The sequence below is a fragment of the Alosa pseudoharengus genome, unplaced genomic scaffold, assembly GCF_046254945.1.
Source record: "Alosa pseudoharengus isolate Yale_2024_CS ecotype anadromous, Long Island Sound unplaced genomic scaffold, YU_APseudo_1.1 YU_APseudo_1.1_scf_11, whole genome shotgun sequence".
Taxonomy (NCBI): domain Eukaryota; kingdom Metazoa; phylum Chordata; class Actinopteri; order Clupeiformes; family Clupeidae; genus Alosa; species Alosa pseudoharengus.
Window position 1 is genome coordinate 6,296,304 of NW_027468576.1, and position 72,089 is coordinate 6,368,392.

At 42.4% G+C, this 72,089-nt stretch overlaps 3 protein-coding genes across 7 annotated transcripts in view; 1 reads left to right on the plus strand and 2 right to left on the minus strand.

Annotated features, from left to right (window-relative positions):
• Positions 1-8,710, plus strand: part of tspan1 (tetraspanin 1) — a 10,322-nt gene extending 1,612 nt beyond the window's left edge. The window contains exons 3-8 of the mRNA XM_076276053.1: positions 3,569-3,775; positions 4,305-4,379; positions 6,981-7,079; positions 7,343-7,489; positions 7,857-7,940; positions 8,260-8,710. Coding sequence (XP_076132168.1) covers positions 3,569-3,775; positions 4,305-4,379; positions 6,981-7,079; positions 7,343-7,489; positions 7,857-7,940; positions 8,260-8,319 — 672 coding nt within the window. The 3' untranslated portion in view covers positions 8,320-8,710. The remainder of the gene's footprint in view (positions 1-3,568; positions 3,776-4,304; positions 4,380-6,980; positions 7,080-7,342; positions 7,490-7,856; positions 7,941-8,259) is intronic.
• Positions 8,711-18,294: 9,584 nt separating this feature from the next.
• Positions 18,295-38,041, minus strand: pomgnt1 (protein O-linked mannose N-acetylglucosaminyltransferase 1 (beta 1,2-)). The gene is made up of 22 exons (XM_076277834.1): positions 37,682-38,041; positions 37,168-37,377; positions 36,868-36,970; positions 34,010-34,125; positions 28,580-28,645; positions 27,930-28,043; positions 27,604-27,721; positions 27,222-27,320; positions 26,872-26,999; positions 26,655-26,725; positions 26,376-26,451; positions 26,044-26,127; positions 25,794-25,835; positions 25,381-25,439; positions 24,287-24,359; positions 23,068-23,196; positions 22,135-22,260; positions 21,809-21,873; positions 21,542-21,586; positions 20,935-21,070; positions 20,354-20,463; positions 18,295-20,083 (listed from the first exon to the last, which is right to left on the minus strand). Exons 2-22 carry the CDS (start codon positions 37,285-37,287, stop codon positions 20,002-20,004), a joined length of 1,962 nt encoding a protein of 653 aa, XP_076133949.1. The 5' UTR covers positions 37,288-37,377; positions 37,682-38,041; the 3' UTR covers positions 18,295-20,001.
• An 18,220-nt stretch (positions 38,042-56,261) lies between these two features.
• The window catches only part of kank4 (KN motif and ankyrin repeat domains 4), a 49,809-nt gene continuing 33,981 nt past the window's right edge, over positions 56,262-72,089 (minus strand). For all 5 annotated transcript variants that reach the window (XM_076277835.1, XM_076277836.1, XM_076277838.1 and 2 more), the window contains 9 exons: positions 71,689-71,758; positions 68,584-71,265; positions 66,161-66,254; positions 63,850-64,104; positions 63,046-63,130; positions 62,614-62,833; positions 62,094-62,236; positions 59,359-59,559; positions 56,262-58,866 (listed from right to left, as the gene is read on the minus strand). In XM_076277835.1, coding sequence (XP_076133950.1) covers positions 58,756-58,866; positions 59,359-59,559; positions 62,094-62,236; positions 62,614-62,833; positions 63,046-63,130; positions 63,850-64,104; positions 66,161-66,254; positions 68,584-71,265; positions 71,689-71,707 — 3,810 coding nt within the window. In that variant the 5' untranslated portion in view covers positions 71,708-71,758 and the 3' untranslated portion in view covers positions 56,262-58,755. The remainder of the gene's footprint in view (positions 58,867-59,358; positions 59,560-62,093; positions 62,237-62,613; positions 62,834-63,045; positions 63,131-63,849; positions 64,105-66,160; positions 66,255-68,583; positions 71,266-71,688; positions 71,759-72,089) is intronic.

Here is a 72,089-nt window from a genome sequence, read left to right on the forward strand (position 1 = left end):
AGGCTCTTGAACTCTTCAAAAGTTTTTCATTATTATTTTAATGTCCCAACCACAGCTGTTGTGTTGTTGTGTTGTTTGTATGTGTTGTTTCCTTACGCATTCCCATGTCTCTGTCTCAGTCGCAGTGGGGTCCCTCTCCACCCATGTATCTCTGTTGTCTCTAAGTAGGACTCAGGGAACAGGTAGCGCTCCTTTGCATTCTTGCTAGCAGTCGGCTTCTTTCCACTAGTTTAATGGACTCCATTTCCCTCCTCTGCTGCGAGCCGTTTCATTTCCTGTTCTTGGTCCCCCTGACATAACCTGATTTACATGTAATCTGTGCCAGTTGTATCTTCCTTTGACACGACATCCGACACACGTGGCATTTCATCAAAGGATTACCCGCCTAAAAAAAACGAATGCCACGAGTAATTATGGGATGTTGCGGAGAAATGTTGGTTGACAAGGAGTAAGGGGTAATATGTTGTATCGTATTTGCCAAGAGGGGTAGCGATTGAGCATAGGCAGAAGCCAGGGGCGGGGGTGGGGCAGGGTGTGGTTGGGGGTGAGATGGAGGAGGGTTCGAGAGACGGGACCCAAGGAAGAATGTGTTCCCAAAACCAGATGGAAGGAGAAAAAGAAGATTATTCTCATGTGGAAGCCATCAGGCCTGATGTGGGGGAGACAGGCACAGGCAGAGGCAGGCTGCCTTTCATGTAAGCGCAGACAGCTGCCAGAGTGTCTTTCTGAGTGGCGGTGACAGGCCAGATTGGCTGTGACAGGAAATATCAGGTTCAGGACCGCTCGCTTACCCGCTCGGCTCCCACCGGCACCACAAGCGCTTTGAGGTGCAAAAGCCAAAAAAGTGCTTGTCACGAGAGAGCAAGGGAACACTGGCACATGTGTGGGAAGATGCATTGTGAAACTTGCTTGCAAATACATAGATTCGACTAAAGGGCACAGGCTGTTTCTGCATCTGTGCTGTTATTACAAAGAACACGTGGTGTCATTCATCATATCTCCTTGCTGAAGCCATGTTTTATTGGCTTTAATGCACATTAGTGTGTCCTGATAAGAGTGAGGAAGGAATGTCATCTGATCAGTAATGTAAGCCTTCCTTTTATTCTGAAATGGAGCTCTACAAGAGCCACAATAGAAATTTGAAAGTGAGTTGACCATAGTTACTACCAATTACATTTATCAGAAAATGTGTAGATTGGGTTTTGAGAGAGCCAATCATAGGGTTGTTCATGGACTTATATTACCCTTTTAGATGAAAAAAAAACAGTCTTCAACCATATGACATTCCATTAAATTAAATGTCACACATTCCTGGCAACTCTGGAAGGAGTGTTGGAAATGCTTGGCTCCAGGTGCTGTAAGGGGCCGAAGTATTTCATAAAGTAATATATAATATCTACCACATAATGACTTGTATTACACTTCACTTACTTCACTATAAATTATATGAGATGTAATGGCTCGGCTAAGAGGGAGTCTTAATGAGGTGTTGGCCAGTGGAGTAATTATGGCGCTGCAGTGAGTGACTCTGGTGTTTATTATGGAGGAATCTGACATTGGGGGGAGCAAAATGGTTTTAGCCCACTGCCCCAACTAGCAGCACAGCAGCAGGGAGGCCTGAGATTTAGAATCGCAGCAATTTCATCAGAGGAAAGCACGCGGAACACATGTACTGCATGAAAAGACAGCTTGTTGTGTTTCCCATAACACATCCACACCATAATCCAATGGCTTCCCACTGCAGGAGAGTGCGGGAGGGCCTACGGCAGTGCTCTTCCAGCAGGAGGCTCGTCATTAGAGGACTTTCAGTGTGGAGTGAGCGATGCAGACCCAGGCAAAAGAGGGTCATGGGAATAGGGCAGGATTTTCTTTGGGATGTTAAAAAAGGGGTCAAATCCTGGCTCGCAGATATCAAGTGCAGGGCCCCAGGCACCCATGTCATTGTTTAAGCCAGACAAAAAGAGGTGTGAAGAAAACCCCCCTGCCCCTGCCTCAGCTGATCTGCTGGGGGAAAGGAAACCTCACTGTGTACACACATTCTTTGCTCAAGTAGTACAGATACCCGTGTAAAAAGGTCTAAACTGATTCAACTTCTTTATTTAAGTAAAAGGAAAAAAGTACAGGCTTGGAAATGTTTCTTTGCCAAGCTTACTGAAGCTCATAACATATTAATATAATGCTAAGACAATTAAACCATTCTAGCTTAAACTAAAATAAAACACAATATAGGGCTTACTGAATATAATGAACATTCATTTCGCTCCAATGTACAAAACAATTTTCAGTGTTAGCAACAGACCTTGAAATATTATTAGCAGGAGCACACACTTCAGGTTTAATTAAGCCAAGTGTAATGAAGCTCATGGTTTTCAGGTTTGACACACAGCACAATGCATTCGTCAAGAATCATTTTTAGAGCTGACAACGTCAAAAATTGTCTTAAATAACACCATGGATGTTGAATGTCTTGCTGCTCTGAATCTGCTCTGTCAGCAGTGCTGTCAGGTTCACTTTCATCTATGGTGATACTAGGCCTACTTCTGGACCTAATTCTTACGGTCACGGGCATCACCTTCTGCTTTTCTCCAAGGTCGAGCCTCCCTTTCTTATCTCTTCTGTCTTTTATGCTGCTTTCATCTTGTTATGTCTGCCATGCGTGATATGCACTGATGGATAGTCTGAGGGGTCGTTGTTTCTATGTTATTGTCCCATCAATTTTCATTGAAAGCAGTCTTGATATTGGGAAGAAACTCAGTGATGGGGAGTACATGCAAGTAGGCAGGTAGATAGGTAGACAGCGAATGGGTCCATCCACCCAGAGCACTGATGATTGCTTCATATTAAAAGCAAGCAGTGGGATAAATATGAAGTATTACTATTCAATCTATCCAATATTACTGACTCTAAGCGCTTTACATATGGTCAAGGGGCATTAGAGAGTGTAGAGCGTGATCTGTGCTATTCATTTTTGTTTGTTGTTATCTCTCTGAGGAATTAATTGATCAAATTTGACTATTTCAAAAATTGATAATAAAAAAAGGTATTTTGACAACCCCAATTCACTGCCTTAACTAAAGTAATGAGTATGTTCTCCTCACCAAAGAATGCTGTACATTATATACACAGTACACTGTTGCAGCCTACCTCAAGGTTAGATTGTTGAATTGTATGAATCTGTTGACTTTTTTTAAATTGAAAACAGCATCATCATGTATTATGAATGTATTGTATTATTTTTCTGTTCACATTAACACTTCCTTTAGTTTGATTGTTTCGGTAATGTGACCATGAGCTGCTTCGATAGTATGTTAGGTTTAGGTTTTGACCTTACTGTTGTGAGGTTCCCAAAGGTTCGGCACAAAACCCTTAAAAGTGCCATGTACAATTCTAAAGGATTCTTCAGCTGGCTAATGAACCTTGAAGGATTCAAGACAGCACATCACAGGAAGATTTGTTATGCTTGTGTTGACAACCATATCCCTAACCCCTCAGCTGGATTTAACACTGTCTACAGATATGGGATTCTGCTGCCCAGTAGATAACCCTCCACACCTTTTGTCCTCTGCAGCTGGCTGGACTCACCCTCATGGGCGTGGGCATCTGGGTGAGTGTGGACGGCAGCTCCTTCCTGAAGGTCCTGGGCCCGTTCTCGGGCAACGCCATGCAGTTTGTCAATGTAGGCTTCTTCTGCATTGCCATCGGGGCGGTACTGGTGCTGCTGGGCTTCATGGGCTGCTACGGGGCTCACAAGGAGAGCAGGTGTCTCCTCATCATGGTAGGTGTCTCACCCCAGCACTGCCTGAGGAAGGCTATAGGGTGGGGACTGCTATCACCTATCACGGCCATATTTACTGCACTGTAGGTCAGGGAGGACTTTCCAAGGAAACACAAAGTTTCAGGTTGCTGCTTCATGGGATCTGTCTGTCACAACTGTTGAACTGTTTTACCAAGGCTCTTTTTATGCCCACCACCCACTGGCTTGCCACTTAGGGAGTTCATTAGCTGTGTGCTTGGATTTAAATGTCAGGGAGCGTTTCATCGTCACTCACTGTTTGCCAGAATGGTAATGACATGTTGTCATGCATTCTTTTGTTTGAGCTTCTGCTGGCTTTTGTTGACTTTTTTGTCACTAAAATCCCAAGCGCAAAATAACAGCCAAATTCATTTTTATCGCCTCTTCAATATTAGTCCTATCACAACCTGTATTACAGTGACACTGAATGGGGAAATGACATTATTGTTCATTTCAATATCATTGGTTTCTTGACAATGCTGATTCCTCCTTTGTCTCCTTGCCTTTGCAGTTCTTCGCCATCATCCTGATCATTTTCATCGCCGAGGTGGCAGCTGGAGTGGTGGCCCTGGCGTACTCGTCGTTTGTAAGTCTCCGCTCACCTCCCTCCTGCTCCCTTTGTGTTTTATATCCATGTAAATTCCCATCATATTTTCCGATCCGTCATTAAATTACAGGGGTTTGTGCCTGCCTCACTACATTTGCCCCCTTAATGACTCCCGGATTGCCTCAGGCAGTGTGCGATGGCTCTCACTTTTAGCAATTTATTATGCCGGAATATTGAAGTTAAAGCATTTTATATGCAAAGCAGGCGATTTACATATATAGGTTCCCCCCGTTTAGTGAAATGTATAATAATTACAACAATTTGAGATGAGTTATGCATAGGGAAGGAAAAAGAAGAATGCATCTCTACAGACAAATAAAAATAAAAACTACATTTTTATAATTAAAGAATCCATCAAGAGTCCATGGAAAGCAATGGTGCCTCATGCAAAATCCATTGGCATTTCCAAAGGGGAAAAGTGCTTGCCTCTGAGACCAGCGTTTCACAGTTGTTTGTTGTTTTACGCTGTGTGCCTCAGAGAGGCTGGACTCCCAGGTGTCCCAATGGCTCTCCTTGTTCCAATATCCAGCACCGCTGCCCAAACTCTCTGCAGACCCCACATCAAACAGCAGCCCGGGCGCAAGGTGATTGCAGCTGTCGTCCTTTGAGGACCCATTGCGAAATCATCCTGCAGCTATTTTGTGAGAGAATAAATCAGCTCGCCTGTCGACATTCCCACCGCAGTGCCCAGTGGGAGGATGGCATCCCATCAAGCACCTGGGCCATCACTCTGTTGATGCATGCGTGTACCATGGTGGTGGGGGAGGGGGGGGGGTTGGCTGAGGTGGTGGGTGCCAGTGAAAGTCACGCGTCTGAATTATACATGCCATGTTTGTTGCTTAGGGGACGTTAGCTATGCACATCACCATTTAAAGTGCTGTTTGTTAACATCACAGTCATTCAGTCATTCATTTATTCATTAGCATGACAAGGGAAAATGTAGTTTTAATAATGTATATGACAGCCTGTGAGTATCTGCCTATACCTGTTTTTAGATAGAGATAGAGAGAACACAAAGCAAAGCAATAACATGACAAAATGCATTTGAATAATGCGCCCATTTAGGGGAATACATCAGAGCTTAGATAAGAAAACACTGAGCTAAATTACATATGAAATGTATAGTTGTTTTTTTCCACTCCCTTTCTCACTTTGCGTTTAATATTTTCTGTTGGGTGCATACTTTGTATTTCCCTCTAAACCATTATGGCAGTTTTTCTACCTCACAGGAAATGCAATATCCTCAGATAGCCAACCCTCAATATAACCAATTTGGCCATGCATTAGGCGTTGCCATATTTCATTACGGTCTAGTGGCCCGACTGTGGAAAGCAAAGCGTGGCAGCTTGGTTTAGGTCAGAATTTTGCATTTCAGATGTAATCTCAGACTAAATATATAGCCTACACATAGCATGTTGGGAGAGCTATGTTCCACATGCAATAAGCTGAGAAGGTCAAGGGATTGATGTTGTGAGTTACTTCTGTTTTTTTTTATTCTTTCTTTGTGCTAGCTGGGTTTGGTTGAAGCCATGGGTATTGTTGAAGGTATTACTGAATATTAGTGTGGAAGAAGCCATGGTCTACTGGTGAGCTGATTATAGATTTGATGAAAAGTGGGGATGGGAACCTTGGGTTGCTGGATCAGCACAGGAGGGGAAAGTTATTGGTGGTGCGCTTTGTCCTGTCAGTGGTGTGAGGGAATGCCCTGAGACAGTGATGGATTAGCCTGAATGTAATAACCCAGCTGATCTGCGCCTCTCTCCGCGCTTCACGGGGGACACTTTTAATTGTGGCTTGTCTCTGCTGCAGCCCCACGGGCACAGCCTAACACCCCCCTTACACACACACACACACACACAGGCACAGGCAGACGCACACACACACTTGCACACAGATAGACGTACAATTTGACCCCACCCCCACCTCCCATCTTTAAACAAGTCTTTGTGTATGGAAAGTCATGTAGGTTTATTAATCAAACCTCAACAAATATTGCGAGAGTGAGAGAGGAGAGAGAGAGAGACTCGGGAAAAAGAAAGCAAAGAATGACAGGGGAAACGTAAAGATAGAAAGAAAGAAAGTCCAAAAGCCTCCTATGTGTTGCTATTCTGCTTTGTTGAACAAAGGCAATTGCTGCATGAGTGCATCTTCTGGATGTTTGTGATCGTCAATAACTTGGATGAAAACTATTTAGAAATAATGAAATAAAGTACAAAAAGGATTAACACAAATGTAAATAGGATACGTTTGAAAAGGATAAATTCCCTGGTGTTCAGTGTAATTGCTTTGAGAGAGGCTCTGGTTGGGATCAATCCCATTACTGATGCTTAGAGGCTCTAGATCACTCTCAACAACCACAAAAGCTGAGGACCATTGATGTGGAGTGAATGGCATGTCTCAGAAGTTAAAGAGCGTTGTGTGTGTGCCGTGTATTTGAAATTAACTTTAGTGATCTTTTTTTGCCTTTTATTCATCAGTGCCTATCACTATGCATCCTGTGTGTGTTTGTGTGTGTGTGTCTGTGCATGTGAGTGTGTGTGTGTGTGTGTGTTTGTGTGTGTGTGGTTGTCTTTTTTCCAGGCGGAGGGCATTCTCAAAGCCTGGGCAACCACAGCCTTAAAAGAAGAGTACGGCAAAGTGGAAGTTGTCACAAAGATATGGAACACCACCATGACTGAAGTAAGTCTCAAACATAAATGGACTTTAGTGTGTCACCACTCACCAGCTGTTAAAAACTAGCATCACATCCATGTTTCATTGTTTTCTGTCCGATTCTACATATCAAATAATTTTCACAGTTATGTATCATTGATATACTTCCAATAAAAAAAACATTCAGTCTAACCACACGTATAATGTACCAAGAAGAAGAATTTGTGTGAAGTCCAAAAATCAGCTGTTTCTCATTATATAAAATGTTTTTTATCTTTTCATTGTTCAAGCTTAAATGCTGTGGTTTTACCAACTATACGGACTTCCATGACTCCTACTACTATAACCACAACGCCCAGAACTACCCACCAGCCTGCTGCACCATCTCCAGCTCCAACCCCTGCAGCAACACAACTGCGAAATACAGTGAAATTCAGGTGAGACAGAAAGCTCTTACTTTACACAGTACAAAAATAGCGTTTTTGTGCTGCCCTGTCTACGTGATAAACAATCTGTCAAAATACCCGTTGTGTGGACACAATAGCCCAACAGGCAAAACACTGGCATCAGTGTTGTGCATGTTGCTTGAGATGAAAGCATCTGGTAAATGTGAATGTAGATCGATGTATGTGAGCGTGGTGAACGAGCGCTATTAAATTAAATGGGTATGTGCTTATGTGCTTGCTTCGAAAGCTTTCGAGTTTGTCTCTAAGCCTTTTCACACTTCAGGAGTCAGCAGTGTGTGTGTGTGTATTTATGTTGTGCTCAGCATCTTGGAGTACAGTGATTGTGTTCTCCTCTCAGGGCTGCTTTGAACAACTGCTGACGATCCTTAAGAAGAATGCCAATATTGTTGGAGGAATTGCCGCGGGTATCTGTGGAGTGGAGGTAAAAGCCTTTATTTTTCCTCCCTTGCTTTCTTCCTTTCTTGTCTTTTCCTTTGATTTATTTTTCATCTTTCTTTTTGTCATCCAAATCTCATTTGCTATTATAGAGAACTGTTTTGCATGTCGAACGATCCGTGACGAGAAGCACATAAGTGTTTATGGCTTTTTGTACATTATCTGATTTGTCCAAAGGAAATGGGAGGATGGTTCTGGAAAACAAAATGTCCCATGGCCTCCATTAGGATATGTAAACAGAGAAGCAGCCGCAGTTAAAAACAGACATGATTCACCCAGTCACTGAAATGTCTTTTCTCTTTCAGGTGGCTGCTATGGTTGTGTCCATGTACTTATACTGCTACCTGGACAAACATGCCAGATGAACGACTTGTGGCCTGTATTTCATGAACTATAAAGTATGACTGTGTCTATGTGTGTGTGTGTGTGTGTGAGCGCGCATGCACACAAACATGAGTTTCTACTGGCTGGTCTACATAAAACAGTATAACAGAGACATTTGTAAGGAGATATTAACATTATGTAAATAGTTATACTAATAATAGTTATATATAAAATAGTTATAATATAATAATAGTTATATATAAAAGTAATAAATTGATCAACATTACGTTGGAAACAGCAAAAAGGAATGAAATGCTACCTATAAGTAATTTCATTCTATTTTCTTACATTTCCTCCTAAACTGTATTATATTGAAAATGAAATTTGCTTAATCACTTTTTATAACATGTATACCTTGGGGGTAATTTCATGTATAACCAACAAATATTATTTCAGTAAATTAGACAATAAAAAATATTGCTACATCATATAAGTCTTAATATGATATTGTCTGTTGTTCTTTATAATGCTGTGTTGATCATTTCCCATGACATCTAGTGTTCCTTTTAACTGTGAACACACTCATGCATAGTGCATTCAGCTGCTGCTTATGAATGCAATATGCATGCCTACATGGCAACTATGAGAAATACAAATCATGTATAGGGTAACCCAGGATTACCCTGTAGTTGTTTTCCACTGATGACCTACACAACAGCAAGAAGACAATCAGACGCTCCTCATATTCTCCTGCTTTGATCTCCAGCCTAATACCGTACATTCACGCTCATGTTTGACTATCATATGACACCAGTGCACGTGTTGTCTGAATGGGGGTTACCAAAGAGAAATTCACTGTACGCGCAGATATGGTATCTGCTGTGCCCAGCCTCAGCGAGCTAGATGAAAGCTTTCTGGAGAGGCTCATGCAAACAGCACGCTACGTCTCACTGCATCTATTTGTCATAGTCTCCCAGATTTCTGTGGGTGGGTGGCAGTGCTGCATGGCAAATATTGATGCAACCAAAAGGCTTTGTGTGGATGTGCGGTGTGTCATGGAGGATATGTTTGTTATTGTTTCCTCAGACGCTCCCCATTCTTTGCTCACCTCAATTAAATGAATCATAGAGCAGATGTGTACTATATGTGTGCATATAAAAACATTTCTGAAGGACAATTCCAATTGTTGTCAGTTAGATGATAAATTGTGAGTTGCAACTAAGTGAGCTTACCAATTTACGTTCGTTTTACTGCAAGGCATTCTATATAAGGATTTGCCTCCATATTTCACCTGCTGTTAAACCAATACATCAATTGACATACCAGAGTTAAGGTTGTTAATCAAGTCAGTTGTCATTGTTGGCCATCTCCTTCAGACTAAGAATTGGTAATAACTTCTTCAAACAATAAGTATCTGTTTAAGTTATGAATTATGTGATTAGGACAGCAGACAAAAGTTAGAATTAGCCTTCATAAATTGTCATGTATACTTACAGTATGTGAGTTGTTGTAGATCTCATGCAGGACTCTGTCTGAAACATCTCAACCGCGATTTCAGTGGGTTTGGGGAAAAGACACTGCAGCGGTGGTGCACTATACTGTATGTAGAAATGGCATTTGCAGCATGTGCACCACTTAAGTCACTTTCTCAGTCCAGTGGTTTGGGGAGCAGAGCACTCTGTTGGGCGAAGAGAGGAGCTCAGTGGTAATGGCACAGAGACGTGCTGTCACATGCTGGGAAGAAAAGCGGCTTTTAACTGCCTGAGTGTCCATGTGCAAGGAGCCGGAAGCAATGTCACCCCCAGCACATGCTCACTGCATACTGACTTCATGGGGGGAAAGAAAATGGACCCTAAGAGTATTGAAGAATATACACACAAGGAGCACTCACAACGACCAGCAGAGTTGAATGCGCGTGCACACGCACGCACGCACACACACGCACGCAATATTCCCAGCTCCTAAATCAGATCATGCGCCACAACATGGAGACACACAAAACACACTTCACCACAAAAATATTGCAGCACACAATGGGCTGTTCCCTCCCCAATCTAGAGCAGTAGTGTTCTGTAATGGCTGAGCGCCTGAGAGGGTTGAAGATAACCCCAGACCCCTAAGGGGCCAGGCAGATTGTTTTCCCTGTTCGGTCACATTTACCAGGCAAATTGTGTAGGTCGCATTTGCATAGATTTCAATAGCCACCCTATTTCCCCTCTCCGCAGTCATTTACCTGGCACAAGGCTTACCCTGCACGCCCAGTGGACAAAGGAATCAAATCAGAAATTACCCAAGGGTCCACTAACGCAGTTTATGCCTTCACCCAACTGCAATAAAACACATTCTGTGAGAGCCTGCTTATTAGCCACCGTGTGGGTAGAAGATACACTGAATACACCACCAGATACTTCTTGTTCAAACAACAAGGCTACTGGGCTGACAAAGGACAAAGTTATTAAGGTATTTATTTAAGGTAGGGGCATAAAGACGGCGACCGGTTTCAGCCCTCTTGCAGGGTATCTGCACATTGGTTGTGCTTACTGGCTGAGGCTGACTGTTCTTCACCTGTGTCTGTAGTAGCCTAGGCTACTTGCCAAAGACATGTGCACTGGACTGGATTCCCTTCAATATTTTAGAAAAGTTAGACTAAGCTATTTAAATATTTTAATAGGCCTACTTTATATAATTTACTATGTGCATCTATTTTCCCATATGCAGCACAGCAAATTAAAGTTAATCCACTACTTTACATTTTGCATACCAGTTGTATCTAAACCAACCAAAGCTTGACTGAAACATCGTAAAACCATTGACTTGTTTTAAATTAATTAAGAGACAGGTCCTCCTCGCATGATCCTTCTGAAAACTGCTGGTTTCATCTCAAGCACGCACGTATTATGAACGCATGTTTTTTTTTTTATGTAGCCAGTAGCCGACATTCAAAAAAATATGCAGTTATATTTCACAACTTTTGCGAAGTAGGCCTACTGGGAAACGCTGGCAAGCAAGCTGCTGACAGATATTACAGGTATTATAACTTAGACAGATATTTTCTTCCCTAGGCTAGGCCAGCAACACACGCTGGAAAGATGCAAACAGATCAACTTAAAGGAGAATTCCGGTGTGATATTGACCTAAAGTGTGTTTAAAACATGATACTGAGTGTGAACGTATGTCTCATAGCCCATCTCGGCTTGTCCCCTGCACTCCAAAATCTGGCGGTAGTTAGCCGCTGCTACCAACAGCTTTTTCAATGGTGGTGCTTTGGCATCGGGCTAGCCATGCAAATAAATCACTGTTTTACACCATTTACAAGGCTCAATGTATCTCCACACTTCATTGGTAGACTTCCGAGGGCCCTGACATTTAAAACGAGACATTGAGAACTTTGAAAAAGCACTGGTAGTTTACTTACAAGACGATTTATGCAGACAGTATCTTCACTAAGTTTAGCGTTTGCAGCCATCTTGAATTTAGTCACGATAAGTCGAGCGACGACAGTGGAAATGCATGGATTTCTTAGCAGCAACTGGAATCCATGCATTTCCACGGAATTATTTTTGGAATCTGATCCCTTATCACAGGGATTCCCAAACTGTGGAGCTGCCACTAGGGGGTACGCGAGATGAAAATGGCAATGGCGGAAAGGAGTTAAAAATGATTAATTAATTAATAATACATAATTTCGAATCGGGTTATAATGATATGGAAACGTGAAATTAAAGGAAATCATTTGTAAACTCTATAATAGGGTATGTTTTCATTAAAAAATAAGCTACACACAATAGGCTACACGTGATTTCCTACAGGCAGCCAGAATATCTGGCGCGTTAGTTTCGTTGAAGTATAGGCTAGGTAGAAGGCTGCGTAAACATGGAAAACAGGGACACTGTCCAAAAGGCCTAATTAAAGCGATCGAAGAGGAGAAGCGAGAGAAACAGAGCAGGACACAGGTAACGATGGAATGGGATGGGGGGCAGACTAATGAAGGTGGAGATGGAGCGCAGGGGGATAAAAGAAAGAACGAGACAGAAAAGACTGCGCGAAGAAAACGAAAGTATGATGAGGCATATAGCCCTAGGCTTCACGTGGATTGGGAGACAGACTGCCCAAAGCCACAGTGCGTGGTCTGCAGTGAGATGCTACCTAACCATTCTAATGTGGTTCTCCACACTGTTTTTTTTTTAACGTGAGAGCTCATAGACCAGTTGCACATTTTGATTATGTTATCATGTAGGGCGGCTAATTAAACAACGATGCCTGGAATGCGTCAATAGAATTAGTTACTTTTTTATGTGTTGGATGGTGGGGGTACGCGAGCCGAGTCAGGATGTAGAAGGTGGTCCGCGGGGAAAAAAGTTTGGGAACCGCTGCCTTATCATACCTGTTCATTCTTACTCTTCACTTGACTTATCGTGACTAAATTCAAGATGGCTGCAAACGCTAAACTTCGTGAAGATACTGTCTGTATAAATCGTCTTGTAAGTAAACTACCAGTGCTTTTTCAAAGTTCTCAATGTCTCGTTTTAAATGTCAGAGCCCTCGGAAGTCTATCAATGAAGTGTGGAGATACATTGAGCCTCTTAAATGGTGTAAAACAGTGATTTATTTGCATGGCTAGCCCGATGCCGAAGCACCACCATCGAAAAAGCTGTTGGTAGCATCGACTAACTAGCGCCAGATTTTGGAGTGCAGGGGACAAGCCGAGACGGGCTATGAGACATACGCAGACATCTCAAGTCTCCCGGAAGTTCCGGGAGTCTCCCGCATATTGATAGCGGCTCCCTGACGCCCGCAAATTAGATAAAATCTCCCGGAATCTAGAGCGAGAGATCAAGAGCGCGCACGCGAGAGGGAGACATAAAATCGCGTGTGCATCTGAGTGTAGCGCGCACATGACAGGGCGAGAGAGAGGGGTGGTGCGTGTGTGTCTGAGCGCATCCAAGACAGAGAGCATCCTGATTGGCCTGTTTCGCTAAATCGACCAATCAGTTTTCAGTGTGTAGGCGGGCTTTTTATCTCTTTTCTCCCGAACTAAATCAGTTCAGTGTAGGCTATCTAAACAGGAGAGTCACGGCATAGTCAGTGCCCCTCAAAAAAGAAAATGTAAGACCCATTTCAAAGAGTACCCTTGTTTATAAGAGTAAAAAAATAATGATAGGCCTAGTCTTGCACGCTGCACTGTTTGTAACAGTGACTTTAGCATTGCCCATGGCTGGTTAAATGATTGCAAAAAACATGTTGAGGTGAGTTTAACTAGTGTCAATTCATGTGCATATTATTCAGGCCTATACTAGATGGCTAGTTGCCAAGGCTACATGAAAAGACCAACATATTTCTACATATTTTTTTTTGGGGGGGGGGGCTTCGTGATACCTCCCTGAAATGACTTTTTGCAGGTTGGGATGTCTGCATACGTTCACACTCGGTATCATGTTTCAACACACTTTAGGTCAATATCACACCCTTTAACATGTACAGTATTTCCTCCTGATTGCGAAAACGTTTGTTTTCTTTTTCTGTCAGTCGTGGTTCCTTCATAAATTCCGCAGCAAATTATCAGACGAGTGACAGAAGCACTGCACATAATTTGACCAGCAGTCTTTGCATCCATAGTTTGTGAAACGATTCTGCGTCCGAGCAAAGATTCTAGATGCCCAGCGCAACTCCAAAAAGGAGGACAAATGCGCGTCCGGCTTGAGGCTGCGCCGGACGCCGGACAGGGCTTTTAAAATCCATATTATGTCTGGCCTAAATTCGAACGTATGGCCAACCTATTGTTAACTGGCTTACCAACTCTTTCTCCCGCTCACGTAGGCTACCTGCGTATCTCAGGCCTCGGCTACACCACGAAAACGTCAGGCATATTTGTACATTCTGTATTATTACCGTTTTCACATCTTTAACCACACCCGTGAAAAATATCTTCACTCTGCAACCACTACACTTCCTCCCGTAGCCTGTCACTTACAATTGCGTTTTAAATACACGAAACGGGATGGAGACATTTCACTCGCTGGCGCCTGGCGGTCCCATACGCAAATGTAATACTTCCCTTTCGAAAATTCAAGACATCCCAGACAATGTAAGACTTTTTTAGGCCTTAAAACCTGAAAGTTGTATTTAAGACTTAAGACTTTTTAAGGATCCGCGGGAACCTTGTCTTGGCCTTCCTCAGTGTGGCTTGTCAGTTCTTCCTCTTTGTACTTCAAATCTTGTTCAAATCGGTTTCCTCGTCCATAAACACATCGGGAGACACGGGTGAAGTTCCTGGACAGGTCCTCTGTAGTCCACTTCAGCATTGTGCCCTTGTGGAGGACAGCGTCACTGTGTCTGCTGTGCGGACAACAGATCTTCAGGGCAGAGCCACCTTGTGTCCCTCTAGTGGGGGGCCTTAAGCACATAAATAGGTCGTTTCGCGCAATTTCTTCTAAAAGCGCCAAATTTGGCACAGATGTAGCTCAAGTTATACTGAAATGATTTAGCTAGGGCGCCGGAGCCACAGACCCTCGGAGCCAAGATGGCAGCCAATCCAATATGGCCGCTGCCCGAAAAGGGTTTCGACTAGCTTTTAACCACAAGCTACAAATACAAACTTGATGTCTTTTTCAACTTAATTGATCATGGGAAACACATAGGAATGTTTATATTTATGACCCAGTATATCTGGACAGCTTAATCCTCCAATTCCAATATGGCCCCTGTCCAAAAAAGCAGTTTTGACTGTAGTTATACCCCATTGTTTGCGCCAATTTATCTACAAGCACCAAATTTGGCACAGATGTAGCTCAGGTCATACTGAAATGATTTAGCTAGGGTTCCGCAGCCAGCGACCTTTGGGGCCAAGATGGCAGCCAAATCCAATATGGCCGCTGCCCGAAAAGGGTTCCGACTATAACTTTTGAACCACATGAGCTGCAAATACAAACTTGATGTCTTTTTCAGCTTAATTGATCATGGGAAACACATATAAATGTTTATATTTATGACCCAGTATATCTGGACCCCTTAATCCTCCAATTCCAATATGGCCTTACACCCCATTGTTTTCGGCAATTTATCTACAAGCACAAAATTTGGCATGGATGCAGCTGAGGGCATACTGAAATGATTTAGCGAGGATGCCGGAGCCAGTGGCCCCTGGGACCAAGATGGCTGCCAAATCCAATATGGCCGCCACCTGAAAAGGGATTACTGTAGGCTGCATATTTTGAACCAGATGAGATACAAATGTAAAATTAATAAATATTTCACCTTTTCTGGCTATGGGAAACACAAAATATATATTTATGATTGGATATATCTGGACTCTCAAAGTCCCCAAATGCAATCTGGTGACTGTCCGAAAAAGGGTTTTGACTACAACTTTTGAACCGAATAAGCTACAGATGAAAACTATTTTTTTTTTACCATGACCACACATTAAATTACCTAAGCTTTCTCAAAAAATAGAGTCTGCTCTGACCCTTCTTTGGGGCAGCCGTGGCCTACTGGTTAGCGCTTCAGACTTGTAACCGGAGGGTTGCCGGTTCAAACACCGACCAGTAGGAACAACTGAAGTGCCCTTGAGCAAGGCACCTAACCCCTCACTGCTCCCCGAGTGCTGCTGTAGCAGGCAGCTCACTGTGTTGGGACACCTGCGCTTCTGTGCTTCACCTCACTGTGTGTTCACTTTGTGCTGAGTGTGTTTCACTAATTCACGGATTGGGCTAAATGCAGAGTCAAATTTCCCTCACAGGATCAAAAGAGTATATATATACCTCCAATCCAGTTTATTGTCTATAAGAACCCGCACATATTTGTAGTTCTCAACAACTTCCTCACCCAGTATTGAAATGGTATTTAGCTCAGGCCTGGCCCTACGAAAGTCCACCACCATTTCCCTTGTCTTAGCCACATTCAAGACAAGGTGGTTGTTTCTGCACCATGTCACAAAGTGGTCCACCAGTTGCCTGTATTCCGTCTCCTCACCATCACTGACACACCCCACAACTGCAGTCTGTGAACTGTCTGAGAACTTCTGCAGGTGACATGACTCAGAGTTGTACTGGAAGTCTGAGGTGTACAGTGTGAAAAGAAAAGGAGACAACACAGTCCCTTGTGGTGCTCCTATGCGACTGACTACCTGTTCAGACACACACCCTTTCATTCTCACAACCTGTGGTCTGTCAGTCAGGTAATCAGTAATCCATGAAGTTGTGGAGGTGTCTACTTGCATCCTTCAAAGCTTGTCACATAGCAGCATAGGCTGTATGGTGTTAAAAGCACTTGAGAAATCAAAGAACATGATCCTCACAATACTGCCAGCCCCTGTCAAGGTGAGAGTGTGTTCTATGAAGCAGGTAGATTAAGGCATCCTCCACAACCACCTCTGGATGGTATGCAAATTGTAATGGGTCCATGTAGTGGTCACCTGTGGTCTCAGAAGATGACCAACAACAGTGTTTAGCCAACTACTTCCTTTCCTACCAACTTCCTTCCTAACCAGGTGTACTTTTTTCTATAAGTGTATTGTGTGCACATCCCACCTTCTGGCAGGTGCAGGACAAATTAAAACTTACTCAATTGAAAAAATATAATGTCCACAACACTGCTTTTGACTCCCATATATTTAATGCACATCAGGCAACGTTTCAACCTTGCTGGGTCTTCTTCAGGCAAATATTCATGAGAGCGACCATGAGAATTCACTGTTGTTATTTTTATGTTATTGCTGTTTTTTTGATATGCTAAGCAAACCTTTGAAGAGTTTTGGACAAATTGACTATATTATTCTTTTAACAATTTGACATACTATAAATATTGCCTTGCAATAATAATTATGTCTTTTTCTTTCTTATATGATTACATTTCGAAATGTATTCACCTGTGGTACACTGAAAGCATTCCACTTTTATAAGGAAATTAATCCACCTTGAGAATAACCTTCAAAGTTGTGGTAAAAAAAGATTTTCAAACAAAGTCTTGAAAAGAATACAAGTTCCAGACTTACACAAGCATATATATAAATATGCCAATGGACTTGCAGCCATATTGAATTTAGGGAATTTGGGGGGTCCTGATATACCCAATCATAAATGTAAGTATTCCTATGGGTTTCCCATCATCAAAAAAGGTAAAATAGACATCAAGTTTGTAGTTGTATCTCATCAGGCTCCAAAGCTATAGCCGACAACCATTTTGGATTTGGCTGCCATGTTGGTCTCAGGGACCATTGGCTCGGGCGGCCTGGCTAAATCATTTCATTATGCCCTCAGCTGCATCCGTGCCAAATTTAGTGCTTGTAGATTAATTTGCACAAACAATGGGGTGTAAGGCCCCATACTACAGCCAAAACTACTTTTTTGGACAGCGGCCATATTAGAATTGGAGGAATAAGGGGTCCAGATGCACCGGGTCATAAATATTAACATTCCTATGTATTCCCCATGATCAATTAAGCTGAAAAAGATATCAAGTTTGTATTTGTAACTCATGTAGTTCAAAAGTTATAGCCGGAACCCTTTTCGCGCAGCGGCCATATTGGATTTGGCCGCCATCTTGGCCCCAAGGGCCGCTGACTCCGGCGCCCTAGCTAAATCATTTCAGTATGACCTAAGCTACATCTGTGCCAAATTTGGCGCTTTTAGATGAATTTGCGCGAAAATGTGCTTAAGGCCCCCCACTACTCCAGAACACCTCAATATCAACACACGCAAGGAGAGAGGAAGGACAGATCAGACACAACGTCCCCTTGGAATTATGGTTCTATCCACGTTCTGAGATATTGAGCTTCGAAGTTTTAGGATTCCATAGTTATACTGATAAGCGGAACAAACCTCTTTAGATATAATGTCCAACAAGGCATACAACTACAAGAATCACCTCACCTTCTTAAATCATCAAAGAATAAGAATTGGTCAATAACTCAATTTTGACAAAAATGTCAGATAAGGCATTTGTATAATTAGTTTTATTCTAAGGGGATGACAAGGCCAACCGTAATGAGAAGAAAAAACACGAAGGCAAGGTTTATTATAAACAATATCATTTATTCAGTGAATACTTTCAAAAGGAGATCAACAAAAAAGGTATTACAAAGAAGAACCCAGTATCTGAAAAAGACAAAAGGTGTCCTCCAGACGTCACATCCCCAGGTGTTCCTAAAAACAAGTCAACAACTGAATTGTACCCTGCTGGGTGACCAAGACCAGCAGGAGTTGTGTCCACACTATGTTTTAGTGATTTCACCAACATGTGATATCACAGTTGTATAAGCGGCATACATCAATTGATGTAAAATGCAGTTCTTGCCTTTGCAAAGAAAAGCACATTGTACTGCAACATTAAAGGAAATTCATAATAGGTGTCCACATATAGGAGACTATATAACAATCTCATCAACAGTCATTCAAATGATCTTTCCCACACTGCTAACACTGAACATTATCCACAGTGCAGAAGGCCAAGGTACCTTGTGACTATTCAGCGATGCCTTAGAATTACTACTGACAACAATAGGAAGATTGTTCATCATTTAGGACCATTCTCTGTTGCGTGCTTAAAAACCCACAACACAGCAAAGTCAAAACTAAGCACTGCAGAGCACATGACTTCAAATGCATCCCACCATCTGGTGCCACAGGTAATAAAAATAAAAAGAGTGAATGAAAAAGACCCTACGGGAGTAGCGGGGAGTCTGATTCTGCCGGAACATTCTAAAAATCAAATCACACAGCAATACTTTCATGGATCAAACTTTAGAGTTATATGCAATAAAAAAAACAAACAATAATAAAACATGATTTTCAAGTGTTAGTTTGTTTGGCTGCCCTCAAGTGAAACATTGACAGAACTAAAGAATTCCTTATTAAGGGCTTACAGATTTCAGATACAGTGCACTATTGCTTAATAGTGTGCAGCAGGAATAGTGATATGACATTGAACTCTTGTACTTATCATTGCTTCCTAATCCCTTCATTTGATTGGAATTAGGATTTTAAAGTGTGACACAGCCATCATCTCAATGATTTTCATCTGAGGATTGCAATACAGTTCAGGTACCTTACACACGGTTTTCAGTTAATGTTGTAAAATAATGCACTCACTTTTTTACCTCCAAAAATATATGTATGTACTTTAAGCAATGTTAGGCTTTTCTTCTCTTTTCTGTATAAAAGTGGATTAAATAAAATAAACCACTGCTTAGTCCAGTACTGGCAAAATAAATAGACTTAAGTTAAAATGCATTTACAGGATGAAAAGCTCTCAGTAGTGTTTTCAGCCAGTCCCTTAGATGCCTATGTTTGAGAGGAATCAGCACACACACAGACATACGCACACAGACACACAGCAGACCATTCCATTGTACCTCAACACACACACACACACACACACACACACACACACAGACAGACAGACACAAACACACACACACACACAGACACACACAGTGTCTGTGTGAGAGTTGAAGATAGCTGTGCCCACAGTGCAGTCACATGTCCCACAGTATCCCAGTCCACCTAACACCGGCCTCCTCCTTGGGGCCATTATGTCAGGTGCTCGTTCAGTCCAGTGTCCCCGCAAGCAGGCATGGTGGAGACTGACCTCCCATTCCCTGGTCACCCCTCCCCAACAGCTGCCTGGCCTCCTCAGATGAGGCTTACCGGGCAGTTAGTGGGGGTCGTGGGTGGTGGTGGTGCTGTAAGGCCGGACGGAGTGTGTTAAGGCAGCGGGGCCGGGGGCTACATCTGCTCCACGGGGGCCCCCTCCTCTTTGGGTGGAGGCTCTAGGTGGATGGGAGTGATCTGGGGGGGCTTCTTGGACCTGGAGCAAAGGAGCAGAGGGATCAGGCACATGGAGGCACACCAAACCAACTGGACCCTGGCACACAGGGCAGGGCACATGGAGGCACACCAAACCGACTGGACCCTGGCACACAGGGCAGGGCACATGGAGGCACACCAAACCGACTGGACCCTGGCACACAGGGCAGGGCACATGGAGGCACACCAAACCGACTGGACCCTGGCACACAGGGCAGGGCACATGGTGAATGGCGCGCTGAGCTCTTCCTATTGGGAAGTGAATACTCACGAGTAAGGGGAGAAGGGAGCGGCCACCATCAGCACCTGGTTCTTCTTCCTGAAGTGGCGCCACAGGCCTCTGTGATTGCCCCGCATGTCCAGGTCCCACACATGTAGACACTACATGAGGACACACACACACACACACACACACACACACACACACACACACACACACACACACACACACACACACACACACACACACACACACACACACACACACACACACACACACACACACACACACACACACACACACACACACACACACACACACACACACACACACACACACACACACACACACACACACACACACAAAAGTTTTACAGTCCAGTGGTAGCATCTGCACTAACCATAAAACCATGCTAACCGCAAAGGGTGTTAATGGGGTGTATTTTATGACATCCCAATATTTCTGTGGATCTTCAGAGTCATTATCCTGTCCTACAGCTTTTGAAAAGCAAATATTTGGCTGTCAATATCAATAACTGATTCTGTCTCAACTTCCATATTTTCTGCTACATGTGTTCCACACATTCTGGCTCTCCATACATGCACAACAGAAATACGTCCTCGTGCTCACACCTTTGCCAACTCAGTCCAAGTGTTGGTGTCGCTCTCCTGTTCCATCTTGATAAACATGACATACGTCTTCCCCTCAGTATCGGGGATGAAGGAGTCCTCACAGGGGTTCTTAGAGTGGTCCAGAATCTCAGCATCCCTAAAGGTCAACACACACACACACACACAGATTCACACACACAAACATGAGCCTTATGCATTACATACTGTATACTTTATCTCCTAAACTGACAAGAGACCGGCCCTGGTGCATTCCATGGAGTCCTTTTCTGTGCCTCCAGCTGCTCAACTGAATACAGTTTCATTGGGCGTCCACTGAGCTCAGCACAGAGCTCAGCTGACCTCAAAAGCTCCCTGTTTACCCACTGCAGAGTTTTACATGCCTATAAAGCATACAGTGGAACTTACTGGGCCTGTGTCCACTCCCTGCTACCCCTGCGTCTTAGCAAGTCTCCTGTCCACTTCCATATTCACAGCGACGCCATTGTTTTATTACTCTTCACTTCCACCTGCTCTTGTTTTTATCAATCCTTGTTTTGCATATATCCTTTCACTGGGCTCACAGGAGTATTTCCTTTACAGAGTGCTCTTAAACTTTCAAATTGCTTACCGTAACAGGTTTTGAATCTCCAGCTCATAGGCATCCTTCTTCAGGCTGGGGGACATTAAACACACACTTTTATAGCAAATGATATTATCGGAGTGGAAATTATTTTCATGAGTGCATGAGAACACTGGATCAGACTTCCACACAATGATTACATTGTCACTGTTGACAGTTCTGTTGTATGTCTGGCTTTAGTGTTGAACTTAAATTAGCAACAAGGTTGACTAGAGTTGTGTGGACTAGTAGAACAGAAATGGAATTGGTACAAACCCATCCACATTCTTCAGCTGGACATTTGGCACAGTGTTGAACTTGTGCTTCTTAAAATACACTTCCTACACAAAAGATGAAAACAGCCGTGTTAGTCATTTGAAGAAAAAGTTTGTTTGTTCTGGTGGTTATTTTAAAATATATATTTACTGTTTTCAGTGCCTACTACATACATACGGTAGATATTAATCAATGTCCTTCAAGCTGGTTTTACAAAAAAATAAACCAGCATGAAAACTAGAAGCACAGCTATGGAGATTAGGTTGTCTCTTACATTCTACATACTACATGAAATGTGAATGTTTTGGGGAGAGAGCTGTACTGACATGGAAGTATCCATTCATGTTGAGGCCAATGATGCCAAAGTGGTAAGAGCGCGACACATCTGGAATCACACACTCTCTCCCCTTCCTCTGCTCTGGCATACGCATCCACATGTCCCAGTCCCACAGCTGCAACACACACACACACACACACACACACCATCAGCAATGCAGAAACACACATATCCATAAAAATAAGCATACACATATATATGCATAATACATACAAACATATAAACACGGATGTGCAGACAGACACTCTCTTAAAACAAATGTGTTGAAAACAACACAACTTGCGTTGTTTTTAACACATCTCTGTGTCCAAATAGGGACAACACAGTTTGTGCTGTTTCCAACACATTGCTTTTGTTATATGTTACACAGTATGTGTTGAAAATAACCTAACTTGCGTTGAAAGCAACACAACTTGTGTTATTTTTAACACATCTTTGTCCAGATAGGGACAAGACATTAGTTTTAAGAGTGCACATACTGTACAAAAGCAAGTATCTTTCGTTGACAAGGAAACGTAAGCAAAACTGTATTACTCTCCAAGTAAACATACCAAATACTATTACACATTACCACCAGAAACAGCTTAAACAGGGTGTGGTGCTGATGCGGCTTCTCACCAAGACAAATTGTCCTAATTTATCAAACCCTGGCATTTTTGTCATACTTTAATTAACAATTCTCATTTTGACAAATTAACACTACTCCAATAACTCAAAGTTTAGACTCTGATGTGATATATAATGAAAACAATATCAAGCAAAATGACAGCGCTAAATGCAATGAATGTGTAAGCAATTTGCATGTTTAATGTGCAATGTATGACATTTGGTTAGATTGTCTGTGCTTAAATACAAACTGTGATGGTCAGAGGAAAGAGAGACTATAAATCCTCTAAGGGACGGTTGAGGCTTGTTGCAGTACCTTTTCTGGTGTTGGCCATTTGGGCTCCAGCTCATCCTTGTAGAGGCTCTTCTTCAGCACCCAGCCCAGGCCAGGCATGCTCTCTACACGGTACAGCAGCGCCGGGTCCTCTGACGTGTGCTCATAGCCCTGCAGGCGGTCAGAGATACTTTACTGTCACACAATCCCCCCCAAACACACACCACACGGACACACAGTCACACTGCCCTAAGTGCAACACTCTCCAGTGACAAACAGATCATCATATATGTTCTGGACATAAAGAGAAGACAAAAGTCGCATATAGTTTCTAAATACTGATTCATTTTTGTTAAAGCACTTGCCTTAAATTGTGGACTACCTTATTATATAATCTAACTATTACATATTTCATTTCCCGTTTCATTGCATTTTTACTGTGTGCTAAAAACATGTTACAGAATGCTACAAAAGTGTGGTCATATCCATAAGAGGGCATGGATCCTTGCCTGCCACACCCAATCCCCTCATGGACATGACACTGATGACACTGATGGCCAGTAAGTCCATCCTGACAGCGCCATGACAGACCCTTTCTGTTGGGTCCTCTCTGGCCAGGTTGACACCAAACCTCTCCTCACACACCCAACATGGCCTTATGCAATTGTGCCACAGGTGAGGTAGCTCAGGTGGACGGAGCAAGCTTATAAACACAGGCACTACAGCAGCCGCTTTCACTTAGGAATTCTGCCTTGCTGCCCACAAAGTCACAAATCACAAACGTCAACACGATTAACAATTTCAAGCAAATCAATTGAATTATGTATGTTCACTATTGTTTCTCATAGCAAACTTGTGGAGTGTTAAATCAATACAACCTTTTGAAATACTTCAAACGAATACTCAAGGCCGAGCCCAGAGGCTGCAGCTGGTTTAACAAATCAAAACACAAACAGAGAGAGAGGGTTGTGGTTGCCATTTCTTTTCCTCAGTCAGACCACACAGAAGGGAGCATGTGGATTCCTATTGTGCTCAACTGCTAGCTAGGATACTAACCAGAAGTTCCATCTTACCCACTTACAGATGCTTTGAGCTGTATAACATGACTATACTGTGATAACGCACGTCTACATTACTGGAAAATACCGGTGTAATACAATACTGGTGTAATACAATACTGGTGTAATACTGGAAAATCCAAAAACCAGTTGCCATTTGTGTAAACCACTGAAGCAGTGCTTTGCCACCGCGGCAGACTGACCTGGTCGTTCCAGGCGGAGATGCAATAGACACTGTCATCCTCTCTCAGCAGATGAATGGTCTGGCTGAGGAAGCTGGAGAAGGAGAAGAGAAGGAGAGGGGAGAAATAGAATATCACACACACAAGAACAATATTCTGCACTTAATGCCTGAGGGAGATTACATATAGGCTATTTATTTATTCTTTGTTCCTGACACTCATTTGAAGAAATGTAAATTCTAGATTCCAGATATTTAGTGAATAAAGTATATCAAATCCGTCTGTCTGTTTCATTTTTATCCAGGTTTGAGAAATTACAAATTTCCATCTTTTTCATGAATCCATGATCACTGTCACTGCTGTCTTATATTTACTATTACAAATTAAGATATTACATTGCATTATAATATACTAAGTACTACTAACTATTGATATCAAAATTACCATCACTACTTTTTTATTTTTCATTTGTGATAAGATTAATAATTTCAATTGAGATTTAATGCTCATGTCTGAATGGTGTAATTGATGTAATTTCTGTGGTTTTCTCTATATACCAATATGATACTCTCTCAACTGAATATGATTTCCCAAAGAGGCCTTGATGAGGCGAGCTTAAAATGCCACCATTACAGTGTAATTTGGGGTAAAGATAATGACTATTGCTGCACAGTTCACATAAAGTGCCTGCTAAGACTTAGCTAGAAGAAGAAGTTACAGCCATGAAAAATGCAGGACCTTCACCACAGAGTTTGACAAGATAGGCAAAGGCTTAAGCAAAACCAGGAACATTTGTTCAATTCCCAGAAAGAAAGTTTTTTTTTAAAGACTGGCAGTTTGTGTGTCTACACAGCGTACTAACTTTTATTTCACACTTATGTAACCAGGGGAAATCTATTTTAGAATTGCATAAAAAGGCAGGGAACAGCTTAACCCTGCAGGGAGAAGTCCAGGCGTTGCAGTTTGCTCTCCAGGGACTGACTTCTGGTTAAAAGTTAAACACCATGAGCAGTGGGCAAACCACCAGTCCGGTGTGTGTACATTTAATGAGCTGGAGGGTTTCCAATCACACTGCATCAAAAGGTCTTACTGCCCCCTAGTGACTGATTCCTTACCTGAAGAAATCTATTGAAATGTCCAGATCCTCTTCCAGCACAATGGCAAATTCAGCATCCTAAAATCACAAATTAACATTAAAGTGAGTCTTACAGACTCTCTACAAGCAGATAGACAAACATTTCTACAGTGATAATTTGAGGTATACTTCTTTTAGATGACTTTACACTTGAAAATATTTGCCATTGATGAAGCTCTTCCAAGAACCTCCCTGATCTAATTACTAGAAATATGATGCAGTTAGAAGCACTCAGAAAAACACTCAAAATAACCAATGTTGCCAATGTTCTGCTTTTATAAGTGGTTGAATAAACTTCAATTTTCAATGACTGAAGAGAGTTTTGTGGTTAGAGGGGGTGAGACAGCATAAGGAATTCTTTTAGCTACATAGATGTGGACCAAAGGCACTCACAGGGTGCAGGTTGAACGTAGCAGTCAGGCTGGCCTTGTAGTGCTGCACAACAGAAAAGACGGGCATGAAATTCAACCCTCAATATACAGGAGTACATATGCAAGAATGTCTAGAAAAAATAACTAAAAACAGGGTTGATGAATATATTTCAGCTTGTAATGCAAAAAAAACCCCAAAGTAAGCTAATTGTTACATAGGAAAAGTGAATTCGAGAAGCAGCATTCCTTTCCATTGGTTGCGTTGACCTTACCTGTGACACCCGTGCATTTTTGATGCTAATAGGTGTGTGTTGGACCCCTTTCAAGCCAAACAGCTCCACCACATCCATGGGCTCCTATACAGTAGAAACACACGTCAGGTAGGCTATATCATCTTTTCAAACATTAGTCTTATAACCGGGAATAACCGGGGTATAACAGCTATTAGGACTGGATATTTTTCAACTATGTCAATTAGGGAGTCAACCTGCCAGCATTGGTAAAAAATCATCCTAAAAGCACACTGGCCACAGAGGGAGCTGTAAGGCGGGTTACACAGTATACTTGCTCAGTAGTAAATGCTGACTGAAGAGCACACTGATACCTCATAGTAGCCATCTATGAAGACCGTGATCATCTGAGGGTTGACCCCATGGGAAGAGAGCAGTGAACGGAGCATCCTGAAAAAAAAATGAGAATGCTACAAGTTGACAGCAGATACAGTATGTATGCCTAACTCACAAATACCGAAGCAGATCTTTTTTTTTTTTTTTAATCTCAGAACAGAAACAAAGCAGAAAAACAATCACCACCTTTGACCCAATGACCACAGGAGGCTAAAGTTAAAGAGGCTGCCATTTCATTCAGCAAAATAACAACTAACCTGTAAAGATAGTTTGGCCTGTTTCCTGCTATCACTGCCAGTGGGACATTGTGGACATTATTGACGGGCAACTGAGAAGGCAAAAAAAATAAAGAAAATACATGAATGTTATCCTGTAATCACACAATTAACCAATCAGCTTTGATGCGTTGTGGTCTGCTGTATGTTCCACTACATAGCACATAGGACATGCTGTGGCTGCGCACTGCTGGCTTACTGGATCAGGGTTGAACTCGATGGGCGCCGGGTCCTTGCAGCTGCAGATGCTCCCATAGCCCTCCACCTTACTGCAGAAGAGCTTCCGTCTCCGGTTGAGCTCCGTGTCTGCCCAGTGGCACTCGGCCTCTGACAGGGACAGAGAATTTTAAAGAAAGGTTTCACCATTTTCAGAACTGACCACTGCGAGACAGAAATAACAATCATTTTTTTAACAATGCTGTGATATAATAGAAAGGCAGAGGAAACAGCAGTCCATAACAGGTACCAGAGTCCTACTGGATCAAGGCCAGATCTATCCCACACATATGTGGGATGTAGGTGATGTGGGTAGAGAGCAGCTTATTGTACCTTCTGACGCAGTGAGTTGCACCTCTGTCTTCAGCAGCACAGGGTCACCCCAGGTGGAGAGGGCTGGGGATTTGGAGTGTTTCTCTCCGTACACCTGACCTGAGGACAAACAGGTCAACAAGACACTTCAACTTTAAAAAAGCTTAAAACACACCAACTGTACCAAGTCCCTTCAACTACTTGTCAGGGGTTTGTCCACCTTCAGGTCTTATTTATAAAAGCTTAACCGTAACTCAATTCACATGTTAACATTAGGTTCAAATCTAAAATGCATCTTCATTGTTATTTTGCACCAGTAACTGACTTGACACATTTTGACTGTACATGTTTGAGAGTGTGTGCTTGTCTGCATGTGTAAATGAGTATGTCTTTCCCCGTTTACCTCCTTTCTTGACCACCAGGGTCCACATGTCCCTCCAGCTGAGGCCAATGCCCACCTGGCTGCCCAGGCTTTTCAGCAGGTTTTTCGCTGACTCCTTCAGGTGGAACGTTCCTTCGTCCTACAGAAAAAACAACATTGTAAAAACATCACAAAACAATACTTCACTCAAAACTATTCTGTGCTTGCTCAACCAGAATAACAATACAGGACACATTCCAAGACACAGAATTTGTCTTGTCGGGGGTATGTACTTCATGGAGTACCATTCTAGTTTAGGGACACTAGAATCACAATTTGAGACTAAAGCAAGAAGTCTGATCTCAAACCTTAATGGTGAAAATGAGCACCCTGCCACGCGCCACCATGTTAAGGAAGAGGACCATGGCTTCATCCTCATGCGGAGAGTATGTGTCAAACACCCGCTTGGCCATGACGTGGCCCTGCAAGGAAACAAAATTACAGAATGGAACTAACTTAATTTGTTTGCCAACATACACCACTGCTTTACAACACACACATAAGCACTCTTACACACTAATGCAGTAATTCCCTTCCTTCAGTCTTTTCCATTACCAAAAGTAGCATAATTTGTATACATTCACAAATCTGAAACATATACTGCACATAGAACATAGAAAATTTGTTTCCAAACAATTACCAGACATAAAAAGATAACAAATTAAGAGTATAGAGTAGTAATAGGCGTTGAATCCAGCCATTCTTTAGCACATTTTGACAATGGAGTTCTGTCCAGCAGATTAAGCTAGGGGATAAAGATTAGTCTAAAGAGCTAACTTTATCCTTCAACACAGATTAATGAGGTTTAGACAGCACAGTAAGTTAGCAGTGGCCAATATTGTTTTTGATGAACAATGCTTTCAAAACAATCACCATTATTTTAGGTCAAGTCTAAGAAAGAGATATGAAACAATGTTTGAGATGCTGTGTCCAAGTGAGCCATTTGAGAAATCCTTACCGTGGCTTGGTTAAGGACGATCACATGGATGCCTCTGCCCTGCTCTCGCATCTCATCTTCAAGAACCTTAAACAGGAACAGAGACAGGATGAAGATCTAAACAGTACAGTTGACTATATAACAGAGGTGGGACAAAGTCACTATTTGGCAAGTCACAAGTAAGTCTCAAGTCTTAACACTGAAGTCCAAGTCAAGTCCCAAGTCAAGACAGAGATGTTGCAAGCAAGTCCAAGTCAAGTATTACCAAGGCCAAGTCGAGTCCAAGTTTAAGTTCTTATTTTTTTCGAGTCTTAAACAAGTCACTATCATATTACCACATATTAATATGTCATCAATCATGCTTTCTATATATCATTCTTATCAATATATCATACTTGACATATTGAAGTGTTTTAAAACACTTATAAGCACAAGCCCAAAGACAAACAAAGTATCCTTTGTTCTCTTACTGAGGAAAAGTAAGAGTGAAGACAGGATTTTTGATTCTAATGAGTTCACTAACTATACTATGTCCCGACTTTCATGCTAATGAAGCAACTTTAAAGGAACACGCGCACTTTTTGGGACTTTAGCTCATTCACCGTGTTTGCCAGAGTTCGATAAGTCGAACGCCTTTCTCATCTCTGTGCGTGTAGTTAGGCTACTCGGTCTGACGCACCCACCGCTAGTCTAGCTTATCACAAGTGCCCCGAAGTGGCTGGCTTCATTAGCCTACACCTCCCAATAGTGACAAAAGAATTCCAACATTTCCTATTTACATGCTGTGATTTGTATTTACAATGTGTACAAATAACAATATCGCCAGAATGTGAACATAGTAGCCTACCAAGTAGGTAGCATGCATTGTCTTAGTCTGAATGAATATGAACGCAAGTGTAAATCATCCCGTAGCTTGTTTAGATGAGCCACAAGCTTGCTCTCGTGTTCTAGGCAAGCGCCAAGCATTACTGAGACAGCTGCTGCCCTGGTGGCGTCCATGTTCTTTCCCACAAAGATGAACTGGAATGCTGAAGTGCTACAGGCAATTACATCACGTTTGCGCATAACTCGGGCAGTGCAAGCCAAATGGATAGCAGCATAACACAAGAGCTTTTCAGGTGTTTCAAATAGCTGCTTCGCCGGAATGTGAACATAGTACCAAGTATGTGGTATGGAATTGGGTTAGCCTATTCACCGTCTCCCCTAGAGTTAGATAAGTGAGCAAAAGCATTTTTGTCTCCTTACATGCATTGTCTTAGCTTAGCGAATGGAATCTCTCGTCGCTGGATAGCATTGTTAGTAAAAGTAAGCCAATGAAAAAAATCCCTAATTACTTGTGGCCTGGTATTCACAACGAATACAAATGGCAATACAGATTAAGACGAGGCGATTTAGGCAGATATATTGACTTGAGACTACAGCATATTGGGGCGAAGCACTGCTACTTGGGATGCATCACACAACACATGAGTCTCACAGCACAGACAATCTCTGGGTCATTCCACGTCAATTCAACCAGGGCCCACGCACTTAGGTCTCCGTACCAGGTGTACCTATGTTACCCAGGAGACACACTGTAAAATTACTCTTATGTAAGATCAATACTTTCCAAGATACAGCCAGTTTAGTGTCGATTTTGTTCGGGCTCTTTTTTTTTTTGCAAAGTTCACAAGCCCACAGCGCAAGAACTAAACCATGTCGGAGGCTCAAATTTTACATGCTGGTACATAAATAGGAATAGTATGTAGCAAAATAGTCACGTTTGGTCTGGATAATCCTGCATGGTCATAGCTGTCCCTCAAAATTGATACAAATTGTATTGGAGTTTTTGGCTGGGCTCTGTTTAAGCCTTCAGAAGACATATTTGTACTCAACATAGGCTCTTGATTTATTTTCCTTAGTCAAGTCAAGTCAAGTCGGCTTTTATTGTCAATTTCTTTACATGCACTGGTCATACAAAGAATTGAAATTTCGTTTCTTACTTTCCCATGCAGACATAGACATACTTTAAATACAGACATAGACATACTTTAGACATAGACATAGCCATAGACAATAAACATTAAATTAAAGTGCGAGACTGAAATATAGGACATATATAAAAAAAATAGAGGTAGTTGTGTTGTATATTTACATAGTCTTAACAGTTACATGAAGTTTAAACTTGTGCTTGTGTGACCTGTATATTTACATTGATATGCAGTAATTTCAAGTATATCAGGCTTGATGTGAAGCAGCAACACGTTAGGCTGCGCAGTCACAGTGCAGTTCCACAGGGCGGTGTTGGGGGGGGGGGGGGTTAGGGTAGACAGGATCCTAGGTTCCTAGGTTCCTGGCTGGCTGGTGGGTGGGTGGGGGGGGGCTGTCAGTGATGGGAGAGTGGGTAGAGTGTTCAGCATCCTGATTGCTTGGTGAGATAAGTAGGAACACTCTCACAAAAAACAATGAACAGAAAATAAATTCCTTCAGGGTCTGAACAGCAGACCTTAGAAGTCTAAAAAAGTTCTCATTTTCAGAGCACCTAAACACCTTGTGGGAATATACAAAGATTTTTTATATATTTTTTTCTTTATTCTCCATGATCTTTTCTTTTTAAAAACATCAATTTGACTTGTCTTATGCAAATCTTTCTTTTTCACTTTCCACCCTGAACATGGGTAAAATGCACCATTGACATCAATATGTTTTGTATAGAGCTACCACAGGTTACTCTATACAACCACAGGTGGCAGTGTGGTGACTCTATATAAAACATATTGATGTCAATGGGGCATTTTGCCCATGTTCAGGGTGGAAAATAAAAAAGAAAGGTGTTTTCAAAAAGAAGGGATCATGGAGAATAAGGAAAAACATATTTAAAAAATCTTTGTATATTCCCACAAGGTGTTTGGGTGCTCTGAAAATGATAACCAAAATGATTTTTCAGACTTGTGAGGTCTGCTGTTCACACCCTGAAGGGATTTATTTTCTGTTCATTGCTTTTTGTGAGAGTGTTTCTACTTATCTCAGTAAGGAAAATAAATCAAGAGCCCATGTTGAGTACAAATATGTCTTCTGAAGGCTTAAACAGAGCCCAGCCAAAAACTCCAATAAGATTTGTATCAACTTTGGCCCCAGCCGTAGCGCAACTGGCTGGGGCACCTGCACCGTACGCCGGCGACCCGGGTTCGATTCCCGCCCCGTGGTCCTTTCCGGATCCCACCCCGACTCTCTCTCCCACTCACTTCGTGTCATTCTCCACTGTCCTGTCTAATTAAAGGCATAAAAAGCCCAAAAAAATATACAAAAAAACCAAAACAAATTGTATCAACTTTGAGGGACCGCTATGACCATGCAGGATTATCCAGACCAAACGTGACGATTTTGCTACATACTATTCCTATTTATGTACCAGCATGCAAAATTTGAGCCTCCTAGGTTCGAGTTCTTGCGCTGTGGGCTTGTGAACTTTGACAAAAGAAAGAGGCTGGACAAAATCAACACCCCCCTCCCCCTGTAAAACTGGCTGTATATTGGAAAGTATTGATCTTACATAAGAGTAATTTTACAGTGCGTCTCCTGGGTAACATAGGTACACCTGGTAATTTTTTCAGAATTTTTTGAGACCTAAGTGCGTGGGCCCTGGTTGAACTGACGTGGAATGACCCCTCTACTCTTTAAAAACAGCCCCTACAAGATGCTTGGCGATTCTGACCTTTTGACGATGGAATCTCAGCAACAGAGACATGAAACTGCCCCAACTGGTCCCTGACAAGTCAAGAACTAGGCCTACAGTATATTCTCCTCCAAGCACTTTGGGATGCCTGGAGCCTTGTGCTCAATGTCCCCAAATATGTTGTTGGCTGTTGCCATTATTTGGGGGCGAAGAGTGTCCAGCGTTCTACGCTCAACTTGTTTACCATTATGAGTGCACCATCCGTGTAGCCTACTTGCAGCGCACATTGTTGTCAAAATTATCAGTGTGAATGCACTCATGTGAATGAATACACAGTGCTAGTGACGACGACCTAGTGACCATCCAACAATTTTATTATTGTGTATAAAAAATATTACATTAAAAAGGAAAAATGGTTGTTCTTTTGATTTTTTAATATTTTTAAAAACAGTAGTTCTCTACTTCAACTCAATTAACATTTTGACTTTGCAAATTTCACTTGTATTGGAGTAATATTTGACAAGGTGTATCTGTACGGTCACTTAAGTAAAGGAATTGTGTACAGTAGGCTACTTTGTTCACCTCTGCTATTGGTTTTACCAAAAATATTTGGCAGTATTTTTAAACTACAAAAATACACACCTTTAAAGTATTTTGATACAAAATGCAAAGCCATCCTCCTTCTAACCTCTGTGCATGAGACCTTCTCAGCAGCAACACGGTCCAGTACATAATTTGCGGCCCCCACTGACGTGCAAATGAGCGATAGAAAACTGCAAATGAAAGCTACGACCCCCCCCCCCTGCAAGCGCTCATATCGTGCATATCAAGATCCGCCACCATAGTTATTTCGGAATCCTTATGCACTACACTCTTAAAATTATTTCCAAACTATATGTTACTCCTGTCCAAGTAGCCAACAGATAGCCTACATGTTATGCCGTAGTTTGATAGTTTATATACTGAATGGATTATGGATAAATATGCCCGCAGGAGTATACAATAACAAGGCATTAACGAACATCTTGATGTCATGAAGGCCATAGCCTAAGCTACTCAATACCAGGTGAATAAACATTTATTTACCTTCACATTTCTTGATATTTATGTTGCAAAACACAACGCTGATATGGGTATTGATAGTTTCGGTTAGCTCCGTGAAGCAAATTAAATTGTTTAGGCTATATCGAACCCATCGAACCACATCAAAGGGATCAGAGGTCCATCACAATATCACATGATCCAAGTCAGACAACAAATGGTAGCATGTTCAGTGATGTTCATCCCTTCTCACAATAGATAAGAGACCTGCATTCCATGCAAAATAACGTTGCAATGCAGGTGTAACGTTAACAATGAACTTGAGGCTGCTGAAGTTGGTATGGGCAGAAAATAGTTGCTTTTATAAAACACAAATAATTTTGTCCATGCCGCAAGTCAAGTCATTACAAGTCAAAGGGGCAAAGTCAGAGTCGAGTCAATAGCATGGAAGTCCAAGTCAAGTTACAAGTCATTTCTAATTTTGTCAATTCGAGTCTGAAGTCATGAAAATAGTGACTCGACTCTGACTCGAGTCCAAGTCATGTGACTCGTGTCCACACCTCTGCTATATAATATCACATGCTGATAAAATCAGACACTTCATAAGGCAATTTCTAACAATAATCCAAACATCAATGAAGAGGACTTCCTGAATCCTGTTTTTTTGCAAGGAAGTAACAGTAGAATTAAGAGGGAATTGATGAACACACATTATTTGGAAAGAGTTGCTAAATAAACAATGTAGGCTTACTCACAGTGGTTCCATCCACTGCCACATAGACCTTTGAGCGACTGGAGTACACCTCAATATCAAGAACCTTGCGGCCACTGGACGGTCTTCTTGGGGTCTCCATATTAGGCAGCACATCATCTAGAGAGCAATATGTAGAAGTTCAAATTCAGATAACTATATCAAAAATAAGACAATAACATTTGGCAGTATAAATAACACTACCTTTTTTTACAGCCCTTATGTCCCTTAAATGTAACATTTGTTTTTGTTATAAACACAAAAATAAAACTGTAATTGAACTGCCTTCCAAATATTCACTGAACTGTCATTTGTTATGATTATGGCACACATTCATGCATTCACAATGGCATTGTTTCAACTTATGCAACTTCACAATATTTGTTTTTGTCCACAATTGCATGATTTTTTGCCAAATAATGACAGGAGACTCAACCCTTTGTTAAGTCTTCTTCAGTGTATCAAAAAGACTTTCTATGAGGTTTAAATCTGAAATATATACCATAATAAACCATCAAGATGAAAAGATTGAACCAACAACAGTTCATAACGTACAAAGGCTTGTACAGAGGGTATTCATGATGGATGCATTTCAATGCATACAGTATGACAAAAGAACTCATAGGACTGGAACTCAATAGAGTACCGAAGTGTGACTTTCCCTTTCCATGATGGCAGTTTCACTGGATCTAAACAAACTTTTGAAGTGGCTTCCAGGGTTGCGCACAATTCGAATTGCAATTATGCTTCCTGTTTGCTACCTCAATTGAAATGCAAGTTAAATTCAAGAATTGAATTGGAATTTAAGAGCCAGTTTCAATTCAATTCTGGAATTTTGCACAAGCCTGGTGGCTTCATAGCATTGAATGTAGACATGTGGGATCGTTTCTGGTTCCGGTTATGGGATTTGTTTGATATAACAGGGAACAGATCAGAATGTTGGTCAAACTATAATAAGGAGAATAGAAATAATAAACAATGTCAATTCAATCAATAGCCTAATAAAATAAGCAACGAAAATGAGGAAAAAAGCAATAATAAACAATAATGTCCATTCAATCAATAATATAAAAACAATGACATGGTAAGACTATATTAAGGAGAATATCAATAATAAACAATAATGTCAAATTAATCAAACAGCCTAATGGAAATAAAACAATATTATACAAACCATAACGCATAAGAAGCGCTTAAACAACTAAGTACATGTTGAACATGTTAAACAACTAAGTACATGTTGAAGTACATGTTGTCTTTAGACCCCTCTTAAACGACCAAAAGCTACCACAGGAACGGAGAGCACTGGGCAACTCATTCCACCAACATGATGGAACCACTGATGAAAAGAGTCTTGAATTAGACCTAGTGTTTATGACTGGTCGACAGAAGACCGCAGTGGGCGGTTGGGGATGTACGCCTTGATTATTGAATTAAAATAACTAGGAGCAGATCCAGTCAGTGTCCTATAGGCCAAAGTGAGAGATTTAAATTGAATTCTGGCTACTATAGGGAGCCAATGGAGAGTAACTAGGAGAGGAGTTACATGTGTCCTCTTTGGCTGAATGAAGACCAGGCGTGCTCCAGCATTCTGAATCAGCTGTAATGATCTTATTACACAAGCGGGTAAGCCAGCTATTAGTGAATTACAATAGTCCAGCTTGGAGATGACCATGGCTTGAACAAGAAGTTGTGTGGAATCTTGTGTCAGATAAGGTCTGATCTTCATAATGTTGTAAGGCAGTGGTCCCCAAACTTTTTCTTCCGAGGGCCAGCTCACTATGCCTGGCTCCAAGAGAGGGCCAGAGACTCGAGTAGTTCTATATCAGTAACCATAAATAGCTTAGTGCTGTGAACAACAGCAGTCTACCTTAGTTGAATATTCTATTACATTTAATCATAGGCTATTGCAATTTAATACCATTGTTAGCTGTGTTTATATTGTCATGCCATATAAAAATTAAATAATACTAATAAAAAAACATTTGCATTCCCAAAAGTATTAGCAGGGAGTCCCAAAAGTATATTTTATTAAAATGTGTGAACTCTGAATTCTGTGTCTTTGCATACACAGCTCAAGTTGTGAATATCCTACAAATAATTTAAAGTTCTCAAGGACTGAAATGAAGGACAAGAGTTGTGTGACTGAAAACGGTACAATCGAACTTTCTCAAAACACATCCGAATGACATGATTTTGATGTCAACTCAACGTATGTACCCCCAATCATCCGTAAATCGATCTAAAGTGCATTTTACTCCGGATAATTCCTTTAATACGGAGTGGCAAGGCTCTCCGTAGACGGGCTCTGATAATACTCCATTGTACTTCATTCACCGAGTACCGCCAATATGGCCGCGCATGCTGGGTTACCATAGTTACCGGCCAGAACGTGACGTCGGTGCAAACCTATCAAAAGTCGGATGACTACCTGAATGTACACAATGACCAGGTAATCCCCTTTTCTTCCCTAATGGCACATGCAGATTCTAAGATGACAATATCAGAATTCATTTATTCAAATGATGAAAAAGTAGTTCAGGGGGCATTAGGAATCATTTTCACACATAAACTGGCCATCAGTGTGTTCTGGAGAAGCCTTTACGCAGTGGTTCGATTTTCCTGCCATCTAAGATCTCTGTGAAACATGAATGCAGCTCTAGATGGATATAAATGTTGTGATGTTGCATAAGGTTGTCAAAACAATGTCATGGCAAATGGGAGCTGTAATCACAACTAAACGTGGTTCGATAAAATATTACAGATATTACAACTTTTTCCCTGAACAGCGAGTGTACATTCTTGAACAAAACTTCCTAACGAGTAATGTAGACAGGTTGGCAATATCTGAACACAACTCACCATACTCTTGTACAGCCTCTTCCTCACTGGCCACTCTTCTGGTGTCCAGTATGAGTTTTATATTAACGATGACTGTCACCAGTAAAAATAGCACTGCACCAGCCTGCCATAAATAGACAGAGTACATGAGAATACACCAAGAGATTTTGCAAATTGTCAACAGGAATAACATGATAGTTAGATGCCAAATGAGCATCAACTAGGCCTACAGTAATCCACAGTCTGTGTCTAGTTGGGAATGAACCGTGAACACACGGTATTTGCGTGAAAATGGTAAGCATTAGAAAATACCAGGCACACCTGACAGAATCGTCGTATAGCCCTCTTGTTGGAGAGTTTGTATTTCCATGAGAGGTAGAGGCTGCGTTGGTGGCGCGGGATGAAAGGTTTGGCTCGGGGATTGGGCGTCCAGGTATCCATCACTGGAGCTGAAGGCAACGTGTTCTGTTCACCTTCCACCCGTTGGTCTGTTGTAGCAGCTCAGCTCAAGGCAATCTTTGGTCACGTCATCTACATAACAATGCCAAAACATGAGAGGTACAGTATGTAACAACAGGCCAATATCTGCGTAAAAGCAAAGTCCTGAACAGCAACGGCAATCACGGTTGCATTACTGAGTTTAATTGTAAAGTTAGTACATCCAAGAAAATCTGTAGCGAGGTTACAAGTGTAAAGATAGTTGCGATTAGTCCATTGGTGTTTTTGGTCAAGTACTAGGCTTACAACTTTTAAAAGGTACAAAGGCAGAGCAGATGTTGTTTCCCCACTAATCGATTCTGAATCTGATTCTAATCGTTTTTGTTCATTCGATTACCTCTCCATCGCAGGCTCCATCACACTTTGTAGGTTGTTGACTTGTGAGGTACCTTAAAAGTTCATTAGCCCACCAATGAATATCTAGTTTACATGGCAAGCTAACTCGCTAGCTTTCTTGATAGAGTGCTAAATGATCACGTAGAGACCAGAGCCATAGAGAGAGAGGTAACGTTAGAGACCACTCAACCGCACTACCGCTCCTCAGCTCACGTCTTCGTCATTAGAGATGCAAACGAAGAAGCACCCTCAGCCAACTAATCTTCTTATTAGCTACATGAATGTGTTAGCATGGCTAGCTGGTGCAAACTACTTATGATGCTGACTGCAAAAGCACTGCTAAATGGTAGTACGTCGTATTTCGTCGACACACATGTGCAACGCAAAGACCGATCCGACTGGAATCTCGTTATGCACACTTACCAGTCCTACCAAGTCACACTTGGCTTAAGGAATTGTGTAAATCATAGCTTTATTTTTGGTCGTGAAATAATGAAGTAGGCCGATCAGATAAGATATAATGGAATGGATTTTTTTTTCAAAACCATTGCTCAGCACTCAGATTATGCTGTTTATATTCATATGTCTGTATGACAGTCTAAGTCTTCTAACCAAATACTATTGAATAAAATGCAAAACTGAACATGGTCCAAATCTGTGGATGGAACAACCACATATCAGTTTGATCTTATCTTTTACTTGCCAAGGTTCTTTTCTAGTTCCAGTAAGGAGCCCTGATGCCAGTTGATGGGTCCATCCGAGGTTCCACCTATTCGCCTCCACCTAACCGTGGGGCGTTTGCTTTTGTTTTGTCTGGGTGGCTGGCCAGGAGCTGTCCAGTAGCCCAGGTGCTGGAGTTGCGTTAGTAATACACGAAGACAAGGCATGTGGGGGATTTTACAAACAACAATTATTGTGAATTTTATAGTGAAGGTGAACACCGTTGCTTTGGGGAGGTTCAGGAAGGCAGAGGGTGGTCAGTCTGGAGCAGACTCTGGTCAACAGGGACCCCTTCGCGCTGAGTAAGTCAGTGATACATGTTTCAGTTATATGCCTATGACAGTAAAAAAATTTTGTGTACACCACCCACAGTGAAACCACACTGGAAACAGAGTTCAAGGCTACATTTGCTCACTCCTGTGGGATCTTCTGTTTATCAGGCTGGAGTGAGAGCTGCCTGACTGACCCACATCTCTGCATGGAGGACCACAGGCCTGAGGTACGGTCAGGAGAGGAGAACCTGGACTTGGACAGCTGGTATCTGACCCTGGCCTATACGGGAACCCCTTTGCCCTGAGTAAGAGAGTAATGAGAAAGATAGTGGTTCTCTGGAATACTGTAGATGAAAACCAGAAACCATTATCAGATTTTCTTTTTTTTTAAATCCATATGGTGAATGTTTCCTTACCATACAGGACTGATTGTAACTTGTTTATTTTTCACACCTTGTGAATTTTATAGTGAAGGTGAACACTGTTGCACCAGAGGGGCTCAGAGAGCCTGAGAACATGGCTGCATCACATCCCCCATACACGAGTGAGTCAGAATATAACTTTTCTTTGTTTAATTTAGGGAGGGTAATATCTCACTGTTTCTCTTCTGTAGCAGTGTTGTTTTCTTTAAAATTATGTGATGAATATCTTGACACATTATGTTTTTTATTTTTTTTTCCTTGCCTCACAGCACTTGCCTTACCCCACGCAGCAGACCTTGACCTGATACCATCTGGTCAAGAGTACTGCTACATCCACTCATCCAAGATCTCCTGGCCACTGAGATAGGAAGGTTGTGGAGGGGATGGAAAGATGGTAGGGGGACAGCAGACCTTGGGGCATTTAGCACACTCAATGTAGCCAAAACTTGTAATTTACCTACTTAATTAGAATAGCCTATACTAAATTAGAGTTTAAAAAATATACAAAGAGTATACCTCTAGAGCGGACCTCACTTCTCACGTCACTTCACTTCTTTTTTTCACTTCATTAGTGAAATTCCATTCTTTACATTTTCACATATTAGACCTTATTTTTTATATGTTTCCTGGGCATTGATGACACCAGTCATGCACAATTCTAGAGTTTTCTCTCTTATCAGTTGCCGTTCTGTTGTTCCATATTCTACTTCAGATTGCTTTGGAAGTGTTCTTCTTCATAATCAGCCCACTTAAGATAACCAGGTTTTGTCAACCCTGGTTTAACAAAGTACATCTGGGTAGGTTAAGCTCCCTTCGTAGTACAGGCCCCTGGTTATCTTAAGTGGTGTTAATCGGTACTACGACGCTGATTATGGAGTTGATTTGTTGAGCCGGGGTTAACCTAATTGGAGTTTGTGCGCGTTCACATAAAAGGGGCGGGTTGCAGCGCAAGTCACCAGAGGTGGGACCAAGTCACTGTTTGGCAAGTCACAAGTAAGTCCCAAGTCTTAACAGTCAAGTCCAAGTCAAGTCCCAAGTAAAGACAGAGAAGGGCAAGTCGAGTCCAAGTCCAAGTCACATCAAAGCCAAGTCGAGTCCAAGTCCAAGTCCCAATCTTTTTCAAGTCCTGAACAAGTCATCAGGTATTTTTCACTTAATAATGGCATTATTAGACTATCAATCATAATTTTAACACATCAATCTAATCTACAGTATTTTTTTTATAAATACAGATTAAAATATGTTCAATGTTTCTGTCTTGAAATCTTTTACGATATATGCATCCGCATACCTGTGAAATATACGCATGAGCATACTGTACAAAACGGATAGCTACATCAGCTATTACTCAGCACAGCAGCAAATATATATTGTTTTTCCAAATTGCGGCGTCCACTGTAAGGATGAGTAATAATTTGACTGATGGCATTTCACTGCGCTAGGCCACAGATTTGCCTGCAAACAATTTATTAGGTTGTCTGCCAGTGGCAACTCATAAAGCCAAGGTCATGGTTAATGATTACAATAAATGGTGACGAGAAGAATCGTCACATAGGCTTAGTAAAATGTTGCGGTTAATTACGATTTTATTAGGGCTGTCAAACGAATAAAAAATAACTAATTAATCTCATATTTTGAAATGAATTAATCTAGAATCTAGATTAATTGCGATTAAAAAGTAAATTTTCTCCCTAAAGACTAAAGCTTCTTATATGGCATATTAACAGCATAAATCACAAAACTGAGAAACCACAAAGGTAAAAGTAAAACACTTCTATATTATGTAAATGATAATAATGACACAGTAATTTTGTTTTAAAGTATTCATTTCTTAAAGGAACACGCCACCCAAAATCAGTAGTGATATATGTTCTTACCGTAACTTTCACGAGTTGAGTCGTACCTCTCCCGCGTCGGTAGGTGCACTCAAACCCTCTGTCGAGCGGCGCGAATGTGTTAGCATGTTGCTATGCTAGCGAGCCCGTGGCCGTAGAGAGAGGCACATAGCAGTATTCAAACACCTCCACGTTTTACCTAAATACAGTTGCACGAGTAGTTGATGAAAAATGTTAGGGCACACAACATGAAACGTGAAGATTTTCCAAGCGAATAAACATGAGAACTACAATGTGTGGCGCAATAGCACTTGGGAGTACTTCGACCTAGCGTGGTAATATTATTAACACCTAGTTGTAGATCCTATCCACCACAGAGTTTAGAATCCATGCTGGATCGACCCTCAGCCTCTCCCTCCCCTCTGAGCGAGAGAGGCACACACACTAGAGATGCGCTGATGGGCTATTATTTCAACCATAACTGCATAGCAAAACTTATCAGCCATCAGCCATCCATCAGCACTAAAGTTTGTTGACCAATTTTCAAAACTGCACCCGCCATCCGCTGGTTGTTTTAATGTAGGCTATATGGGTGATGCAGCGCTGCTGATGTGAGGCTAGAAAGCCCTTGCCTGTTCTAGAAAGACTGATCGATCTAATGCAGCAAATATATTAAAAGGCAAAAGTCGTACATTAGCTAGGCCTATCCCCAGAATATCAGCAGCAAACTCAGTCTCTGTCGCGCAAAACAGTCTCCAAATAAAACGCACATCGGCCTGTTGCCTATTCTGCCAGCTTGTGACAATATATCGTCCAAAATGCTTGATTGCATTGCATTCTCCACATTTTTAGCTACATTTTCATGTACCACATCAGCATTTTTGTTCAGTGAATCCTTTGTAAATTGCTTTACAATTACTGTCGGGCCTATAGGCCTATTGCCTGGCTTGCCTCAGCTTCGGTCACGTCCTTTTACAATTTTATCATTGTAATAAAAAACGCAATTTGCCACATAATTTCAGCATGCTCCTGGCCTACTAATTAATGCCTATTGTAGGCTACTTTATTTTTTGCAAAAAGAAAGAAATCCTTGATAAAATAACAAGTCATTCACATTATAGGCTACTTTACACACTGTTATGTCAGGTTGACTGACAAGCCTGTTCTGAAGACTCCCATTCATTTTGACTGCACGAGCGCGTCTTTTTCAGACAGACATCGCAATTCATTTTATAGCCTAGCAGGCCATCGGACAAATATGACGCCTCGATATTAAAGAAACTCCGACTCCATTCATTCTGAAAGTCCACCGCACAACAATGCAACGTGCATGTTCACATAACAACCGCCAAACTTGCTTGCTTGCCTTACACATCTAAGTTTTCCGACTATTTTTTTTACCTTCTTTTTCCGCTGTGGATGTTAGTAGTGAGTTTGTAGAAGTTTTAGCTCTTACGTTCTGAACATCTCGCACTGCCATCGCCCGATGTCATTTCTTAGTCATATCACTCTCTGTCTCTCTTTTAAATGCCTATTCCCTGAATGGTAGGCTACAATTATGTGTTTTATATATAGGCTAATATCTAAGCAAAATAACCCAGGCAGTCTCATCTAGGATATAACACAGGTTGAAGTTGGTTCTATTTAGGGAGGTGAACATCTGTAGATGACTCAGAAATGACATCGGAAGACAAGGAGTGAATATGGCAAGAGGCAAGCCGAAGTCTGCTGACAAGGGCCCGACGGTAATTGTAAAGCAATTTACAAAAGATTCACTGAACAAAAATGCTGATGTGGTACATGAAAATGTAGCTAAAAATGTGGAGAATGCAATGCAATCAAGCATTTTGGACGATATATTGTCACAAGCTGGCAGAATAGGCAACAGGCCGATGTGCGTTTTATTTGGAGACTGTTTTGCGCGACAGAGACTGAGTTTGCTGCTGATATTCTGGGGATAGGCCTAGCCAATGTACGACTTTTGCCTTTTAATATATTTGCTGCATTAGATCAGTCTTTCTAGAACAGGCAAGGGCTTTCTAGCCTCACGTCAGCAGCGCTGCATCACCCATATAGCCTACATTAAAACAACCAGCAGATGGCGGGTGCAGTTTTGAAAATTGGTCAACAAACTTTAGTGCTGATGGATGGCTGATGGATGATAAGTTTTGCTATGCAGTTATGGTTGAAATAATAGCCCATCAGCACATCTCTAGTGTGTGTGCCTCTCTCGCTCAGAGGGGAGGGAGAGGCTGAGGGTCGATCCAGCATGGATTCTAAACTCTGTGGTGGATAGGATCTACAATTAGGTGTTAATAATATTACCACTCTAGGTCGAAGTACTCCCAAGAGCTATTGCACCACACATTGTAGTTCTCATGTTTATTCGCTTGGAAAATCGTCACGTTTCATGTTGTGTGCCCTAACATTTTTCATCAACTACTCGTGCAACTGTATTTAAGTAGGTAAAACGTGGAGGTGTTTGAATACTGCTATGTGCCTCTCTCTACGGCCACGGCAGAGCCCGCTAGCATAGCAACATGCTAACACATTCGCGCTGCGCGACAGCGCGTTTGAGTGCACCTACCGACGCGGGAGAGGTACGACTCAACTCGTGAAAGTTATGGTAAGAACATATATCACTGCTGATTTTGGGTGGCGTGTTCCTTTAAATAGGCTACTACACATGTGATGCTGTTTAACTCATTTGTATGGTGCACTGTCACTTTAAGCCCATTGTGTGCCACTGTCCTCACGTTCTCCTAATGATCTTTTTTTCCGCTCCATTAGCTGCTAGTCCACAAACTCGAACATTGTTTGTGCCACGTGTATAGCACAATATTAACAATGATAAGCATGATATTAAGTTGGCACAAACAGCTTTCATTCCTTTGGAAATAAAAGCATGTAATGACATGATGCTTGCTAGACATTTTCTGTTTGCAATTATGAATTATGAGCCTGGTAGCCAGTAGCCACCTAGCTAAGTGGAAAGCGTTTCAATCGGCATAGGTCTAATATCATGTGCTTCATGTTAAACGAATTATTGAAGACTTCAAAAGACTCACCAGTTCTATTACACAAAGGCAAAGACTACTCTTCATATTCTTGTCCATTTTCCAAATCACAGTGAGTGCAGCCTATGTCAAAGTGCCCTGACTCTCAAGGTTTATAACAGCGAGAACCGGATAAATCCACAATTTCCCCTAAGCTCTTCATGATTTCCTTTTATACCTCTCTTATATAAGGAGATATCAATCATCATCAACAATGACAGGCCAGCTGGAACCTGCCACTCGTTTTCTCTCCCTTTTGTGCGCGCTGAGACGCGTTCTCAATTAAATGGAGTAGGCTAGTTCAAGTTGGATCTTAATGGAGAGGACCCGAAAAGTATCATCATTATGTAACATGCTGTTGGTGCATTTTGACATTGTAAACATTCTCTAACAAGAGTGCAAATCAGTTTGCAGTAAAGCCACTATTTATTTAATGTTGGTCCTTCCTCTGTCTCTTGGTGCCCTACACACAGTGCGTGATGCTTGTGGTGGTAGCAGCAGCACTGATCACTGTGCTCTGCCTGCTTTTTACTCGCGGAAGTGAAAGCATCTCTGGGGTGACTGGTCCACGATCAGAAAATGTATTTTTTGACTCGAGACATGTCAAGTCATTACAAGTCAAAGAGGCAAAGTCCGAGTCAAGTCTCGAGTGAATAGTATTCAAGTCCAAGTCGAGTCGCAAGTCATGCCGATTTTGATCAAGTCGAGTCTGAAGTCATTAAAATCATGACTCGAGTCTGACTCGAGTCCAAGTCATGTGACTCGAGTCCACATGTCTGCAAGTCACCACTTTCAATGATGACGCGATCACCTTATTTTACAGATGAGGAATGCACAATTATTATGCCAGGTTATGAGGAATTAAAACCCACATACGACAAAAATCAAATACGTCGGCAGTGAACAAAGCAAGGCAAGGCAGTTGGCAACGTATTGCAGATTGGGTAGCCTACCCTTCAAATAGTGTTACGGAGGAATAATAGCTTGCGGAAGCACAATTCAGAAGTGGGCATATTACAGTAATAAGGATAATTGAATGTTTAAGTAGCCCCCATTGACTGATTTAGTGTATAGGCTACCTAATCCTGTTAACATTTCAGATGCAACACCATTGCCAAACGCACATGGCAGCAGGTGAAAATGAAACACAAAACATTATTCAGAATATAGGTTTATAGTTATAGCTTGCATTAATATTTCTTAATTATGAAAACATGCTAGGCCTATGCTTATAGCCTTCACTTGGCCTCTGTTTTTTTGCAGCTAACAAGAAAAAGGTGTCTTTGAACACTACTGTAAGGCACCAGAGTGTTTTACAGTAGCAGAGGAGTTGGCCATCGCAAATGTGGAAATGTGTAGCCTTTATGTGCAGGGTACATTAATTTGACATTCAATTCAACAAGTTTGTTAAAATTGTGCGCTCCAATGTCGTAGCCTATGGATCATCCAGGTACGCTGACATTGTCTCGAATTGTTAGTGGAGGGGTGGTACTTATAAAGGGTGTGGTTAACGGAAACCTCGGGTTAACCCATAGATATATAGTGTATATATCTATGGGGTTAACCAAGAACATAACCTGCTCGGAGCAGGTTTGAGATGCAGCATAAATTGCCATGGAAGCATACCTCGGTTAAAACATATCCACCTTTCCTAGTACGGGTTAATCGGGAAGTTACGCCACACGTGATGAAGTTACTCTCGAAGTTACCCAGATAAGCCAGTAACCCCGCTTCATAGTATAGGCCCCATGGTTTGGTTGACAGCATAAGATACCATGGTGATATAGCGACACTAAAACAGATCCACTTTCGTGTCACAGCATAGCCTGGCTTTGAGCGCAACATACCTCGCTAACCCACTAATCGAGATTCGTAGTACACCCCACTGGTCAGTTCTTGTGCAACAGCCTCTCCTCTACCTATGTCCAACAGAGGTAGAGGAACAGCATATGGTGACTTTGATAACAGAATATCATAAACTATAAAGCATATGTTTTCAGCTGTGAGGGAGAGGCGGTGGCGTAGTGGAGTATGCTCCTCATTTCTTGCCTGTCCATCATCATTTAGTATGCGTTGCTTTTTACCCCATTCTAGATGTGGTGCCAAAACGGCCTTGAAAACATGGGTTCAAGTCAGAAATAAGCAAAAAAAAAAAATCAGTGTGGTAAGTTTAAAGCATCAATTTATATTATTTTAGGTGACTGTAGCCTATGATTTGCAATAGGCTAGGCTCTAACCTTTAATCTGATATTGATTACCTGTAGCAAATAAAAAGGAGGAGCTGGCCCTTGCTAATAATGAAGGGCGGCCGATGATGGCCCGAGTGGATGAGGGGGATGTCATCTGACCCCACTGCCTCATTATCAACCGATGCGTTTGTAATGGGTATGTATTCATGTATTGGCAATGAACATACATAATTGTCTTGTTTATCAAATGTGAGTGATGAGTGAATGTAAATTGTGTCTGTAAACAGTGGATATATTCACTCTCCAAAAAGAGGTAGCCTAACTGTCAAAGCAAAGTGTCATGTATTCTTCTAAATGTTGGCAGAATTTTGGAAAGAATGGCCTATAATATTATTTCCCTGATTCTTTCAGGAAATAAACGATGACGAGACTCTGTCGGCCTGTGAGTCCATGGTGACTATGTGATTTTTCTCAACAATTCTTACACCTATAATATGAATTTGCAGAATAAAAAATGCCTATTGTGTCACTGACATAGCTGTGAAAAATGCCTATTGTGTCACTGACATTAATGTGCGTCGAAGGTGGTGCCACTTTTGCACTTTCTAAAGAGCCATCACAATGAGAAACTCAACCGAGCAGTGCTGTAACTGCATGTAACTGTTTCACACGACTCTTCCTTTTGATCATTTATTCTACAGAGGGATGAGACGATAGATGAGTCCTCCACTAGCCTTCTCGTGGGACAGACAAGGTTTTTATTTTACTTTAGTAAGGTGCGCCACAAGGCTTTGACCATAATACGTTTTAACCCATAGACTATGGGTTAACCCATCATTTCTATAGGTTGGAAAAGACAATGTAAGGGCGCTGTATAAGCAAAACCTTAAATTGGATAACGAAAAGAAGATTCTGGATAAAAAAAAGCTCAAATTAGAGATTCAGCTCCTCAAGAGGGTAGGCTATTATGTTTATTACCTAGATTTTCTTTGGTTAAGCCAGACTGACCGAATGCAAAAAAAATATGATCTGCAGTAAAGATGAACAAATGTATTTCTGTCTATATTGTATTTCTTCTAAAAAAAACACAAAAGATTAATTGAAACACTTCCTTCATAGAAGAGAATAGAAAAATTATATTAAAAATCCACCTACAAACGAAACAAAAAGAATAAAGAATATATTCTTAGGCAATGCCAAGAGATTGGCTCTGTCCCGAAAGACGCTGTCTCCGGAGAGACCCCTGTAGGGCTACGATGCGGGCTCTGAGGTCCAAGGGAATACCCACAGAAGGTGACACCATTGTCAAAGGAGGGGCGAAGCTGTGCTTAGTGCTTTAAGTAGCCGATCTAACCCGAAAGTCTTGGCTGATAACCTCCTCCCGACCAGGTTTGGTTGGCAGCATAAGACACCATGGTGATACAGCGACGCTAAAACAGAGCCACTTTCGTGTCACAGCATACCCTGTCTTTGAACGCAACATACTTCGCTAACCCACTAATCTAGCTTCATAGTATACCCCACTGGCTCCACAAACCCTGGCAATCTGAGGTCATTGGTACCAACATTAACCAGCCATAGTGGTTATATTCTACAATATTGGATCTTTCTGAATATGTCTAACAGTCTTTTAATCAGCGGGCCTACATACAAGAATGAGTCAACATCTGTTACCAATGCAGTGTGAGGATTAAGTATGACCAGATTATAATGAGATGATGGCACACAAAGTGTTGTCTGTTCTGGAATTATTCCACATATAAATTATGTGGGAATGTGTCTCCATAAAAGCAAGTAATGTGTGATAAGCTAACTGACATTACAAATTAATTGCATGCATCAGACTGAATTTAACACAATGCCTTCAAAACACTATTTAGAGGCAAGAAAATATTTACTAATAAAAACTTTATTTCATACAATAATTTAGGTTAATCAAAAATGTTGAGACCCCATATTTTTTTAAAAGTAACATCTCATAATTGTGTTGCAACCCACCCATCATGCGATTCTAAATAGCAGTAGCTTGTCCCTGAGAGAGAAATGGATGCGCTGTAGCCCATGAGTCCTCAGCTGCTTTGTTTCATTAGGTTCCACAGATGAAAACAGCGGTGAAAATCAACAGGCTTTCAAAGGGTCGGAGAACTTGTCTTCCTGTAATGAAAAATAATTATGAAATAATTAACAATTCATATGTAAACTAGCCTGGCTAACACAAAGTCAATTCTCAGTTGAGATCTGGACCCTGGAGATCTGGAGATCTGCTTTCAATTACCTAGGGGCTTTACAAATGGATAAATTAAACTCATGTTTAAGTAAACTTTTAACAAGTCCTGTCGGAAGCAATGCTAACACATCTGTCTTTTCAACGAGAGCTCAGTTGTTTGTACTTCTTTTAGAAGAATATACGCTGTCCAGGTCATTCAATACAGACATGATCTAAAGTGCTTTAATGCTCAAGTGCTCCTCTGCATCATCACAGAGGCCTGTCCCATATCAGAGAATGATGATGCCAGAGCTAATGGCCTAATCTCAGTGATAGCCATATCAACTCAACATTCAACTTACCACTGTGTCTGTTACAATATGATGATGACTCAGGATGTAAAGAGAGCCATTTTCACAAATCCTGAGAACGTCCTGTGCAGTATAAGATTGACATGGAACTTTTGGATCAAGAAGCACACGGGAACCCCGAAAACACTAAAAAAAAAAAAAAAAAGAGAAAAAAACGTTTTGTCATTCATTTATTTTACCCATTTAGCTAACACTTGCAACAATACAGCTTACATTAGAGATGTAGCCTATTTGTTAGAAGACCCCACTGATTAATGCTACAAACAATGACTGGTTCACTAGCATGGCAAGGCAAAACTGCTGTAATAATATGCAATAGGTCTTACTCTTAAATGACCAATTATACAAGGGCAAATATGAGAAATATTTGTTACCGTTAAATATGTAAACAGGAATCTTTCTGCACGGCTCCTACAGAATCGGTGCTTGAAAATTGAAGCCAGGCGGCCCTCCATCTCTTCATTTAGCCAAGAGGAATCAATTGTTATTCTCGCTACAAGCCCCATGGAGGCAAGAATTTCCCTCTCCTTGTTACTAGGAACATAGTATAGGTCATCCTGCTTGAGATATGTTCCATAGGGGAGGCAGACGACGTCCTTCACCACCAAGCCAATACTCTTCACCTCCATCCTTCGCCATTTGGGTTTGTTTGATTTGCAATCCCAGGGTGTCGAGGGTTTCTCTGGATCCTTAAAATAACATTCATGAATTATAATGTAGAGATTAAACAACAAACAGAAGTGGAAAACATTCCGATGATAAAAATAGATGAGAGAGTTGTGCTAGTTACTAGAGACAATTTGGTTTGAGTAAATTGGATGTGGCTTTTGTAGTTGAATAGTCCAACAGGCATGATGTCATTTATACCACTTTTGCTGTAGTCCTACTAGTTCTGAGTAGGTTACTCCACCCTATCTATAGCAGAACAATCAGCTTTTGAAAATTGAATGGTAGACTTACAGGGGACAAAACTGAGGGGTCTCCAGATTCAATACCCCTAATGTCATCCTTATAGGGGTGCAAGACCTCCATTTCGATCTCGATGGCCTCAGCAGGCAGGTCTGTCTCATTTACTGGTGGGCTACCTTCTCCCTCCACATACATCACTGCTGGGGCATCTTTTTCCACCGGTTTATCCAAGGATTCCTCAGCCTTTTTGCCCTTACAAGGCACTTCTGGTTTTGTTTGACTCTAAGATGACGAAAATACAAATACCACAAGTGACAGTAAATAATGAGGCTGCAGGTTATGCATGTGCAGGGGTTAAAGTGGGGGGGAACGGGGAGGAACGCAGTTCCGCCACCTCAGATAAATTAATAAAAATATATTCATACCAACGATATGCGATGATATTGTTAAAATAAATGGTGAGTTAATTTTTCGAGTGCAGAGGTCTCCGAAAACTATTGCTACACCACGATACTCAATATGTTGTCCAACGGTGAGTCATTTTTCCCCATTGAACCAACACTGGATTTTAGGGTTCCCTCACCTGCCAAATCCCACTTTAACCACTGTGCATGTGTGCAATGTCAGAACATTCACAAGTTTAAATTATATCATGTTCTACACACACTGCATGTTTGAAAACAACTTCATCCTTTTATTTAAAGCAAAAGGCCACTGTTAAGGCAATATGAATGGGATATTACAAGGCAGTTGTTAAAAGGCTAAAGTGACACAGCATATGACCAGAGAGCCTCATCAGCTGTTTTGCAATGATAAAAGCTCCATGAATGACAGCTGGATAAGAGAATGACAGAAGGTAAGAGAAGTAAGGGAAATCTAATCTAATATTGTACTTGTAGAGGTGATCCCATCACTGCACTACCCAGCAGATACTTTAAAATATTTGTGGCACAAATATATTTATTCCTTTAGCAGCCTACTCTTTATCATTAGTGTTCTTGAGTCAATGAATCACATGAGCCCAAATCAATTCTGTACAAAGCTTAGTCTTTCTCCACAGTGAGGACCGACAACTCTGACTGGTTTAATAAAGCAAGTAGGCCAAGCCCATTTGGTAAATCAACTTGTAGCCTACATAAGAATATGCGTATCAAGCAAGACATGCTCAGCAACAGTTTCACTAAACAAAAAGAACTCCTACCACGGACTCTTTCTGACCCTCAGTGACAGTTCTCCAGATAAACATGGTTGTTGGATGTTAGAAGTAGGGCTATAACTGAAACATGCTTTGCTGTGCTATTAAATTTGGACGGGGTGATGGACATCTGCATGGGCTCTGGTTGTAATTGTGCGCTAAAAGAAACCTCAATTATAACAAAATTAAATAAGCATACCAGCACAAGTTTGGTGTCCTCTTTTGTCCAGTGATGTAAAGCTGACCCAAATGAGGCGAAAAGTTTCATTTCAATATTCTCGATGATGGCGGTTTTCATGGTGCACACCAGCCTCTATCAACCTTACCGACAGCAGCAATTCCTCAATTCGTCCTTCTGAAGGCTACCAAAAATCTGTTTTCCAGCCCACCTCTCGACAGGATGGTCTATTGAGTATAGACAATGTACCGGTAGCCAAAAATGTCTTCAATCAGTGTGTAAACACATCGTTCATGTAAAAAGCTTTTGTGATAACACTTTAGACATGGAGACCACGACCTCATGCGCGATCAATTTGCTGTTTGATCTGTTTTCAGGGACATCCCTCCTCCCCCCGCATCAATGTAAACGTCTCTCCACCCCTCACACAGCCACAGGTGCGATTGATTTGAGTGTGTTACAAACGAAGTAGTCTATATGTTATATAAGAGTGTTAACATCACCAAAGCCAGCGTGTCAGATTATAATTAACTCATTTTACGTTGGGCATTAAGGTAGGTAGCATGCCTCATACATAAACAAATAGAAAACATTTCTGAAAAGAGACATGAGCCCAGCTTACATTGTGGCATTATACGTTGGGCCAATTTCTCTTCATTGTCCAACTAATCATTGTAATCATGTGATGGGCTTATCTACTGAAGTAATTGAGTGGTTGTCTGCTCTATTATCAAACATGAGTCTTGTGGTGTCTTTGGGGGGGGGGGGGGGGGCAGTGTGTTGCAGTGTGTGCATTTATTATCCAATCAACACACATGCTCACAGTGTGAAATAGCACTCCTCACAGATTTTCTTCTCATAAAACAGACCATATAGTCTAGTCGTGATTTCATGAACCCAGAAATGTTGAGTACCCTAAAGTTTTATTGCAGAAATGTCATCTATAGCCCTAGTGGGTGGAATTCAACTTGGTTGCCTAAAGTTGCATAATTAGCATAAATAGGCAATTAAGGCGAGGCAGTACAGGTGAATAGGGTAAAACATTTAAATAATAGATATCACCATGAAGCTTTCTGAGTTGATTACTTATGTTAAGATGAGAAAAAAATGTATTGCATGTTTTTTATATTTTAATGTTTACATATGCAAATGAGGCCCTATCTCATTAAAAATGCTCTAATTTGCATACACACAAAAGCAGATAGTGTGATAAAGCCAGGCTCAAAATTGTTTTTCCAAGGTAAACACGTGTACTTGGTTGGGTGAGTTGGTGAAAACCTTTAAGAAACTTGGTAAGGAGGCAGTGTTGACCTATGGACAGACAGATTAAGAAATTAAGTGTGCCATGCAAAACTAGAAAAGCACTCCGAGAGTGCAGACCTCCGCCAAGCGAAAACATAACCGCCTACTGGATCCAGACAGTGATCCGGATCACTCCCAAACTTTTTGAGTTATCTTGCGAACAAACAGATGAACAGACACACAAACAAACAAACAAACAGACAAACAAACCCTGATGAAAACATAACCTCCTTGGCGGAAGTAATAACTATATAACAGCATGCACACACACAAACCCACAAGAACTATATGCAAAATAACTATATCCAGCATGCACACATACACAAATGCACAAGAACTATATACAACATGCAACGCGCGTGCACACGCACGCACGCACACACATACACACACTGTAAACTATATAACTATATACAGTATGCACACACACACACACACACACACACATATTTAACAACAACCACACAATCCCACTCAATAGCCTTCACCATCTTAATCATTTCTTTCCTCATTCCCTTCAGTCTCATCATCTTCTTGATCTTTATCTGAATGTATTGTGAATGGGTTGCAGCAGTGGACCTCACCCCCTTCACACTTGCAATAGTCAGTGCAACTGAGACTTGCACTGCCCTACAAAGCCAAAGAGCAGTATCTGCAAAAATGGCAAACTGAGAAAAACAGCTTTTTGTGTTTTTCTTACACCAAGTATAAGCATCAAATTATATTCAACAACAAGTGGGTATACTTAGATAGATCAAAGTGAGGTGAATATTATACATTTTGTTTTTTGACATTTAGGTCAAATTTGGTAGTTTTATAAGCTATACTGCTCTTTGCCTTTGCATTACTGCTTATACTTACATGGCCATACAATAACATTTTGCAGTAAGTGTAGCAAGTGATCATAATCACTTTTTATATTAATCGAGGAGGTACTTACTACATTGTTAGTGAAGATATGCTGCTTGATGCCTTAACAATGGCAACTCTGTCATTTATAAACATTTATGTAAAAATGGAACAAAATCAATCGGGTATTCTTGTAGACTTTCATGTCAAGCAATATTGCATTGCTGCAGACCAAAACCTAACCTTTGACACCTTTGCACACTGCTGCTTATATTTGTCAAAGTATATGTTATTACTTTTTGTAAAATCTGACTGACTATTTTGAATATGATACTTTCACTGGCATTTAATATTGTGAGACTGTATCATGATAGACACCTAATGTGTGTGTGCTTGTGAATGGTAGTGTGCCTTAGAAGAAAGTCCAGGGCCTTTTTTTTGTCCCAGTCTGTCCCTGTGCACGCACACACACACACACACACCCTATTAGAGTAAGGGCAAGTGAAACAAAGGCAGAATGCAGTAATGGCCATTGAAATCAAGGCAGTAAGGGCAGATACTGCACTCTGCCTTGGTTTCCCTCTACTTTTCTATACAAACTGCAAACTAAAAATGTAAATTTAGCTAAGAAATTTATTAGGTAGCCATATGAAATTTTAACAGATTGAAGAGCAGATCATGTACTTCTTATTTGTGCAAATTTTTTTTTTTTAAAAAGTGCAGATACTGCTCTTAGCCTTTGTAGGGCAGTGCAGCATGGCAGCTGCAGTTTCTTTTGCTGCAGGCTTTCAATGTGCTGAAGCTACTGTACAGCTGGTGACATCAAGCAAATTTACTGGAGCCACTGCCTGAATGGCAAGAGCGGGCATGACAGCCCCTTCACTAGCAACCTCCCACCCAAACTGTGTGATGTCTCTGGCCTCTGCAGGAGGCTCTCTCTGACCTGCAGCCTTCCACAACATGACCTGAAGATGAGCATGCAGTATGTGCAGCATCAGGTTGTCATCTGTTGGAGGAAGCTTTTTAAGCTTAGGAGGCTTTTTGCTGCGACTGTAAATCTGGTAGCGAGTGTTGTTCATTGAGACCAGGAATGGTATTTCCTAGGAGTACTTTCAGCGCAGATGTCTTACCCTTCCCACAGGGATAGGAGGCAGTGTCACATCCCATGGGAAGGGCAAGACATCTGCGCTGAAAGTACTCCTAGGAAATACCATTCCTGGTCTCAATACAGTGCTTGGGGAACCTGATGCCACTCATAGTGACCTAAAAGATACTGGGACCGAGTTCTTTGTTGCACTGTATAGGCAGAAGAAGGCCAAGTCGATGAACAACACTCGCTACCAGATTTACAGTCGCAGCAAAAAGCCTCCTAAGCTTCAAAAGCTTCCTCCAACAGATGCCAACCTGATGATGCACATACTGCGTTCTCATCTTCAGGTCATGTTGTGGAAGGCTGCAGGTCAGAGAGAGCCTCAGTTGCAGTCAGTCAGTTGTACTGACTATTGCAAGTGTGAAGGGGGTGAGGTCTGATGCTGCATCCCATTCACAATACAATAATAAAGATCAAGAAGATGATGAGACTGAAGGGAATGAGGAAAGAAATTATGAAGATGGTGAAGGCTGTTGAGTGTGATTGTGTGGTTGTTGTTAAATATGTGTGTGTGTGTGTACATACTGTATATAGTTATATAGTTTACAGTGTGTGTGTGTGTGTGTGTGCGTGCGCGCGCGCGTTGCATGTTCTATATAGTTCTTGTGCATTTGTGTACGTGTGCATGCTGGATATAGTTATTTTGCATATTGTATATAGTTCTTGTGGGTTTGTGTGTATGTGCATGCTGTATATAGTTATTTTGGATGTTGTATATAGTTCCTGTATATAGTTATTGTGCATTTGTGTACGTGTGCATAGATATAGTTATTTTGCATATTGTATATAGTTCTTGTGGGTTTGTGTGTATGTGCATGCTGTATATAGTTATTTTGCATGTTGTATATGGTTCTTGTATATAGTTATTGTGCATTTGTGTATGTGTGCATGCTGGATATGGTTATTTTGCATATTGTATATAGTTCTTGTGGGTTTGTGTGTGCATGCTGTTATATAGTTATTACCTCCGCCAAGGAGGTTATGTTTTCATCAGGGTTTGTTTGTTTGTTTGTTTGTTTGTCTGTTCATCTGTTTGTTCGCAAGATAACTCAAAAAGTTTGGGAGTGATCCGGATCACCGTCTGGATCCAGGAGGCGGTTATGTTTTCGCTTGGCGGAGGTCTGCACTCTCGGAGTGCTTTTCTAGTTTTGCATGGCACACTTAATTTCTTAATCTGTCTGTCCATAGGTCAACACTGCCTCCTTACCAAGTTTCTTAAAGGTTTTCACCAACTCACCCAACCAAGTACACGTGTTTACCTTGGAAAAACAATTTTGATCCTGGCTTTATCACACTATCTGCTTTTGTGTATATGCAAATTAGAGCATTTTTAATGAGATAGGGCCTCATTTGCATATGTAAACATTAAAATATAAAAAACATGCAATACATTTTTTTCTCATATTAACATAAGTAATCAACTCAGAAAGTTTCATTGTGATATCTATTATTTCATTTTTTTACCCTATTCACCTGTACTGCCTCGCCTTAATTGCCTATTTATGCTAATTATGCAAATTGCCCAAAGTGCAACTTTAGGCAACCAAGTTGAATTCCACCCACTATAGGCCTATAGATGACATTTCTGCAATAAAACTTTAGGGTACTCAACATTTCTGGGTTTACTATTGGGCCTATGGGGATCACGACTAGACTAATACACTGTGTTGAGAAAAGTCAAAACAGTTTGATGTATTTCTCTTTGTTCTGTTGTCACACCTGGAAGCATGGGCACATAGACACAGAAAGGCCACCCTAGACTTGGGATATTTTGTCCTATGTGTTTGATGAATGCCAGCTGTGTGAAATGTTACAGGTGATGCCTCAATCAGAATGGAGTACAAGAGTACCATATGCGTTCACTGCAATGTGAAGTCTACATTGCATGCTCATGGCTGCTTGATGTTGATATAAAATAAACAGAACATGACAAACAAGGTTTCCTGTTTATTTAGAATTCTATTATGTAAATGGTTAGGATACAACAGGTCCATAATATATTTGGAATAATATTAATGGGTACTGATTTGTACACGAGGACATCCAGTTGAAATGTTTCAGCCCTGTAATGCACAACTTTATCATGACCAAGAAACCAGAGGAAAAATGCACTTTCCCATATTTTAGTTAACCAGTGAGCTATAGTGAAATTGACCTTGCAATCAATGCCTCAGAGGAGGGAGGACAACATATATATAAAGATAACCAAAGTAGAAAACAAGCAAACAACTATAACCTCCTCCCTTTTTGAGAACATCTTTTTTTTTGTTACATAGACATGATTTAGAGGCTAAGACCAGACCAGAATTGAATTCATACATGTTAAATTCCAACATTTGTCCCATGCATATATAGATATATTTAGAAAATATAGACTTTAAAATAAATACTTTTCAATAGAGATATAGTGATTTGTCATCAGTATGTGTTTCTTCTTCCAAAGCCAGACATAACTTTGCTGGTATTTAAAAAATAGGATTGATGTTTTGGGCCATAAAGACATTCAACATAGGAAAACATAGCTGTGGGTGATGACTTCATTTTTAGGCATATTAATCATGTGCTCTTTAAGTCTTTTGTAATGTCTTGGCTTTGCAGGAGGAAACAGTCTTTTGCTCCTTTTAATAGATATTTGTCTTTACAATTAATTATTGTTCAAATATACTCTTGTCGCCATCGTCTCAAACCTGTCTGCCTGTGCAACTCATTAACTTGTGCAAGTTGTGCTGCAAATGGTGCGTGGAACAACTCATGAGTGGAGATTCTGTTAGTTTTCCTTCAGATGAGTGAGAATGCTGCCCTTCAGATAAAGGGATGAAGAGGACAGAAGTGGCAGTATGGTGTGATACAGAAAAGCTGATGGCCGATGATGAAGATGAGGATGAAAGAGTAGTGATGAGAGGGATCGCAAGAGAGACAGCAAGAAGGAGAGAGGGTGAAATGCATTGGGTACATTAATGTGTGAAGAAGGATGGCATTTCAAAAGTGGCTTCATACTCATCTGGACAACATATTGTCATGGTACATCTTAAAGCTAGCTGTCCATGTATTCTACTGATAGTATAGAAACCCTGTACTTGATATAGTACAACTACATTTATTTCTCCTGGATTCATACTTTGCTCTACAAAGAGACAAACAGGGGAAAGATGGACAGATTGCCTTTACATCCACACCCACAAATATTTGTGAGTCATGGCCTACATTCACAGATGCCCCGTATGATTTTACTGGACTTAAGACAGACTCTGCATGGCCTCCACTTGGAAATCTGATTGGAGAGCTCTGTTGATATTGGAGTTGGATACCAGAGCACCAAAGGCCCCATGGAGCGGAGTTGTCTGCCCTCATAATGTGGAAGTTATGAAAATAAAGTAACCCATGTGATTTAGACTTAATCAAGGGAGCGGATTCTTTGTGTCAGTGCGTGCATGTTCTTTTTACCAGAATATGAGACTGGCAAGTGGCATGTTAAATTGCTTTTTTGGCTTTGTCAAGAAACCTGTTTGCTACGTTGCTATTTGCCTTCTGCCCTTCACCTTTTCCATTAACTTGCACTTTAGTGGACTGTGGTCCAAAAGACTCTGGAAAATTAAGAAAGAGCTGTCCAGACTGGTTGGATACCTGTTTTTATAAAAGGGCTCATATACAAATACCTTTCACTCTTTTGAGTGAGTCTTTTGAGAGCACCTATCATGGCCTTGGAGGATTCTCCTGTCATCCTGTAGAGCTTATACTGGGTTTAGCTCATCCTGTTTGTCCAGCTCACTTGGTGTCACGTACAATACATGACTATGCATTCATTGATAGGAAACTTACCTGGCTACCCAACTGCTAAACCTTCATATTGGAAGACTTGTGAGTCATTTATCAGGTTGTAATCAGAATGGGCTAAACAGAACAGACTAAATATAAACAAAGTGCAATACAAAATAAATAATGTGGATCAATAATAAAATTGCCTTGGTGATGGCTTATCTGAAAAAAATATAACAATTGTAAATGGTAAAAAATAACAGTTGAGAAATAATAACATAATCGGTGGACACTGCTTGGTCCAGATTAAGAGCTGGAAGAGTAGCTATATGTGCTTCAGAGGACACCTCAACACCTCTGTTTTTGTCTTGCAGCAGAAAGACCTCGGAATTCTTAGTAACCAGGACCCTGTTCCCATGCCACTGAGCCTCCTCTGCCTGGCATAAGGAATTCTGATTCGCATTGGCAACCTGCCAGATTCTAATTAGTCCCAAAGGAATGTTGGCCAAGGCTCTGGAATACCAGTAAGGTTGTGAGTCGTGTCCTCTGAAGGTCTGCAGAGGCCTGCTAGATGGAAGGCCAACGGAAGTCAGCTGGTTGGTGAAAGCAGCCTTTGTCCTTGATGTTTCCCTGGAGAGGAGGAATGTCGTCCAGGTTCCCCTGGTTCAGTGGGGAGCCGCGGCCTGCGAGGCCTGGGCACCTGTGTGGGCCTGCAGAAGGTCAACGACTTCCATGTGGGAAGCCTGAGTGGCCACTGAAAGAGCTGTGTGACCATCCTGGACACAGAAAGACAGAGAGGGAGAGAGAGACTGTTAATGGTGGGACACTCTGGCTTGGATAACATACAGAATGATTACCAGTCAGGCCAGGTAGGCTTTAGGTCATATGCATGATCAAATATTCATCTGTTGCTGAGGCAGGGGGAAAGGGGAGAGGAAATAGTCAAATTCTGTGATCTAACAGCAAGTCTGACACTCTAAAAGGGATTAGTATAGTGTATCTCATCCAAAGGGATTCACTACGCAGAAAGTCATTAATCAAGGGGCTAATGCCTGTCCAATCTCACTGTCATGTGGCTGACACTACTCTGGAAGACTACAGCCATTTTCTTCATCAGGACCGAACAGGACCCGGATATCAGTGTGTGTTCATCCTTTCCCAACAGCAATCCTGTTTGAAGTTGCACTTACTACTGTTGGCCACCAGATGGCAATGTGTTCCATTTCTTTTTATTTCCTAGGGGTTGTGTTTTGTCTTTTTGCCTTTACCTTGTCTTTGAGACTGGTGTCACAGTCGGGGTGCTCGAGCAGCACCCGTGCAATCTCGGCATGGCCGTGCTCGCAGGCACACATGAGCGCGGTCGAGCCGTCGTGGTCCTGCACGTTCACGTTGGCCCCACAGTGGAGCAGCACGCGCACCATTGCCGTGCGACCGTGACTGACCGCCAGCATCAGAGCCGTCTGCCCTGTCTGGATGCACGCCAGAGGAGAAGAGGGAGAGAGAGAGAGAGAGAGAGAGAGAGAGAGAGAGAGAGAGAGATGAAGGATAAAAGAGTTAAAGGGACTGTAAAGAAGTGCAGTAGAGCATTTATGCTCACATCTGATCAATAACATTTCCTAAATGACAAGGAAAACAGGTATAATGTTTGGGCTCACTCTCTGGGTATAGACATTGAGAAGGATCAGGAGTAATGTAAGCATTCAGAGAGAGCAGAGAATCCTGTACATTTAGGGTGTTTTCATTAGTGAATAACTAATCAGATGTTATCCTTAATTACTTTGACATGCAATATGATTCAGTCACAGTTGTTCAGAGTACTTTGCAATAGTCACACTACTTAAGTGTGTCACTATTTTTAGTGGGACAGTCACAATGAGGACACAAGACGCAGGTCATTAGGAGAAAAAGAGGAAGAAGACAGAGAATCCCATGCATACAAATTTGATGTGCTTGACAAGACGTATCACCATTGAATTCCTTTCATGTAAGTAAACAATGACCGGGTATGGCACAGTTGTATCTAGAACTAGAGTGTGGCACTATTTTTAGCCAGACGCTGTCTAGGAGCTTGTTTGCATTTAATTCTGGGAGTGCCTCAGCATGCAACAATGAGAGTCCCTCTAAAGAAGAGCTTCTCACTAGTTCTGAAATAACACTCCCGAATCCAGACAGATCAACACAGCAGGGGGCCTTCTAGGCAATGACCCAGTGGGACTGTCATCTAGCTCACTGGTCACGATGATGACGCATCTCTAAATCACAGGGAGCTGCCCATTGCCAGCAGTAGCCTACAGCACACAGTGGGAGTCGAGACTTGCTATGCACTTGGTGCAATCCCAGTTCATTAAAGTGGAATATCACAATCATACATTTCTGTGAGGAAACGGGGAGAAGGATTTCTGGCCTGTCTGACCAAGAATACGGGGTTGGGTACCATCCTGTTCCATCAGACAGAGATGGGCTTAAAACGCTCCACATATAGGCGCCCACATGAGTGCGCTGTCACTTGCCATGCACATCAGCGCTGAATGTTTAAGTGAAAGGCATTCCACACACAATGGATTTTACTGAATGACAGTGAAAAACATTGAACTGAATCATAGTGGACACCACAGGAGTGGCAGAGTTTGATGCTGGTGTGCAGAGTTGTACTGAAACCAATGGAATCAAATGTCCAGAGAGGAGTGTTCCACACTTATGTCAGAGCCTATGTGCGGAGGCCTTACAGTAACTCATCAACATCTTATCTGTTCCTTGAGAGAGTGCTAATCGGGGGTAGGAATAACATAACCATAAATAGAAGGTAGGTATGTATGTATGTATGTATGTATGTATGTATGTATGTATGTACAGTCAATTATTTACTGCTGACATCTGCAACCAGTGTGACTTAACAGAGCAGTAAATCAGGACCTTTTGATATCACAGGTACTGAACTCCACTGTATTGGACACAATGTACAGTACATGTGTGAAGTGAGACATGCTGTATGATGAGACTGTAACTGAATGATACATAACCAGGGGTAGTATAGCTATCAGCAGCTGTGTTGAGCAGCTACTCACAACTTCACTTTTCACTCAACTGTTCCATTTTTCTCAACTGACCATATGGGGCCAGTTTCCCATATGGATAAAGCCTAGTCCTTTACCAAAACAGATCTTTAATAGGAATCTTCATAGGGGGAAAAACAAACAAATAAGTAAGGTATAACGGCCGCCAAGGTGTCCTGTTATACGGAATTAATGGACGAAGGCGAGGGGCAGTTGCCTCCGCCCGAGTGTATTAATTCCGTATAACTGGACACACCTCGAAGGCCGTTATCCCACTTATCACCCGGTTGCCACTGTAAAGCAAAGGAAACACGCGGTTCCGTTTAGCTTGTTGTACAACTTTCGTTGGCCCTATAACAGCGATAGCATGGACAGTTAGCTTGTTTACAGTTGATTCCATTGTTGCGAAGCCTGCAACCGTTGTCCTACTATGGTTGTTATAGTTACCATTTATAAGCATTGATATGGAACGGTGTCCTGTTATTCTGAATTAATAGCCACCCCACCAGCCAATCAGAAAATAGTATTTCTTCTCTCTGATAACAAGGATTAAGCTAATCCATGAACTAGAAACCGATCTACAGTATGGTGACCGCAATAATCTCACTATTTGCACAACTAATGAACCACCTGTGTATATCTCTACAAATAGAACACATGCCAGTTCTTTGCTACACTTGTTTGAGTAGCCTAACTACTAATTTCCAAACTCATTCCTCTGCCAGTTCATTTGCTGCTGCTGAAGTGAAACTATAATGATGTTTGACAATGTGAGGTTTTACTGGAGCTACGTAAGTACATCAGAGGATCAGTATTTATTTGAATATGTACACTGTTTATCTTGTTCTCAATACTGCAGAGAAAGGCAGCGAATGTAAAACTGTAAAACTGCTTGTGTATGGCTGCAGTGATTGTTCCCCACATGATCAGCTGGGAGGGCTGTACACTACCTGGCTGGCATTGGCGTTGATGTTGCCCTTCTGCAGCAGGTGCTGGGCCACCTCCACATCCTCTGGGCTCTCTGCTGCAGTCAGGGCCGCCAGCATGATGGCTGTGTAGCCCGCTTTGTTCTGGTGGTCCACTGCACACAGCTCTGAGGGATTGAGAATATAGCCATTCAGGCAGGTGTACGTGTAATGTTGGTCTATTCACATTCATATAAAAAAGAGAGTTTGCTTAGAAAGCTGATAAAAGGGACTGTGCAAGTTAGTTACCACAACATCCAGGATAATAAAAAGTCAAATGCAAATGACCCATTCAAATAGCAAAAATAAGATCGCTCTACTGCACACTGCTGACTTTTACTCGATTTCATTCAGAGCGAACAGCGTGTTTCGCATACAGCGTCCTCAGGTTCGCTCAATGACCCATTCATTTGTTGTACTGTTTAAAGTATGTCGTCATATGTTTATATTAGTGTGTATGTGTGTGTATGAGTTCTGCACGTGGATAGCTTTGTTGAAGGGTCACCTGTGTCCAGTAGCAGTTTGACCACAGGGAAGTTGGAGTGGGACACGCTGTAGTGCAGCGCCGTGTTCCCGTTGCCGTCGGCCAGGTTGACGATGTAACTGAGGAGAGTGGGTGTGGCGTTGCCCACCTCTCTCAGGTAGAGGGTCACCATGTCAGCCTGCGAGTCCTTCTGGCTGGACACGCGAAACCACTCTTGGTACAAAACCATCAGGACCTGCCTCTGTGGAGACACAAGCAGCACCAGACCAGCAATGACCACCACCGCTGTGTCCAAACACACACAAAATCCACAGGTATGCTCCACTGTCTGATCACAGAATGACCATCAAGTAAGTTCAGCTCATTTCATGAAGGAAAGTGGAATAGTCTACGGCCCTGGGTGTTGAATTATAAGGTCAGAACAGTAATTCAGCAATTAAGTTTGCTTCTTACCATCTCCTTATTTGGGTTGTCAACTTCATTTCTGCGATCCTTCAGGTAATAACAAGCTGCCATGAACTCTTTATCAACAACTTCACTGTGAGGATAGAGAGGTGATATAGCAACCAAAACAGGCTGATAAATAAGAAACATTTCATGTGTTCACATCCATTCTCTGAGTCATTCAGAGTGTACAAACATAATGCCATGAAAATAAACTGAAAAGGAAATGTCAAACATTCACTTATGATTGTCATGCTGGGCAGAGAGGGGACCATGCTGCGCTTGCTCTCCACAGTCTCTCTCCACAATGGCCTGTAATGTCTACCTGTTGGGATGGCATGCTGACAGCTACTATGGATCAGGGTCAGATCCAATTTGAAACCCATATGAGAGTCTAGCCCTGTTTTTGCTGGAGACTAGCAGACCTGTTGTGCCTCGCATGGCTAGGTCTGCATGTATGACCTATGAGGTTGTCCCTCAACACCTGTCTCATACTACACATGGTACGCTACGGGCTGCAGATGGTCTGAACAAAAGCCACGATTGTGCTGAAGGCCTCTATTAAAATTGACTCTATTAGTGTTTGGTTTCATCCATTCTCTGTCTCTCCACACATGTGAGGCACATTTGTAACATACTGCCTCTGTTTTACTGTGTCTTGCCAAGGATGGCGGCTAACTTCACCCTTCATAGTTTAAATCCCTATTGACCCTGGCACACCCAAAGGCCCACTCCCTGACCATGTCTTGTTCTCTATTGAGTGCGGACCCCATCCCCTCGCCTGGCTGCCCCCCGGCGGTCCTCTGATCTCACCTGACGGGCAGCTCTGGGGAGCTCATGAAGGCCTCTGCTCCTCTGGGCTCCGTGGCCCCCTCTGGCCCCCCAGCCTCCTCCTCCTCCTCCTCCTCCTCCTCCTCCCCCTGAGCCCCAGCAGAGATGGCCTCCTCCTGGGCCTCGGCGTCCTGCTCCTGCTCCTTCTTGTCCTCCTCCGGCTCAGAGCTATCCTCCTGCTCCTGCTCCTCCTGATTCTCCTCCCCACTGGACTCCTCACTGGAGGTGCTTTCATAGCTGGACAACACAAACAGCCTCGATGAAGGGGCCTTGGCTTCACTGTGTCGAGTAGTAGATGATAGGTGTGTGTGTGTGTGTGTATGTGTGTGTGTGTGTGTGTGTGTGTGTGTGTGTGTGTGTGTGTGTGTGTGTGTGTGTGTGGGTGTTTTCAATAAGCAGAGAACTTCAAAACTGCATTCTGAAGGAGCCCTGTTGAACTGACTATTCAGAAGAATCTGCTCCTTCATCAGAGTTTTCTTCAGAAGCGAGGGGCCACGGCATTCCCGCAATCCCTCAAGGACACGAGCGAATAGAGGCGGGCATAGAGAGAAGTCAGGTGACCCGAGCCTCATGGAGGCCGCTGTGGTAGCTGCACATGCACCACTTGAATGTGGTGAGATAAAGAGCAGTCGTGTACGAGTTGTTTTGGGCAGTGGCAAGAAAAACAGCAGATTTTGACCAGGCCGCTACTGAAGGGTGTCTGTGAGGGGAACTACTGTGGAGCTGTTCTCATACGCCTCTTGACAGAGTAAAGCTTTGAGGGGCAAAACTAACCAGAGGGATGCACAGCTGTTGGTGAATGGTTGACCACAGGCCAATGAATCGGACCACTGTGCTACCCTCCAACCTGCTGCACAAGGCCCTCATCTCAGGATCAAGTAACAGTCTTATGGGGACTCCATTCAGGCGTATAAAAGACCAAGTCAAGTCATGCTTTAATTCAATACATTACAAATCTATATAATCCGCAACATCTATACACAAGCTTTAACGTATACATGTTATTTCCTGTGATGTAATTTGTTTGGGATAAAAGAACGTACCACATAACCACATGTGGATATAACCTACTCTAATAGTGAGATAACAAAGCTGTCCCAAGACGTTAATCAATAAAACTGACAAAAGCCTCTCAATTTGCATTCATCACCTCCTCCATTTCCAAATGAACCTCCGGCGCTTCCATGTGTTCCAGACTATTAGCTCATCTGTCTGTCCTCGCCTGATGTGACTACCCTGCGTACACTCACCTCCAGTGAGCAATGTCAATACCTCTGCCAAAGCCTTCCTCTGTCCATTCACTGCTGGCTGCTGCATTACCTTCGCACTAGCCAGCCCGCTGTGCCCTCTGCTTCCCATTCGGAGATCCATAGCCCAAACATGGGCTCCATATCAGCACTTTGCAGTAAACATCCACAGCTAGCACTGAGCCTGGCTCTTGGCAGACAGGGAGATAGATGGCTTGAACAGGCCCCTGTTATTTTCTAATGAGGGATGGGGTAGGAGAGCTGTCTGCAGGATGGCGAGGTAATTGTAGCTCGGCGATGGGGAGGGCAGCGATGACACTCAGAGGCTGTTCTGATCAGTCAGTACCACTACCCAGATAAGGGCCTTTGTTCTGCGGCAGTGCTCTCTCTTTCACTCAGATCTCATCAACCACACACACACAAGAATGTATTCCTGCATCCCTGCCCCATATAGTGCATGCATGCATATACAGTACAAACAAAGGCATTCTCACAGACACATTCACAAACCTTCTCACTCTCTCCCCCACCTCCTCAACACACACACACACACACACACACACACACACACACACACACACACACACACACACACACACACACACACACACACACACACACACACACACACACACACACACACACACACACAGCGGTAGCTTCTATAGCTAGTGCCCTCTCTCTATCTCAACACTGCACTGAGAGTTGGAGCAGAGCAGAGCAGAGAGAAGGAGAAAGGGTAACGAGAGGGAGAGTAGAAAACAACAGGCTTGCACAAGGGGCAAGTCTTCCCCATCATCATGCATGTTTGTACACAGTAGGCCTATAGACTGGCACTTTCCATTAAAGTACCTTCTATAGTGGGGCTTCAAAATGTTTACAGGCGTTTCATAAACATTTTTCGCAGTCTGAACACAGACAAACATGTACATTATCTACAGGAATGGGGGGTTTAGGGTTGAGACATGTGTGGTACCTTAATGTCAAGATTCAAAATATTAGCATGAAAAAAGAAGAATGTCAGTCCAGAGAGTCAGAAGTCTTACCCCCCATTCACTCCAACAAACTTTAGGTTCTTCTTTGCTGCTCCATTCCCTGGTTTCTGAGGTAAGCCATCTTTCTTCATTATGGATTTCAGACCTACAAAGAGAGAGACAGGTACGTAGAGGCTACTTAGTGGCTACTTGCCTCAGCTGTGCACCCTCCCATATGGTTGTAAAGGTGGTGTAGATACTCATGTGGCTGGCTGCCTGGTGATCAGCCTTTTTTGATGGGTGGACAACCAACAAATCTGGTTAAACCTTTAATTAACAATCTGTAGCACATTTCCTGCTGTAATGGCCATCATAACAGATTTTGTGGTAAGATAAAACTACATGTGAGGAACAGAAAGCAAATTATGTGTGAAATACACAACAATGTTTTTAACAGGACAATGGCCTGGGTTCCATTGTTTCCTGTTGTGTTTTCATCCTCTGCCTTTTCCATTATTCTCCCATATCATGGACTGCTATGTAGAGATGTGATGTTATTCATCACATATTCCCTTACACATTAATTTGCTTAAACCTCTGTGATACCCATTCATTTTTCACTTCCCCCCTTCTCCATATACCACACAACCCTCCAGTGTAACGCCATCATGAAGAGTGGAGAAATAGACTAGCTTTTATCTATTATTAACAAAAAGTCCTGTCACCAAAAATAATCTTAAAGGGCCCCAAACTGACAGCCGCTGGTCCCCAGTCACACAGACTCTCCTCAATCAAGTGTTAATTAGATAGGCCAGAGTGAAACGCTATTGGCAGGTTTATATTTTTGTTGTCTTAATTTGCCTGCGGTGCAAAGCAACAGGTCTGGAGTGGAGTCTCTGGAAGGTTGGGGACAGAAATATTAGAAGCAAGTAGAATCAATAACAAAGACCTGGAAGCAGGACGTCAAAAGAATGTATTAAAAAAATGAATTTTTTTTAAAATTATTCAAAAGGTTGTAACCTGCATTGTTTTGAACCTGTGCTATTCAGCCCTGCATACGCCCGGACTTGAACCCGCGAACAGCAGCACCTCGGATCAGGAGGCGAGCGTGCTGACAGTTGAGCTAAAAGCCCAGGCTACTAGCTCGCATGCCAGCAGCACTCTTGAGGTTTACCAACATTCCACACGCACAGCTAAGCTAGCTGGCATACGTTACACATACATAAAGTTTGGGACACAGCCAATGTTTTGCCCAACACATGTTCCTGTTTTTCGGACTGGATTCAACCATGGCAGACCTACAGGGCACTGGCATTTCAAACTTAATAGAGGTAATGCAGGAGAATCCCTCTGATCCTCTGCACTCATCACAGCGGCTCTGGTATGTGATATCAACAGAGAATAAGCAGGCCAAACATCAGAGAGATAGTAAAGCTTTGAGCTTCAAACTACAACCCTGTCTCCAACAAAGTTGGGACGCTGTGTCAAATGTGAATAAAAACAGAATACTATGATTTGCAACAATTACAGCAACACGTCCTTAAACAGTTGAGACAGGGGCATGTTTACCACTGTGTTGTCTCGCCTACTCTATTAACGACAAGGGAACTGAGGAGACCAGTTGCTGGCACTTTAAAAATAAAATTTTGCCCCATTCCGGCCCGATATAGGATTTTAACTGCTTAACAGTCTGGGGTCTTCTTAATCATATTTTTAATTCCATGATACACCCAGTGTGACAGGTCTAGACTGCAGGCAGGCTATTTTAGCACCTGAACACTTCTACTATGGAGCCATAGGCCTACTGTCTTCATATGCGCAGAATGCAGTTTGACACTGTTTAGCTGAAATATTCAAGGTCTTCCCTGAAAAAGATGTCTGTATAGCAGCATATGTTGTCCAAAACCTGCACATAATTCATCATTAACTTAGGCTTTCCAGTTTTCTTTCCAGATTTTTCAAGTTTCAATGCCTATGCCCTGTTTGCAACTAAATATGGGTTTGCAGATGATCACATTCTGTTTTTATTTACAACTTTTTTGGAAACAGGGCTGTACTCTGGATAAGTTTTTATGGAGAACAGTAAGGAGCTGTCATGAAATTAACTGCCACTGGAGCAGTTCCTCCTCCTGCTCACTCCAACATGTGGGCTGGATTAAGTGGATTCACCTTAAAGTGTAAATTTCTGCTGCTAAGATCAGACGTCCTACACTACCTCTGATCTGAGGCCTGTTCTCAGCCACTGAATAAACTGCCACTTTCATGTCACTACTGCATAATAGAAGACACCCATCATATCTGTGAACTGTTATTGGGTAGACTTTTATCCAAGATTTGTAACAAACAACTAAATAACATTTAAACTAACTTATCACAAATGGTTTACACCCTACTTCCTTTACTCCCACATGAGAGAAAACAGAAATTGTACATGCTCATACATATTCAGTTTCACATAATGTTACACAATTTTACAGAAACAGATGTGATGGTACCTGACTGCCGTGAGGCGGCCGCTGCCTTCTCCTTCTGTCCGGGCGAGTAGAAGGCGGAGAGGACGCTGAGCGAGCTCACCAGCTGACTCTGGATGGAGCTGAACTTGGACGGCTGCTGCTGCTTGGGCGCACTCTGCTGCTTGGGGGCACTCTGCGACGCCTCCTGGGGGCTCCCACTGCCCAGGCTGCTCCACTGCTCGTTCAGGAGGCCCTGGATGCGGGTGACCACATGGCCGATGGCCGCCGGTGACGCAGAGCCTGAGCCTGAGCCCTCACTGGACCGGCGAGACTGGGACTGAGCCTCCTGGGCAGGCTGGCCCTCTTTCTGTGGTTTCAGGTCTGGTTCTGATGAACTTGGAGATTCCGCCGTCTCCTTGGTGACTGCAGGATCCTTGGCAACATCCTCCCTTTTTGTATTCTCGACAGCTGCACTTTCAGCAGGGGCAGGTTCTGCGACTGCACTCTCTATAACTGCACTCTCCTCCACCCTGTCCTCTTCAACCACCATTTTCTCAATCACTTTCTCCTCCTCTGTCTCACTTTCTGCCTCTACGCTCTTCTCAACAGTATCCTCAACTGCCTTCTCTTCCACTGCGACCTCCTCAGGTACTTTGACTTCACTCACCACATTCTCAATAGACGCGCTCTCTGTGGTTTCCACAGACACGGAAACCACACTTTCCTGTTCTGCCACTTCCTCTGCTCCTTCGTTCCTCTCCTCTGTCCCAGAGACCATGTCCATCTGGGCCTCTGTCTCCACTGCCTGGTCACAGGTAATAATCTCAACTCCTACCTCCTTCTCTGAGGTGAGCACTTGGGCCAGCACCTCCATATCTTTGGCCTCAACAGAAGGTGTCTGAGTGCTGGAGCATGTCAGATCTGTCTCTTTGGGGCCATTGTTTGGCTGGGCCTCATCATCAGTGGACACAGCCTTTTCAGACACACTTACGTGGTCCAAATCAGTACAAACTGCTGCATCACTGGTTTGATGTGGCTCAGGTTGTGGCTGACTCTCATCATTCTCTACTGCGTCATTCTTTGCCGTTTCTGCGAACTCTCTTGCTCTCTCATTAAGCTCTTGTATTCTCTCATCCTTCAGCCTATTCTCCTCCACCTGATCCCTCAGTAAGGCATGCGTCTTCTCTAACTCTAGGCTGGAACTGTTCAGTCTCTCTTCCAAGGCCTGCAGTTTGGCCTGCAGTTTCTGAATGATGAGACTTTGGCTCTCTTTGACAGGATGCTCAACTTGGTCAGCGTTTTTTCCCTCCATTTCATTAATATCAGCTTCCTCACTCTCCTCTTCTGCCTCTGTTATCACAACAGATACGGGACACTCTAATGGGACTCTTGGCATCGCTGTCTCCTGTGAAACAGCCCCTGATGGGTCTATTTGTTTCTCCCCAAAGTGGTCTGTCGGACTTTCTGCCCTGTTTTGTTGTTGGTCTAGACCCTGTCTGGATGCCTCAGCTGGCTTTTCAAATTCCTGTGCTGGGGTTGTTTGTGTTTCTGCTTGTTCCACTGGCTCTGTGCCATCTGCCTGCTCTTTGATGCTCTCTGATGTGTCTTCCTGCGTCTCTGTTTTTGACACCGATACCAAGGCATCTGAGATCTCCTCTGGTCCTTTCTCTAATGACTCTGCTTGCGTCTCTGACATCTGCGTTGAAGGTTTCTGTGTCTCAGCAGCTTCGTCCTCTGGCTCTTCTTGGGCTGATTCTGAGTCCTCTATTTGAGTTTTGGTCTCATCCTCTGGGGTAGGAGGCTCAACATAGATCATGGTGGTTGGAAGGCAGGAGTCTTCTGTTCCTTGCTTGGGGCTTTCAGCATCTTCCTCCTCCTCCTCCTCCTCCTCCTCCACCTCCCGCTCCTCTGCAGCCTGGGCAACAGGTGGAGGCTGTTGCTGTTGCTGTTCTTTTTCTTCTATTCTCTTTAGAAGTTGTTCTTTCTCATCCGTAAGGGAGCAGATCTGAGCCTTCAACTCCGGTATAGTCCTCACCTGCTCCTCTAGCTCCCGCACTCTCTTTAATGCATTTGTAATCTGGAGATGCAGGCTTGCCCGGTCTTGGGGTATACTTCCCCGCCTGTCGGTTCCATCGACTGCCCGGAAGAGCCTCTCGTAGGAGCCGTTCTCCTTCTGTGACTCGCTGGTGGCCACGGGGCTGCGGTCCTCTGAGGAGTCGGAGCCCTTCCTGCGGGGGACGTTTACAGGCATGCTGGAGGCTCGGAGCAGGTTAGGCCTCACCTGGAGGCTCAGCGGCTGCTCCTCGTATACCCGAGATTTGACCTCCTCTGCTGGTCTTAGGGGTGGACAGTAGCTGCTCCCTTGGATCCTGGAGAGGCTGGAGGACCCACCATCGCTGGGTTTGAAGTCATAGATCTGCTGGACTTCAGTGACCCTTGACTTCGGCTTGGGCCCAAGGGTGGAGGTGCCAGATGCCCACATGTCCTTTGGAGGAGGTCGGGTTCCATGTCCAGGAAGGCTGAAGTTGCGTGGCAGTGTGCTGTACTTGGGACCCTTGTTTTTCCTCTGGATGTGCACCCTCTTGATGGTATTGCCCTTCTCAATGTCATCCACATACTTAAGGAAGTCCAAATCCAGGTGGAAGCCATAGGGTGTCTCGACAGAGTAAGGGATCTGCTTCCTCTGGCCGCCTCCCTCAGCCACTTTGGAGGGATAGCCATTTGCTACAATGTGGAGAGAGAAAAAACATCACACATCCACCATGTTTTGGTCTTTTTTGCTTCCACTTCGGTCACTTAGTTGACACACTTAACCAGAGAGGAAATTAAATCACTATGGAGCAATAACCTTATAGTAAAATGAGGCCATACAGTTTATCTGTAGGCTACTACTGATCAGTGACATTGAAGTTTGAACCGTATACTGCACCAACTGAGCTACAGTAGTAGCCACATGAAGGCATGTGTGGATTCTTTTCATCTTCATGATTTATGTGTCCTATTAGATTAGATCACCAAGTTGGAGACCAAGGTGACATTACTATTCATAGATATAGATTAAAGTAAAGCTCCCGGAATAGATGGAATTGGAGAGAGGTATTTGAGACCTTGCATACATCCGTAAAACAAACAATGAGGGATTCTTACCACTTTTCTTGTCCATCATTTGTGTTTCTCAATGGCATGGACTTGGCTTCTATTTTTCAAGGCTGGCAATCTGGAAGAGAGAGCACATAACATGATCACAGAATGAACACACCACAACATGCTACACACAGACACAAGCACAGTTTGCAGGAAATTATAGCTGTGGGAGTGGCAGAATTAGTTTTGCATTCAGATGTTGACATCCTGAAAGAATAACATTCCAACTGCATATTTTGAAAATGCCACCACATTGAGTCTCCACAATGGCATCTGACAAACAAGGCAGATAAAAAAAAAGGGGTGCCTCATTTGACTTCCATTCTCCTACATTTGTTCCAGATGGGAAGGCCAAGAGCCACCCCCACCCTTCTATCCCCTAGTTTATTTGGAACAGATTCAAG

Excerpts from the sequence above, each read along its gene's own strand:
- pomgnt1 (XM_076277834.1), bottom strand. The coding sequence starts at position 37,287 with ATGGATACCTGGACGCCCAATCCCCGAGCCAAACCTTTCATCCCGCGC. Across the intron at positions 26,452-26,654 it reads AGGCCAAACTATCTTTACAG|GATGCTCCGTTCACTGCTCT; the intron begins GTTAGTTGTTAT and ends TTTTTTTTTCAG. Across the intron at positions 24,360-25,380 it reads ATTTCAATAGATTTCTTCAG|CTTCCTCAGCCAGACCATTC; the intron begins GTAAGGAATCAG and ends CTCCTTCTCCAG.